The sequence below is a fragment of the Thermobia domestica genome, chromosome 12 (genome assembly GCF_964235325.1).
Source record: "Thermobia domestica chromosome 12, izTheDome1.hap1.1, whole genome shotgun sequence".
NCBI classification, from domain to species: Eukaryota; Metazoa; Arthropoda; class Insecta; order Zygentoma; family Lepismatidae; genus Thermobia; species Thermobia domestica.
The window spans coordinates 168,966,765-169,038,853 of NC_137465.1; positions in this window are offsets into that span (position 1 = coordinate 168,966,765).

A 72,089-nucleotide genomic window follows, 5' to 3' on the forward strand; every position below is an offset into this window, starting at 1 on the left:
CTCTGTTATTTGAGGTGCACAAAACTCGGGAGATGGTGCACAAAATGCAGAAAATAAATGCTAACGATTGATGTAACTTTTGCCGGAATCGGTGTTATCGGAACTCCATACCTTGCATACGCACTATTTTTAAGAAGCTATATCTTAGTTATGTGAGGTGCACAAAACTCGGGAAGTGGTATATAAAATTTTACAAAATAAGTGCTAACGATTGATGTAACTTTTGCCGGAATCGTTGTTAGACGAACTCCATACCTGGCATACGCACTATTTTTAAGGAGCTATATCTCCTTAATGTGAGGTGCATAAAACTCGGGAAGTGGTGCACAAAATTGCACAAAATAAGTGCTAACGATTCATTTAACTTTTGCCGGAATCGGTGTTAGACGAACTCCACACCTGGCATACGCACTGTTTTTAAGAGGCTATATCTCGGTTATGTGAGGTGCACAAAACTCGGGTAGTGGTGCACAAAATTGCACAAAATAAATGCTAACGATTGATATAACTTTTGCCGGAATCGGTGTTAGACAAGCTCAAGGCCTGGCATACGCACTATTTTTAAGGAGCTATATCTCTGTTATTTGAGGTGCACAAAACTCGGGAGATGGTGCACAAAATTGCACAAAATAAATGCTAACGATTGATGTAACTTTTGCCGAAGTCGGTGTTAGGCGAACTCCAGTTCCTGGCATACTCAATATTTTCAAGGGGCTATATCTTTGTCATTTGAGGTGCACAAAACTCAGGAAGTGGTGCACAAAACTGCACTAAACTCGGTCTATTAATATATATATGTTTTTCTGATTTTCCGGTTGGACGAACTCAGGCCTGGCATACCGTTGAAAAATTTAAATATGAAAAATTTTAGATTTCTTAAGGTGCACAAAACTCGAGACGTGGTGCACAAAACTGCACAAAATGTGCACAAAATTTTGGTATAAGTTTTGTTTGAATCGGTTTCTGACGAACTCCAAGTTAACGGACCTGAAACAATCCAACATAAAGAGGGCGGGTAAAAAGTTCACTGATGAAGTCATACCTGCTCTATTGAATTTTGCATGTTTCATAATCCTACCGTGCACGCGCAAGGGATTCCGCAAAGGAACGTAGAGAGTCCCGGATAATCTGCCAAATGAAACATGGTCTAAATGGATATGAATTGATAGGCTTTCTATCAGGTAACAATAATTCTTTGTATTAAGTCTATATCTGGAACAAATACAAAATGGTGGACACCTTCATGCCCGTTGTGTGTGGTTGCATAATCGCCAGGTACAGGTGCTAGCCAACAGTGAAAAGAATGAAATGAAATTTTTGGGTTTTACGTCCCACGGTTATGCCGGTAGGCTAAAGGAGACGGTGATGATGAGATATGAATGAAATGGTGGAATGAAGAAAGTGGGAGGAAACGGGAGAGACCCGAGAAAACCCACGCACACGGTGTTTGTCCACCACAATGTTCACTTGGCGGAAGCAGGGTTTGAACCCGAGACCCCTAGCACCAGAGGTGAACGCTCTACCACTGAGCCACCGCGCCCCAGGCCAACAGTGACGTTCTGAGTATTAAGTGTAGCGAATTTGTGCTCAAATGCTCTAGAAAGACATCTGGAGTGTCGGTAGAGCATAACAGATGAAGCAGGGTGATTCACATGAGTGGAAACATTTAGCAAAAAATGCCCAGAAATGCACTCATACTCAGTAAACGTGAGTTCAAATCGTCGGAAATATAAGGATTAGCGTGAAGAACATGAAAGCCATTGCCAAGTCACCAATAATATTCCCTCAAACCGATACAATGTGATGTGCACGGTTGCATACCAATAAGGATGTAACAACTGAGGCGAAGTTAAAATTGTGCAATTGGACTCACTAAGAAACTGGGTAAACTAAATGAATGTCACTAGTGGGATCGCATGATCGATATTGAAATGTGGCCAATGTGTGTATTGATATCAACATGTAGCTAATGGAGAAATGTCAACATGTCCCACTACTGCTGGGACACCGTTCCACTTGCAAAAAATAGGAAAATAACTACTTGGGTCTTGAATCTGGGCTGCCAGTAGTATTGAAAACTGCCACCACGAGAGCAAAAGCGAGCGCTCTAGCCCTGAGGTTCGAAGGAGCCTCACTTTCTCTGTATTCATTTCTTTGAGAAGTACCCAATTTGTTTGGCAAGCGCTCTTGTACAGGCTCCCGACATGCTTGTGTGTTTCATTATGTTACTCCTACTGCATAGTTGTAAACAATCAGAGCTTTAAGATGTTTCTTTCTATTTCTCATGTCGTTTTATTTTCCATATATATGCTGTTCCAGCTGTAGTGTTAAATGTGCCAAATCGGTTCATTTTCGTCTTTGTCTTGGCATGTGCACGTGTGTAAGATACAAATTTCAGGAAGTATTTTCCTTTATTTCGAGTACGTCATATGTCCCAGAAGACGTAGGACATGATACAAGTTTGTTATTTTCACGCTCTATCAGAATTTGGACAATGCATTAAGAGATTTCTTTTCATATGTCTCGACTGTGGGACAATGTCCCAAACAAAGAGGTACATTGATACAATCGTGTTCTAGTTACATTCTACCAAAAGTTGCACCAGATGTAATAGCAGAATGTACAATGTTATTTTCCTAGTTTTCGCACGTGAGACGGTGTCCCAGCAGTAGTGCGACAGGTTGACAATTGTCCATTAGCTACATGTTGATATCAACACACACATTGGCCACACTTCAATATCGATTATGCGATCCCACTAGTGACATTCATTTAGTTTACTCAATTTCTTAGTGAGTCCAATTGTACAATTTTAACTTCGCCTCAGTTCTTGCATCCTTATTGGTATGCAACCGTGCACATCAAATTGTATCGGTTTGAGGGAATATTATTGGTGACTTGGCAATGGCTTTCATGTTCTTGACGCTAATCCTCACATTTCCGACGATTTGAACTCACGTTTACTGAGTATGAGTGCATTTCTGGGCATTTTTCGCCAAGTGTTTCCACACATGTGAATCACCCTGCTTCATCTGTTATGCTCTACCGACACTCCAGATGTCTTTCTAGAGCATTTGAGCACAAATTCGCTACACTTAATACTCAGAACGTCACTGTTGGCCGGCATCCGTACCTGGCGATTATGCAACCACACACAACGGGCAAGAAGGTATCCGCCATTTTGTATTTGTTCCAGATATAGACTTAATACAAACGAATTATTGTTACCTGGTAGAAAGCCTATCAATTCATATCCATTTAGAGCAAGTTTCATTTGGCAGATTATCCGGGACTCTCTACGTTCCTTTGGGGAATTCCTTGCGCGTGCACGGTAGGATTATGAAAGATGCAAAATTCAGTAGAGCAGGTATGACTTCATCAGTGAACTTTTTACCCGCCCTCTTTATGTTGGATAGTTTCCGAACTATTGGCGTCCGAAAGTCATTTCCCACGCTTCCCGAAACTATATTAGATAGCCGAAAATTCAAGAGAACTTTTTTTCTTGTCTCAGTGGCAGGAGTCACCTCCCAAAAGTTGTAACACTTATTTTGCAATACCCGATATATATATATGTGTGTGTGTGGGTGTGTGTGTGTGTGTGTGTGTGTGTGTGTGTGTGTGTGTGTGTGTGTGTGTGTAAGGACGAAGGATCAACAGCGCCACCACCACACTGGAGCATCTATATAGACTACCGAGGAGGATCTCACCGACAATCATCAATCTTCGGCTGGTCACCTCCACTCTCTCAGCTTGCCTGGAGCTTTAAGGGAAACCTAACCCAAAGTCTCTATGTTGCTCTTAGCGCTGGGCCTCCTTTCATACCCACTTAGCTTTCTTGGAGCTTTGTTGGGACTCGTAAGTTCAGTCACCTAGCTTGCGTGGAGTTTTATGAACTTTTAATCCCCTCTGCTTGCGTGGAGCGTTGAGGATCCTAAATCCACTTCACATAGGTTGCTTGGAGCTTTGCAGGCTGCTTGGACCTTGATATGCCCTATTTTACCCAAGTATTAAAAAATCGTACAACATAGTAACTTACAATTTATAGAAAAGAGGATTTTGTAATAAAACTCGGTTGTGAGAAAAAACGATTCCAACTATAATTTTCCTCTATCTATACTCTACCTATACCTGCATAAGGAAGTAATTTATCATCCAAGGAATAGATTTCATCTTAGCTTTAATGTTCTGCTGAAACCAGAATACTAGAACTTTCGGTTTCAAAATGAATTTCTATGTAGTAATAATTTCAATGTTAAGAGGCAGCAAGGAACTGTTTTTGATATGGATTCAGGATCAGACTAACAGGTTCCATTTCTTACATGATTCCTCTATTGTAGCTGGAAGTTATAGACCTGTTTCAATATTCGCTTCGCACAGTTTGGAAAGCTACTATAGTTACGAAATCGTTTGCTATAACTTACTTTATAAATATACCACATTGACTTGATCCCTAGTCTTCCGTTGCAAGCGCTGCTATCGGCTGAAGGAATTCCACTCGCTTTCTCTCGCTTAGCAACAGCTGAACCCTTATTGGCTCAACGCGTGGGTGTGTGAGGTTGTGAGCTTTAGTTCCATTTTTGCCACGGCTCAAGACATTTTGGCAGCGCAATAGTTATATGCGTTTTCTAAAAGGGGTTCTAAATATACATTTCAGAAATATATATTTCAGAAGCCACTAAAATAGACAGATCAATATCGGTGCCATATATGAAAAAGTTAACACGAGTACCAGCGCTTTTGGAAGCTTCGATTTTAAGGAGGGCAAGGTACTCAATTTCTACTACATTTTAATTTTTCATTTTCTATTCATAAAATAGGCAAAGTGAGAAAATGGTTAAACCGTTTAAAATGTATTTGTGACTTGAGTCAACCTGGGTTTTTATCATTTCACTTTAATACATAGCCGTGTACTAAGTGGGGAAAAGATGTTCAAATGTTTTCTTCAAATATTCTACATAAATCTAATCTTCCCGGGGATTTCAGCTAGTATATTGCAAAAATGAATGGTATGAAAAAAATTTTGAACATTCTCCTAGACTTATTTTTCCTTTCTTTAGTAAGACGCGTATACTAAAGGGGCAAAAAGACTCCAAACTTATGCCAGAAACAGCGTGTCTCAGAGCCCCTCAAATTAGGAACATGAAACTTGATACAAATATTTCACATTAAAAATAGATGGGCATACATCCAGCATTTTCCAAAATTCCGCTTTTAAGGAGGGGGATTTCTACAATTGTTTTATTTACGTTCAAATTAGCATTATCTTTCTCATCATGGTAAACTTTGTGTACCGTTTGAAATTAATTTTGTTAACATTATTACCATTGTCCTCAAGCCATAGCTTTACCATGTGGCTTTCGTTAAAATGGATAGGCCTATAATGAAGAATTCATGAGACCTTTAAGTTAGGGACATAAAATTTTGTGTATAGATTCTAATTTTTAAAAAGTAGACATACTTTTAACGACGGGATGAGGCAATTTCTACAATAATTTTCTTCACATTCGAACCTAATACCATTCCATCATTATGCAAATAAATAAATAAATAAATAAAATAAAATAAAATAAAATAAAATCTGAACCGTTCGAAATGATTTCTAGAACATAGCACTTGGCTCGAAAAACGGACTTTAATTATTTTAGTTTCATTATATTGTGTATAGAAGTGGGGATGGTGGAATCAAAACTTATGCCAACTAAATAAATATCTCACAAGCGCGTAATGTTAGGACGATAAAACTTAGTATGTCAACTCGAGCTTAAAAATAGGTGGACACGTACTACAACGTTTCGAAAATTCCAGCTTTAAATGAGAAAGGGGTTGATTTCTATATTTTTTCTGAATATACAAAACGGACATCGACGTTGCCTTCTGAACGGATAAATCATTTGAAATGACTTTTCAACATAGTACTTGTCAAGCTAGTTTTCATTAGTTCACTTTGATTTAAATACATATCCTAAGGGGAGGAAGGAGTTTCAAATAAACCATCCAAATATTAAAAAAAAAACTCTTTCCGCTCGAAGAACGGATGTTTTTGTTATTAAATAAATAAGTAAATGTAGACACTTTGTGTATTTCCCTCAAGGAGTCAGATACAGATTAAAATACAAATATAAAGTGTTTCCTTGATATGTAGACTACGCTATTCATTGTAGTTGTATTTATTTTTAAAATCTTAAATCATGTATATTGCATCCCATGTTGTTGCTACTAACAAGTTAGTAAATGTAAAAGTTGCTTTATTACTCTATTGAGAAGACTACAGTAGGCCTACTCAGCAAGCTGCAGAACACATACGCTTGGCATACAACCTGGACGTGGCCAGAGGGTGTCACATAGATAACTCATTAATGGCGAAACGGCTTGCCGTACTAGTAGTGTTAGACGGAGAATTACTACAAATAATAAGAAAGAGGGTCGAGTCTTTGAATCAGCCAGAGAAACACCACATTCAACTTCAACAACGTAAATATGCATAATAGCACATGATCGTATATAGTACGGCCGCAACAACTTGACGACTGAGTCGATGAAATCATTGAAAATTACTGAAATGAAAAATGGAATGAAATTATTTTAATTTATCGTTCCACAGTTATGCTCATCGGGAATCGAACCCGGAAACACATACACCAAAGGCACACACACTAGACACTAGAACAACGGGAAAGACTTGAAAAGTAAATAGTTTCTCTGCTGATACAGTATATTTACACTTATTTACAAGAGAAATTGCCTCACTTACTTTTAGGGAAAAAAATGCCACAAAGGACGGGAGACTTGAAAAGTAAATAGTTTCTCTACTGAGACAGTATGTTTATACTTATTTACAAGAGAAATTGCCTCACTTACTTTTAGGAAAAAACTACCACAAAGGATTAAGAGAGATTCTTAAAAGCTGTGCAACAGTGAACCACAAATCACTTACAGTAAAAGACCAATTATATCTTGTTTTATCACATTAAATATTATGTTTAGCAAGATGTAGTAAAGTTATGTAACTGCGATAAAGTACGGTTAAAACAATTTTCATATATTCCTTATTTGGACTGTAATCTGCTGGAAACTTATTTTAACATAAAAACGAAAAATGTAAATTACAAAAAACTTTAGCTCGCTGGGAAATATCTAATGACGGATTTGAATTCGCCTATAAAAAAATGTGTCAGTGCGTCTGTCACAAAACACTCAAATGTTATCGAATTATTGAAATACTTAATAATAATAATTATTATTATTATTATTATTGTTATTATTATTATTATTATTATTATTCAGATAACAGCCTTCAGGGGCGGATCCAGGAGGGACGATCCCCCCAGAAGAGGAAACTTTCTTATTTTATGTATATAAATAAAACCCATCCCAAAGTTTGGAGCCCTTAAAAGTAGCAGTATGACAACCCTTCCCCAGAAGTCGGTCCTGGATGCGCCCCTGACAGCCTTGTTTGAGAATAGCTTACTACATTGATGAAAACCGCAATAAAATATCACGAGCTCAAAAATCTAGAGCGCATTTACGCATGAGAAGGCGTTAGTGTTCCAAATCTCAAGGTATATCCAGTGGCAGCGAGTTCGGCTTAACATCATTTAACAGCTGATAGTTGAGGCTAAAAGATGTACAAAATGTTGTAATTCTTATAATCAGAGTTAAGGTATTGCACTCCAAAGATAAGTGAATTTTCCGCAAAACTGCGATACATTTTACAGTTTTACGAGATTTCGGTATAAATGCAAATTATTTAAACAGTCATCGTCAACACCTGTGTGAAGTTGGCCCGCAAAATCGACATAAAATTTAAAACTCAATATAGAACGATTGCCCATCGTTTGCCCATGTTTGCCCATCCAAAATTTTTGTTTGCTCACAAACAGAACCTAATTTATACGTAAAAAACAATTTTAGGGCCAACTTCACACTGGCACAACAAAGTGTGAAAATAAAATATTGCAACATGCAAATCGATTGCCCATCGTTTGCCCATATTTGCCCAACAAAAATTTTTGTTTGCCCACAAATAGAACGTAAGTTATAGGTAAAAAACAATTTTAGGGCCAACTTCACAATAGCACAACAAAGTGTGAAAATAAAATATTGCAACATGCAAATCGATTGCCCATCATTTGCCCAACAAAAAATTTTGTTTGCTCACAAAAAAACAAACAGTTATAAACAAAAACATTTTTACGCCTAATAAACTTTAAAAGCAAAATAAAAGATTTGTAAATATTTATATTCTTTCTACATTTGGGTACTTTACAACATTAATTGCTCATATTTCTCTATCAAAACCAACCATTTTGCGCTACATAAACGGAAAGACTATGCATTCAATAGTAACAATGGCACAATCATATTATTGCATTTGTAGTATGCAAATTGTAATATTGCGTAATCTAACTTTTTCTATATGTGTAAATACAAGAGCTATCATTAAACGAACAAAAACATTTGCTGGGTAAACAAAATGATTTGCTGGACAAACTAAGGCAATCGTTGAGCAAGTCAAACAAGAGCAAATATAGGGCAATCAATATTTGTGATTAGAAACATAGTCCGCTTGAATTATCACATGTAGTCTGAAAAACGTACGAAATTAGGTTTCAGCTTCTTTTCTATCGTTGGGCAAACAAAAACTAATGCTGGGCAAACGAAATCAAGTGCTGGGCAAACAAGGGCAATCGATATTTGTGATTAGAAACATAGCCCGCTTAAGTCTCAAAAACGTAGTCTCGAAAACGTACGATTTAGAGCTTTTCTATCGCTGGGCAAACAAAAACTAATGTTGGGCAAACGAAATCAAGTGCTGGGCAAACAAGGGCAAATATAGGGCTATCAATATTTGTGATTAGAAACATAGCCCGCTTAAGTCTGAGAAACGTACGAAATTAGGCTCCAGCTTCTTTTCTATCGTTGGGCAAACAAAAACTAATGCTGGGCAAACGAAATCAAGTGCTCGGCAAACAAGGGCAAACATAGGGCTATCAATATTTGTGATTAGAAACACAGCCCGCTTAAGTCTCAAAAACGTACAAAATTAGGTTCCAGCTTCTTTTCTATCGTTGGGCAAACATAAACTAATGCTGGGCAAACGAAATCAAGTGCTCGGCAAACAAGGGCAAACATAGAGCAATCAATATTTGTGATTAGAAACATAGCCCGCTTAAGTCTCAGAAAGGTACGAAATTAGGTTCCAGCTTCTTTTCTATCGTTGGGCAAACAAAAACTAATGCTGGGCAAACAAGGGGAAACATAGGGCAATCAATATTTGTGATTAGAAACATAGCCCGCTTAAATCTTCACATGTAGTCTAGTCTCGAAAATGTACGATTTAAGGCTTTTCTATCGCTGGGCAAACAGAAACAAATGCTGGGCAAACGAAATCAAGTGCTGGGCAAACAAGGGCAAACATAGGGCTATCAATATTTGTGATTAGAAACACAGCCCGCTAAAGTCTCAAAAACGTACGAAATTAAGTTCGAACTTCTTTTCTATCGTTGGGCAAACAAAAACTAATGCAGGTAAACAAATACTTGATTTCGTTTGCCTAGCATTAGTTTTTGTTTGCCCAACGAAAGAAAAGTCCTAAATCGTACGTTTTCGAGACTACGTTCTTGAGACTTAAGCGGGCTATATTTCTAATCACAAATATTGATTGCTCTATGTTTGCTCTTGTTTGCCCAGCACTTGATTTCGTTTGCCCAGCATTAGTTTTTGTTTGCCCAACGATAGAAAAGAACCTGGAACCTAATTTCGTACGTTTTTGAGACTTAAGCGGGCTATGTTTCTAATCACAAATATCGATTGCCCTTGTTTGCCCAGCACTTGATTTCGTTTGCCCAACATTAGTTTTTGTTTGCCCAGCGATAGAAAAGCTCTAAATCGTACGTTTTCGAGACTACGTTTTTGAGACTTAAGCGGGCTATGTTTCTAATCACAAATATCGATTGCCCTTGTTTGCCCAGCACTTGATTTCGTTTGCCCAGCATTAGTTTTTGTTTGCCCAACGATAGAAAAGAAGCTGAAACCTAATTTCGTACGTTTTTCAGACTACATGTGATAATTCAAGCGGACTATGTTTCTAATCACAAATATTGATTGCCCTATATTTGCTCTTGTTTGACTTGCTCAACGATTGCCTTAGTTTGTCCAGCAAATCATTTTGTTTACCCAGCAAATGTTTTTGTTTGTTTAATGATAGCTCTTGTATTTACACATATAGAAAAAGTTAGATTACGCAATATTACAATTTGCATACTACAAATGCAATAATATGATTGTGCCATTGATACTATTGAATGCATAGTCTTTCCGTTTATGTAGCGCAAAATGGTTGGTTTTGATAGAGAAATATGAGCAATTAATATTGTAAAGTACCCAAATGTAGAAAGAATATAAATATTTACAAATCTTTTATTTTGCTTTTAAAGTTTATTAGGCGTAAAAATGTTTTTGTTTATAACTGTTTGTTTTTTTTGTGAGCAAACAAAATTTTTTGTTGGGCAAACATGGGCAAATGATGGGCAATCGATTTGCATGTTGCAATATTTTATTTTCACACTTTCTTGTGCCAGTGTGAAGTTGGCCCTAAGATTGTATTTTACGTATAACTTAGGTTCTGTTTGTGGGCAAACAAAAATTTTGGATGGGCAAACATGGGCAAACGATAGGCAATCGATTTGCATGTCGCAGTATTTTATTTTCACACTTTGTTGTGCCAGTGTGAAGTTGGATCTAAAATTGTTTTTTATGTATAACTTAGGTTCTGTTTGTGAGCAAACAAAAATTTTGGATGGGCAAACATGGGCAAACGATGGGCAATCAATTTGCATGTTGCAATATTTTATTTTCACACTTTGTTGTGCCAGTGTGAAGTTGGCCCTAAAATTGTTTTTGACGTATAACTTAGGTTCTGTTTGTGGGCAAACAAAAATTTTGGATGGGCAAACATGGGCAAACGATGGGCAATCGATTTGCATGTCGCAATATTTTATTTTCACACTTTGTTGTGCCAGTGTGAAGTTGGATTTAAAATTGTTTTTTATGTATAACTTAGGTTCTGTTTGTGGGCAAACAAAAATTTTGGATGGGCAAACATGGGCAAACGATGGGCAATCGATTTGCATGTCGCAATATTTTATTTTCACACTTTGTTGTGCCAGTGTGATGTTGGATCTAAAATTGTTTTTTTATGTATAACTTAGGTTCTGTTTGTGGGCAAACAAAAATTTTGGATGGGCAAACATGGGCAAACGATGGGCAATCGTTCTATATAGAGTTTTAAATTTTATCGCGATTTTGCGGGCCAACTTCCAACACCTATCGTCAACTCATTGTTGCTGTGACGTAATATACTCCTTCTATTCAGAGATGAATTCACGTGGACTCACTTTCATACAAACTACTGAAAGCAATTAGTCCTTTAATAATTAATTCAATTTTTTTTCTCAATAATTACATGCAAGTGTTCATAAAGACTTGAGTACTCTCTATGTTTGTTATGTCTATTTTGGCTATTTTATATGTCAATTTTTTGTTTGTTTCCTGTTTGAAGTGCCTAAATACCTGAAGCCTGCTAACAGCAAACGTATAGGGAGTCACGATTGCCTATTGATAGAACGCTTACATCTGTGACCAAGAATCGGAGATTCGATCCCAGGCCGTGTGAGTTTGTGACGGACGGCATTGAGAAAGAGGAAGAGAGAGACGGGTACGGAGAAATAGACAGATACGTTCACGGGTACGGAGAAATAGACAGATACGTTCACATATGAGAATTGGAGAAACAGTTTATCGGACAATATCCATATTCTGTGATTTTGTGAAGCATAAAAGTGAAGCTTTCTAAGTCGAACATATAGTAGAACTTCGAAAAACGAAAGCTTTTAGTTTTACGTCTCACGATTATTTCTTATATGCTAAAGGAAACGGTTTAATAAAAGTGAATGATCTTGAAATGAAAATGTTGTACTCTCTCTCACCAGGATCGAACCCGGGACCACATGCACCAAAGACACACACGCTAGCCACTACTTTTATTTTTTTTAAAGTTTATCCCAACCGGGACACTGGCCTCCATGGTTATCATTAGTAAATTCTATGTGAGCCAAACATGACAGGGACATGAACACAGTGTGTGAAGCCGAGTGCCCTCTGCTTCATCTGCATATCAAAATGCAGATGAGTGCACATTTCGCTATCAATATGGTAATATTGTGAATAAATTAATTGCTTTTTAGTAAGCTTGATTTACATATTGTTTAATAATTATGATAATTATTGGGTAAACACAGAGGGAAATACGGTAGTATTAGTATTCTTGTGATATTTATTTTTATTTCATGTATGTACATTTTTCGTAGGTTTATTAATGTCATTATATATTCGCATGCATCTCATTAACGGGAAGTAGTATGTAAATAACTACATGTATCTTCGTATTTAAATATTCTGCATATAAGAATATAAGAAGAGTGGAAGAAATTGTATTATATTAGTTACTTCGTATGGTGAAGGCTTGGATTTCATGGTGCCGAGAGAGCAAGAACAGAGATTTTTTTTTCTGGCGACAGCTTTCTGCGCTGAAAGTCTGTTGACAATTGTTTGCTACTGTGAGGGAGAAGAAATGCCTAGGGTAAACATGGATATGAAAGGAATAATGGTATAGGAAGTATGCAGGAAACTTCCGCTGTAAAGAATCCCTAGCTGGAAACATTGAGCGAGCAACGCACTCTACCTTTTGTGTAAAATATCATAAAATGTTTAGCATCGATATGATGGTTTTTCGATTTCTATACGTGTGCTTTTCACACCTTTTAAAAGAATGTCTTACCTCTCGAGCTGGTTGCGTCTCTAGCTTGTGACGGTTGGCCGTCAGCTAGCGAAGCTTTTTCTCCTTTTCTCGAGATGCATTGCTTGTTTGAAATTTTGTATTTTGTTTTGACTATTTTCATGTATAATTTACTAATACTATCGTATTACGCTTACAAGTTCTTGGAAAGTCCGCTAAAATTCATAATTTGACTTTTAATCGTGTTTCCCTTCGTCCAAGACATTTAGATCTTTGGTTTATTGTCAAAATTGGTTAGCATAAACAGATTTTCCTTCTCTCTCTTTCTTGGGAAGATGGCAGCCGAAACTAGCAGAAGAGTTTGGGTGTGCCATGGGAAAATGATTCCCTACTCTACAATTATTTAGTGTCAACTGTATATCCATGTATAATTATGTTCTGTGTATCTTTTCATATCTTTATGTATGTCTAATCAGGTTTTTCTATGTTGTAAATAGTTATTATTAACTAAATATGTGTTTGTTTACATGGTTGCTGCTCTGGACAACTGTTTGTCCAGAAACTTTCGAAGCTGCCGCTTGGTGCAGTGGGGGCAGCACCTGTCACGTGTGTGTGGTGAAGTGCTGTGCAGTTTTGCCATTCCTGGTCTTTGTGGCTGCACAGACCACCCAAGTTTTAGCCTCCGGCTACAAACATTTCCTGCAACATTTCTAAGGAGAGCGAGTCTCTTGTTTTCCAGGAAGAAACCGAACTGTGCAGGGAAAAAGTGACAAACCAAGAGTTAGTTGTGTTTAAGAACCCGGGGGGGTTAGCTCGTCGGCTACCAGGATCTCCCGTGATTAATGTATATATTAGAATATATACCGTGTTTCGGTGTGAGTAAAGAGATACATTCTTCATGTAGTGTTGGGCTACACTAGATCATCATGTGTGATATATCTAGAAGTTAAAAACTGTACTACAAACTTCACCTGTGCTCACACACCATTTATTTTGAAGTTATATTCTCAGAATTGTTTGTTTTACTTTAAAGCTGTTGGGCTATAATGGCCACGTATCAGCTTGAACTAAAAGTGCAACGCATTTAAAGTAACCTTCAGATAGTGCATCATACCTACCGTTTGATCTTGATTTGTAAAGATCTAAATTCGTAAGAACATGTCTCACCAGAGCCATTAGCCTGTCTGAGTCAATGGACAGGGCTCTCCTGAACTTTAAAACAGAGATGAAGTGAGATAATTATTTATTTGTTCTGTTGAGCACTCCTGTGTCTTGTTGACCGCTATGACGTCAAACCATTGACTTCTACTGCTACCACCAGAATCGGTTCCAATTACCAGGAACAAGACGTCGTTATGAACTATTAAGATCCAGTGACTGTGGTTTTCATCTTCATAGAAACGATTCAACGTCCCTTCGAGTCCAAAGACTCTCGACAGAAGTGGACACTTATTCTTCGCTTCACTAATGGAACTGTGCAACGAAATCTGATTTGTTTTTATATATATATATATATATATATATATATATATATATATATATATATATATATATATATATATATATATTATTTCCTCTGTTCCTCATATAACATAGACGGAAAGAGACTATAAACTCTTAAAAAATGAGGAGAAATATTCTTTTTGTTGTATTTTGCTATTAATCGTTGAGATCATTGAAGTTTCTCAGTTAATTATCGCTTTATATATAATTTATGGAATATCTGTGTTATTTATTCTAAGTGAAATATCCTTCTTACAAAGTGTGAAATATGAAAGTTGTTTCAGTGTCTTCAGTGGTGCACCATTAACGTAATTACCATTCAAATATTTCTTAAGAAATTGTGGTGTTGTGAAAGAGCATTCAGTGAGTGTTACTATGAAAATAATCTCCAACATTATTTTGGATAACAAATTGTACCACCTACCATTAGCGAGAGGGTTTCCTTTTTCCTGCTTGGTGAGTACCCGAATTGCTAATTTCAAATGTTTTCTTTACAGGGTGGAGAGTTAAGGAAAGATTCAATCCCTTGACTCTAGTATTCTGACCACCTTCCTGGTTGGAGCTCAGGAAGGCATCGCCCCATGGAACCAAACTACCTCAGTTATGAGTGTAAAGGGTAAACAAATAGGCTGCTACCTGTTCGTCTGAATTTATTTATCTTTTTTTTTAAACTTGTTGAATTTAAGTACTCTTTACAAGTAACTTCAGAGACCATAACTGAAGGCAACATAAAACCCTGAGATATATCAAATTTAAAACACTGAGATATTATTTTTTTATTTTGTGTTTTCTCATGCTCATTCAGGTAATAAGTGTGGTAGTGGCGGCTCCAGAAGGAGGTCTCCTTTGACTCCAAATAGGGATTTGCATATGATAAAAGAGCATTAATTTGTTATCTTCATATAATATTTTAATTGGTATTAAATTCCCTCGTCACTCCACCACCTTGTCAGTGGAAGTACACGTTGCACTACCTCCACAATAAAGCTGTGTCCTACCTTACAAGGGCACTCCACAAAAGTTGTGGCCCCCAGCGTGGAGGGGCATTTTCAGTATTGCCCTAGCCACAAATAGATGTGGCGCCGCAGCGTGAAGGGGCAGTTTTAGTATTGCTCCTAGCCACAAAAGTTTATCCCAACCGGGACACTCGCCTCCATGGTTATCATTAGTAAATTCTATGTGAGCCAAACACGACAGGGACATGAACACAGAAGTAACGAAGACAGTTAAAACTCCCGACCATGCTCTTCAGAGGGACTCGAAACCCCAGTGGAAAATAAGTAAGTGCGCCTCATGATCCGAATCAAAACGCCCGAGACCACTCGGCTGTCACCACTGACTGCTAGACCAACAAGGAGGGTTTATAGAAAATAGAAAGTAACCTGCAAATAAGATTTTTCAATGTTAGCTTTAGATTGTTCTAACCCCTATACCCTTTTCTTTTATCAGATTTCGTATTTTTACTAATCTAGGTTAATAATTTACGAATATATACATGCCAAGTCTAGATTCTCAGTCGTTGGATTCGAACGTTTACGTGTGAGACCTTGAAGTACTTCAGACGCTGAACTTTCAAGCCTTCCATGCACATTAAGCATTGTTTTCTTGACACATTGCAACGCCTATTTCTGTATTTATAATAAATAACCATTCATAATAGAAATAAGAGAATATTTCCAATTTTCGTACTTCGAAAGTGTTGGCATTCTTGAGATATGCGAGAACATGTTCGTCAAGTATCATTGCTGACAATTTAACGTCATTGTTTCATAAGCAGCAGGTTCCTGATTCAAAGCCTGTCTACGAAAGATGATTTTTTTTTAATTCCTCACTCTCCAAATGTTAAGGTCATTCTCTACCTGTTCAATCAGCTAATGCTTAAAAAAAATTTCTCTACTTTAATTCGTCAGTTGGGTGTGTTACATTCGCAGGTTCAACTGTGAAATTTTGATGTTTACGCTTAAAAAAATCGCAAAATACCTAGGAATGTAGATGCTGTCCGAATTTTTTGTTTCTCTAATTCGAACCTTGCATATATATATATATACCCTTGAATGTACAGATGGTGATCAGAAAAATGGAAACACCTGTAGTTGGCAACACGTCAGATGTATGGGTTGGCAGTGGCGTCGTGGCGCCCGCAGCGCCGTACCGCTGGTGGTGGTGTGTTAGGTCGGTCTCTATACTACGTCAGGCGCAGTGGAACAGCAGTGTCCAGTGGCTGCAGCAGACGGAGGTAGTGTAAAATGGGAGACCTCTCAGATTTTCAAAGAGGCCAAATTGTTGGAGCACGGCTATGTGGAGTGAGTGTGACGGCAGTGGCTACTGTGTTAGGTGTGTCACATGGGACAGTGTCGAAGGTGATGACGGCCTACACAACACACGGGAAAACCACATCGGGGAAGCGGAATCGTGGGCAGAAGAAAATCATGAGTGACAGGTCACGCCGGGTATTAAAGCGCATTGTCACGCAGAACCTTCGTGCCACTGCGGAGCAAGTGACGGGGGAACTCAATCAGCACCTCCCCCACCCTGTTTCGACAATCACAGTCCGCCGCGAATTACATGACATGAACTTACGGGGTCGTGTTGCACGGACCAAACCGCTGATCAGGGACCCATAACGCTTTCGCACGCCGCAAACGGTGCCGCGACCATGCAACATGGACCGTTGAGGACTGGAAACGTGTGATATGGTCGGATGAGTCATCCTTCACCCTATTCCCAATCACGGGCCGTGTTTATGTGTGGAGAACGCCCAAAGAAGCTTATGATCTGCAGTGTCTCCGCCCAACTGTGAAACATGGCGACGGCTCAGTGATGCTGTGGGCCGCCATATCATGGTTTTCACTGGGTCCTGTGGTCACACTTAGCGGACGAATCACTGCCAACGATTATGTCGCAATTTTAGGAGACCACTTGCATCCTATGGTCCGGATGTTGTTCCCGGACAATGACGCAATCTTCCAGGATGACAATGCACCCCTTCACACAGCTGGCGTTGTTGCAGCGTGGTTTGAGGAACATCGGGGTGAAGTTCAACACCTCCCCTGGCCCTCCCAATCCCCAGATCTCAACATAATTGAACATCTGTGGTCCGTCTTGGAAACACGACTCCGGCGACGATTTCCACCTCCATCCTCTCTCACAGAACTGGCCGATGCCCTGCACGAGGAATGGTGTAAAATTCCACTTGCTACCATTCACGACCTCTATGCCTCCATCCCACGTCGCATCAAGGCTGTTCTGAAGGCGAAAGGTGGCCCGACACCATATTAATCTGGTAAGTTGCAATTTCTTCAGGTGTTTCCATTGTTCTTATCACCATCTGTATATCTCTTATCTCCATATTTCAATCTCTCTCCCTCCTCCTCCTCTTCTCCCTCACCGATGCCGTTCATCAGGAAATTGCATGGCCTAGGATCAAAGTTCGACTCCTGAAACCAGATGTAAGCCTCTACCAACGGCCATCGTAAGTTCCTATAGGTTGGTTTTTAGTAGACTGTGGATACAGAAAATGTAGATACAAAAGTAAGCAGAACAGTAGCTTTCGTACTTGGAATTTCAATCTCCAAGATGCTTCTCGCAGTTTGTATCCTAATAACAACTGAATATCCGAATAACCAATCACAGATAAAAGTTCATGATATTCTGGCAAAAGTTTAGCAAATCCAACATATAAATATTCATGGCATCGTAAATGGCTAAAACATGCATTATTCGTATTAAATAATTCGGAGAAAGCTGGCTGAAAAGGCCTAGTATCTCCTCGTTGTATGCAACCTGTTTTACTTTGTAGAATTTCTGGTTGCCGTATATTTTTGGATACTTTTTTCCCCTCAGCCTTCAGGAATCCAACACGAATCAAAAGTTCTGAAATAGGGTTTAACCCCTTACCGCATTCCGTGCCATATATGGCACATTCCCTTTTTTCACTGTAGCTTGTGTGATTTAACAAAGACGCCACGTGACTGTTTTGTCTGCTGTGTGAGATAGTGACGTATATGAATTAGAGATTTTGGTGTCATCTGGCGTGTTCTTTGTGAGTTGTATTAGGCGGTTAAACGTTGACATGTGGTTTTTGTGAATCAGTGAATTTTTGTAATTGAAAATAATTTTTTGGTGAAACATTATGCGCACTTTTCCTAAAGAACTGAGAGTACAGTATAGATATAGTAGCCCTATAGTTTAGTATAGATATTACTGCATGAAGTAATATATATGACAAGATCCATTCACTGCACGCTTCTAGGAAAGTTTACGTTATTGCATAGTGTGCCATATATGACACGTGCTTATTTCTGGTCGGAATTTAGTGAAAAATCTAAAATTCAAGTTTCAATTCATTTTTCAAGTTCCCATATGAGAATTTTCAATACTGATTTTTTTTTTCGCTAAAAGAAAAAAACATGCAGAAAGGGGTTAATTGAATATGGTACGTCCATACACCCACAAATATCTGTTTTCAAGATTGTGCACAATGAAACGCTGCAAAAGAATTTGTGTAGGATTTTTTTAGTGTATAAGGTACATTATGAATGTGTGTACAGCTACACCTTGTACAGCGGTGGACACTTCTAAATGGTACAGCCATATGGAAATTTACGGCTAAGGTGTACCATTTAGAAGTGTCCACCGCTGTACAACACCTGTACTCAGTTATGTAAATCCATGTGGGAAATTAACCATTTTAAAATTACACGTAAGTTGTTGAAAAAGCAGACTTAATGTAGTGTATCAATCGTGTTTAAATTATGGTTATTTAAGTTTTTGAGTGCGTATTTAGTATGATTTTTCTCATGAATGACTTGGCGGTATTCATTAAGTTGGGTGCGGATATAGAACCTGGTTCGAAATTTACTTTAATTACTTCCTTTTCCTTTTTCAGCAAGGAACGCTCTTAGTATCTAAGATCGTGTTTAATATGCGATGTTGTATTCCTCAATACAAATTTCTATAAGCGTTATAACTTAAAAAGTCGCTTTTATGCGAAAATACGCACGAACCTGAGTAAAGTTCCGTAGCTGGTTCCGGCGGATTACTTTCCATGATGAAATAGTGGTTGCGATTATTTATCATAATAGAACCTAAACTAATTCAACGTATTACTACTTCTACTATAGAACTACTTATTATTACTATAGTATCACTGGAATAAATAATAATAGACCCTACTTATATACAAATACATAATAATATAATAATAATACATACTAATCATACTAATAGTAAGTCACTATACTAACCATAGAACAGAAGTTGTTAAATACTAAGCACAGTATGTTAATTACTAATCATTAAATTATTTGTATAACACCATTGACTGTAAGTACCATTTTTGCATATGCGGAGATGGTGTGCGAATTGAATATTTTTCGCAGGGGGGTATGAGTTTCACCCATATACGCACCCAACCATCACACGTAAACTATATAGAGAGAATTTGGAAAGTTACCCCTGCCAAGGATAAACATTACCTTCTCCAGAGGGAGGATGAAGTTTTGCCACAGGAGGGACTTCCTGGCATATCGCCGTCGATTCGCAAAGTGCGTAGTAAATTCTATTCTATATTGTATTAGGTTCTATATAGTACAGCAGGAACATACACAGGAGGTGGGCCCTACAGGTAGTGTTATATGCCGAAATATTCTAGACAGATAATTTACGTACTTTGACCTTTTGAATAGGCAAAAAACACATTATTTTAATTTAATGAAGATCGTTTGATCGGTTTCCAAGTTAAAATTATAGTACCTCCATAAAAAGGTTCTAAAAATGCCGCCGAGTTAATTTTTCGAAAGTTTGGAATAAGCTAAATCTATTTTTTGTACTCGAAGAGGTTTTACAAAATTTCATAATGATCGTAAGAGCTATCTTGAAATTTTGTCGGCTACAAATAATGCTGCTGGACTAACTTGAGGTACTTGAGTTTTAGCTAAATCGCTTTCCTGTACGCGAAAACGCATGTGCCCAAAATATTGTGAAGATAGTTTGTTCATTTTGAAATATAATTGAAGCGCCAGAAAACTCTGCTAAAGTGATTTGTGGTAGTTGAGCCATAACGAAATCGCTTTCTTGTACGCTGCAACGCATTTGTACAAAATTCTTGAAGATCCTTTGATGTTTTTGAAATATAAGTGAGGCGCCATCGAGATAAAACGCCGCTAAGCAAGTTTTGTCGAATGTTGACACTAAGCTAAATCTGTTTAATGTACTCGAACAAAACAGTTTTACAAAATTTCATGATGATCGTAAAAACTCTTTTAAGTTCAATTCTTTCGGCCCCCGAAATGAAGTTCCGAAAACACCACTGGATTAATTTGAGGAACTTGAAACTTAGCTAAATGCTTTCTTGTACGGAAAATACATTTGCACACAATTTTGTGAACATTCTTTGTTGCTTTTGTAATACAAGTGAGACGCCCCCAAACTGATGCGCCCAAAAATGCCACTGAACATGCTTTACAAAAATTGAGACCAAGTTAGATCGATTTCTCGTATCAAGAAACGTTTCACCACCAAATTTCGTCTAATTTGTTAGAAATTGTTTTCAATATAATGGGCTTTCAATCTTTCCTCCTATGTAACACGAAAGCCCTACCGATGATGACATCACATTTTTGTCCACTGGCCTCTATATCGGTGGCTATGACTTGAATAAAAGTTCCAGCAATGGACGCTTTATTTTACCACTGGGTGTTTTCTCTTTGCTCATGCTCGAACTCGCTCAAAATAAGCAATTTTGAAGAAAGTCTGTTTCTCAAAGACAAAAATTCCGTATACTGCTACTTTTATGCGTTTTTTTTTTTTTTTTTTTTTTTTTTAGCGAATGTTTTCACTTTAAACTTAAGGTGCCACTATTACACGAGTAAACACGGTATTCACTAAGAAACTTCGATGATTTTTAAAACTAGGCGGATTATATTCATAGTCTTGTATATATCCATAGTCCCGTATATTTTAATGTAACGTTGCCATGGAAACAGGAGTGTGAACTCCTGATTTGCTGAAAGATACAATAACGTCTAAGATTGAGACTAACTAGCTGATGGTGGTGATTTTAAATAGAAGTTGCTCATATGTAATTTCAGTTCTTGTAGATATTTTACAATTTTACTGATTTCAGCAGAAGTAAGGCGCGTTACACACCTGAAGTATTATTAGTAAAGACCAAAAAAAAAAAAAAAAAAAAAGCATTTCGCTGAAATTGTGGAAGAAAATCTACTAAATAAAATAATTGGAAAGTAAGCAGATAGGCTATTATTTCATCAGAAACTTATTTATTTCAATTTCAATTTCTTGCTGATCAGTTAATCTTGAGTGGTACCGTGAGCTGAAACATTGTCTTGGTTTGAAAGATTCTTCAAAATTAAGATAAAACTAAATGTAACGTTTTGGAGTTTTAATATTGCAGTTCAAATTATTTTTTACTAGGCAGAATGAAAGTCTCAGTGAATAAAAAAGTAATTTTAAAATTCGTCGAGCCAGTTTTGTTCCGTGAAAATAATCCTTATTATTGCACATGTATTCATAGTGGATAAATGTAAGTGGAACAAATACAAAAATGAAAATGAAATGAAATCTTTAAGTTTTACGTCCACGCATATGCCAGCTAGGCTAAAAAAAAGACGGTGATGATGAGAAATGAATGAAATGGTGCAATGAAGAAAGTGAGAGGAAACGGGCGAACCGCGGGAAAACCCAAGTACACAATGTTTGTCTATAACAAATACAGTTTAATGAATAATTTGATTGTATTTAGGATTGTTCTTTGCTGCTGTTTGAAAAACTAATTCCCTCAAATATTTAGATTTGATTACCTCCCTATTTTGGCACAAATGCATACTTATTAGCCCAGAAAAGATGTTAGATTGGAATAATTGCTATAAGTATAATATGACCATTATAAATAATACGACTATTATTACTGTAAATAGTGAAATGTGAATTATAGAATATGAACAGTACAGAATAGGATTTTTATTTATGTATGGGCCAACATTAGAGTAAAATATTGATGTATGCTATAACCTGTTTAGAAAGCAAAATGTTTAAAAAGACAACTTAATTTAGCTGTCTGTTGTAACCTATTCCTACTTTTTATGAAGAGAAATATTTTGAAAGGTATTTATACTGTAAAATTCTGTCACTTGGCAAAAAAAAAAAAAGAAAACTACAGAATGTAGAATCACACCGAAAAGTATATTTTTCCTTTTTCTGTTGTCTTATCTGATCAATGAAAACTAAAACGCAAGGCGCGACGAAGAATTGAACATCGGTTGTGTGGTAGAGAGTCCTGTACGGACCCTTTAAGCCACGGAACAAGATGTAACAGAGCTCGTGTATGTAGCTGATAGCCGTAAGTCTGAAGTTGTGAAGGAGCATCTTCTTGGTCTTATGTAGTTTCGTGATATTTTTATAATGTCTTCTGTGAATTGCAAAAGAGAAATAGAAAATATAATGCATTTATCCGTTTTGTTAGGAATTGGACCTTTAAAACATTCAATTAAATCGCGAGATGGTAGAAAGATACATGTTTTCATAGAAAGATACTAATTTCGTTTTAATAGAAAGGGATAAAAGATACTATCCGGCGAAAAGTATGCATTTTTTTTTTTTTTTATTGTGACAGATAATGCATTTCTTAAAACCCGTGACTCCAACTTCACATACACTAATAAGACCCATGTTTGGGTCGATAAGGTAGCACAATGTACTTATAATAATATGTATGTATGTATTATGCTGAATTTTTACTGTTTTCATATACTGCAACAAATATTTTGGGTTGTATTTAGTATGTAGAAGCCCGGCCTTTATGAAAAAGTCACGGGCCCCCTTAGAAAAAAAAATCTTGGCTATACAGCAGTGGGATTAGCTTTCATTTGTGTGGGTATGTATGTGTTCGATTACAGCATTTTGTACTCCAAACATGGTGTGTTACATAAAATACAAATATAAATCAAAACTCTCGTTTATATAATGGGCCTCGATTTTGAATTCAAATGTTAAAACGTTTTGTTTCCTTCTTGCCTTGAAATAGAATCTTACGTTCTAGATGGGCAATTTATTTAAGTACTTCTTTGCCTTAATGGGGCTGTTAAAGCAAGGTGTTTGTCTTAAATTGAAGACATCCTCTTACCAATACATATATTTCTTACATGCGATTCATACAAGAAATTTATTTCTTTCATTAGATATTTTTATTATTCAAAAACATTCGCGAGTGTCACATAGATCTTCAAAAAGTAATATGAATTTCAGAGTAATTTTCCAGGAGAAAAATGTTTTGATTCAGCACATTTTTTTCTCAAACCAAGGCTTTGTGCTAAAACCAATCATTTGTCTGTGACATGTGATACTACAAAAAACCTCTCAACCGGCCTCTTTCTTTTCCTCTTTGTATATATGTTCTTGATCTATGTATGTGTGTGAGAAACACTTTGTGCACTTGACGATGTGTTAGTGTGTTTGTTTGTGCGCCAGTATACGTCTCCAGCAAGCAACGAATTAGGCGTCGGAGGCGAATCAGTCATTTGTCAAAGGTAGAGTAGGGTTGGACATTGTTGGTTTTGGTGGTTTCGTTGTAGCGAGCTAAGAGAGAAAATTTCCCATTTTTTGAATCAATCAAAGCGAAAACGGGAATATTTTTCTGCAAAAATGTTCATAAAAATAGTATTAATTTTTTATCGCATACAATAAATATATATTCGTCTTTTGTCGTTTAGTTGTTATACGAAAAAGTTACATGTATCATTTTCTTCAATTTTAAAGGCGAAAATAAATTGTTTCGCAAGAATTTCAGCGTCCTGTTCATCACGGAAGCTAAATAAGGCATAGACTTACGGCTTAATGTGGTATCTGAACTACAGGAGCTCCCACCAGGAATCGAACCCAGGTATCTTGCGCCAAAGGCATGTACGCTAACGATGTAGTCATGACAGAATTCCCGAAGGTAAATTGTTCTGTTGTTGAAGTATAAGATGTATTTTTTAATTAGCCTTGTATTGTGTATTCTCCTTTCACTTGTGGCTATATTATTGATTAAATAACTGTTTACTATCTTGTAAAACTTTTAAACATATAACTTCAAATATAAAATTTTTAAACATATATATCTTTCGGGTGGTCGTAGTAGACCATTTACAGGATATTTTTTCGATAACCATATTATTTCAATAATATTATAATCCCCGCGCTTACCTGATTTGTCACACGGATCTCTTTCCTATTAGTTGAGGGCACCGTGGCTCAGTGGTAAAGCATTGACCTCTGTGCGTGGAGTCTCTGGTTCGATCTAATTTTGAGGTGCACAACATCGTGTCCGTGGGTTTTCTCGGGGAACTCTCGTTTCCTCCCACATTTTATTCCACCAATTAATTCTCTTACCATCATTTATTTACCTAGATCATCTTTTTCCTTAGCCTACAGGGCATCATCGAGGGACTTTAAACTGAAAGAATTTTTGTTTCCTATCAGGGTACCTTTAAGTAAAGGTCTATACCAGAGCTTTCCAATATGCCTGCCGTGGCAACTTAAGATGTCGCATGGTAAATCACGGGTAATGGTAACTTATTTTATTATAAATTAAGAATATAAAAAATATATAAAATACTCGTAAAAAATAATACAAAATTTCCTTCTTATCGTTCAGCGTATCAACTGTGTGAACGAAAATATTTATTTTGATAATTTTGTGCGAATAACATTAAATTAAGACACTAGATGTCTCTAGGGTGCTTGTAGTGCTATATATTGGCGCTATCTACCGATTTATGTCTTAACTCCCGGAATCTTGTGAGCGCAGCAAACTGCGAGAGAACATGATTGGCAGGTTGTTTTTCTTGAGTTTATTTCATTGTTCCTTGGGATGCGTAATTAATTCACTACTCCGTTAGAAATTGACAAATTGGTTGTTAGAGACTTGTAGCAATTTATGGAACATAAGATGAAGAGTATCAAGCAAGTGGTGTGTTTGAAACTTGAAGATAAACTGAACAACCATCAAATAATGTGTTCTATTGAACTGACGTACGAAGATTTAACTCCTAAATACACTAAACTTTCGCTATTCCGGCCTTTAGTAGTCCGCTCTCTCAGCAATTCAGCGCCACAATGGGGCTTTGTTGCATGACGTCGCCTCTGTCAACGATTGTATTTGTTTATACTGTAACTGTGGAAAAGAACATAGAGTATTATTGTAGCTGTTGGCGCTATGTGTAACAAATATCTGCACATGCAGTGTTAAGTACAGATTACCTAGTAGTTAGTCTGTGGCACTTAGAATAATAAGATGTTGATGATATAAACAAGTTAGTAAGTAACATATGTCGTTTCCCTTGATAATGAAGATATAGATTGTTTCAAACAGGATCATAATGAACATGTCAGATTATGAAGTTAAATTAAAGATTCGATGTTAGTCAATCAGTCTGTGGCATAAGACTGAATAAATGATTTCTGATTATAGTACTTGTGCAGATAGAGAATAAACGGATCTAAGTACGAAATTGGAATATTATTTTGAATATGTTACTGAACAAAGCAAGTAAGAGTAGTATAATAATTCTGGGTGTCTATATTTTACGATTGTAACAGTGGCTTCCGTATATTATTGCTTGTAAAGCAGTTACCTGATAAATCATTCTGCTGTCGAGCATCTTCACTGTGACAATTGAAAATTCTGTTTCATAGTAAGCCATCCTCTTCGTACAAACGCAAGGACTAAGTTTTTGTATTTTTTAATGATAATGTATCTAACTTTAGATTTAATAAAGTATACTATTTTATGTGTTAAACTAAATTTTAGACACTATCAATAATCCGGCACTTTTAACTAATCCGGCACCTCTCCTTGCAAGGTATGGCCAGATTAGAGAGTCTCGTGTAATATTCAAAATATGAAACACTTGAAGTCTTGTACTTGCAAAAGAGTTTCTTCATGTATAAATCCCTTCAAGAAAATAAATGTTCTTTAAAACATAGTGTTACAATTGAATCAGTATATTATAATAGAGCGACTCGGGTAAACGTAATGGTGTGCACTTTTTCTAATTTTCGAATAAATTGGTAAAATAGATTGACCATTCTCATGCATTTCAATGTAATGACATATCGGCTACTAACCAAACTTTCCCTGCCTTCTACAGGTACACTTTCCAAGTAAAAACTACCTACATACTCATCTGTCGTTCAATCATAACTCATACAACTTAATAACTAAATTTCACTAGAAATGGCGCTTATCATTATGTTTTCCAGAGCCGTGTAATTAATATCAGTGATTGGTTGAAGTGTAAAATTGTTTGTACTAATAGCATGTCGTCATAAGGGAACACTGAGAAAAATCCATCATACGGACAGCGGTACATAGTACAAATATACGGAATCTAAAAGTTTACTACGGACATCTGTACGGAGCATACGTTATCCATATGATATACACGTACTGCCTTTTTCCGCTTAGATGTTATATTCTGCTACTTTAGGATGTCTGACATCTAGCAATCTTCCGTCTATTACATACGTATACATATGTTACCTACGTCAGCTATATGTTACATACGTCCATCTGTATATGAGATCCCGACCGCCTATAGACAGTTCTTTCATTGGTAAATTGCCTTTATTGGGAACACTTATGTGGAAAGTATGTGTAACTGCAGGATTTACACATGTAATTTACGTTTTTTACCTATGCCACATATATTTTCTTCTCAGTGTAGTGTGTCGCCATAAGGGAAGGTCCTCTATACAAATAATCCACATATGCTGAAAGATCTAAGGAGAGGATATTATAACGAAAGTTGAGAACATTAATGAACAAATGTTCCACAAAGTAGTCTCTCAAACATGGTTTAAAAACACATACCCATTACTGAATAGGCCAGCCATCTCAAATATTATGTTGTAAAAACGTATCTTGATTTTGCCTTTATATCATGCAAATTGTTAAACCTAGCGCTTCTTAAAGCTGCAAAATTTACTTGCTTGCATTGATGAGTGCGACGTTTCGTGTATAATGTAAAAAAAAAAAAAAAAAAAACATACGTATTATACATTATTTCATATTAAAGGAATTAACTTTAGTAACAAGAGATGTCTGTCCTTATGCACGGACTTATTCCAACTAATTGAATAGATCTTAATGCCCATGTTGGTTAAAGCAATCTGAATTATTTTGTACTTTGAATCACTGATTCTTAATATTGATACCATGTTCTTCTGCTGAGTTTATGTAAATAAAAAGATGTATATTAAACAACAGAAAATCCTTGGAAGTCACTCTACTAAATAGTAGAAATATGAATGATAATATTAATAAGTTGCAGAAAAATATATTAAAACATTTTCTTCTTTAAATAGTCGAGACGGGAACAGCGACGCAAATCTGTCTTGAACATTGAGGGGACAAGTAAGACCGTTTCCATTTTTTTTAAGCGATGATCAAAATATTTATGAAGTTGAAAAACAATGCTGTGAAGGATTAGGAAGCAGAGTTGTCTTCAACATTGGGAGGCGGGCAGATTTGGGGCTTATTCTGGGGGGCACATCAATTTCATCTCACTTTCCTTTGTTGCAATCGGACACAAATCATTACAGTCTTTCACAAAACACATTTCAAATCGGATTATTCGGGGAGGGAGAGTCCCCCAGATCCAATATTGGAGGGAACATGTCCCCCTCATCTCCCCGGATTTGTGCCAGTGGACGGGAAGTACCTTTCTAAAATTGAGAAGAGACAAGAAACATTGCAATTTTCGTCTCGTTTTCAAGATAAGACTAGAAATTTCACAAGTTTCTTGGGTAACAATGGTTCCCCCAAGTATTATAACTCGAACTCTGTTTTAGAGTTACGTGATCCACAATACAAAAACTATAACCTATGCAAAAACTATAAGTGATTGTACGAACAAAATGAAGGCCACTTATCAACGTTTAAAGATACGTTAGTCAGTATACAATATACTTTATGGTTTAAATGTTATTATCACACGTTTCGTAGACCTCTCGTGATGCGGAAATATTGTGATAGCTTCTGTAGATGACATTTTTTTTTAAAGTATAAGATGAGAAATAAGACTTTTTCGTCTTGTGGTCAATACTAAACCTATACAGAAAAAAAAATTGTGGGTGGCGTACTTAAAAAGATAGGTTACATGCGTAATTCCTGTAGTTTTTGGACTTAACGTACAGCAGACGTATAACTGAAAACGCATGTTTTATAATACTTTCCGTATAAGTGTTCCATCTATACGTACTTTCCATATGAAACAATATAGGCGGTCAGGATCTCACATACAAATGGACGTATATAACATATAGCTGAAGAATGTAACATAAGTATATGCATGTGATATACGGAAAACTGTTAGATGTCAGACATCCTGCAACGGCATGATGTAACATCTAAGGGCAGTGCGTATGTAACATGTTTATAACGTATGATCCATACTGATTTATGTAGGAAGCAAGAGGATTCCGTATATTTGTACAATATACCGCTGTCTGGAGAACGGGTTTTGCTCAGTGTACTTTACAAGATAGACGTAAAACTTACAAGGAAAGTTCGGGAGAAAGCACTCGCCTGCAGAGGAACTAAGCATGCAATTTGAAGAACCAATCCATTGATTACAAGAAGCTAATAAAATTCCTGTACGCTTGAGAACTTTTCGAGAGATTCAACTTGGAAGTTTATATTAAAAAAATGAGTATATACGCATTTAAATGCAACATTATTAGCAACGAATATTGACATACGGATTAAAATCTAACGGAGGTAACAGGAAAAAAAATTGTTTTCAAGTACAAGTTAACTGGTAATCATTCATTAGCAAATAAGAACTCCTGAGATGTCATTAAAATTGTTCAAAGCAAGAATGCTTCAACACATTCATTTACTATAATGGCAGCGATTTTACAAAAGAAAGTGCTTGTAACTTTCAAAGATAAGCAAAATAAGTTTGGCAAACAAGTGTGGCAGTCTATGATAAAAGTCTTCTGCCTGCGTCATTTCTTCATAGAACAGAACAACAACAGTGATCAATTTTCATCTCTAATCTATCATTATTGTGAACAATATAATGATTAATTCTAACTAACAAACCCGATAGTTATTGCAAAACAGTTTCTTTCTGTTGCCGCCGATAGATTTCAATTCGTATGTCAATATTCGTTGCTAATAATGTTTTACTTAACGCGTTTAAATGTGCATATATTCATTTTTTCATAAAAAACTTTCAAGTATCTCGAAAAGTTCTCAACCGTACAGGAATTTTATTAGCTTGTTGTAATCAGCATGAATTGGTTCTTCAAGTTGCAAGCGTAGTTTCTCTGCACGCGGGTGTTTTCTCCCAAACTTCTCTTGCTAGTAAATATTAACAATATTTTAAAAGAAGTTTAACAGCTATTAACCATAGCGTATACTGTTATCTTGGTTGTCATAATGAAATAATTTATATCCGATATCCCGATTTTTCTGTAACTTTAATATACAAATTATCTCAAATATCAACGGCCAATTTGTTTTAGAGAATTTTCTTATGTATCATAAGAAAGTATCTGGGTATAAGCCGCAAAACCGCAAGTCATCAAATCTTCTTGAAAAAAAGAATTCTTAAATATTTTCATAATTGGCTTGCATTGCAAGTTTATTTGATTACTAAATAATAATTTGAAGTTCATCAGGTAAAGTTTTCTATATACGATTATCATACGCCAATGTGACATTTTTTCTGCTGAAATACGTATTGCCATTTTATATCCGTGACCACACCATTTACAGAGACATTTTTATTTCCTGTGTCCATTCTTTTCCTGTCATTTTGAAAGCTGCATGGAAAAGAAAAGACAAATCCGTAGTCAATGCCTCTTAACTACTGATTACTTGACTGTGATATCAAATTGTTAACGCACAGGTCTTTGATGTAAGTAATACTAGAATTGATTTCCAGTTAATGTACCATCTTAGATTTTAAAAAATGATATGAAATGTTTAATTTAACGCCCCATTGTTATCCCAATTTAGACTAGACGGCACAATAAAGGTGGATGATTATAAAAATGGTGAAATGAGAATGTGAAAGGAAACGACAGAACCTTGGGAAAAATCAATTGAAATAATGTCCACTACATATTTGGCCTAGAATCGAACCATGGTTCACCAGTACCAAAAGTGAGTGCTGTACAACTGAATCGATGTGCCCTCACTGAATACACAGAGAAAAATCCGTTCTCCGGACAGCGGTATATTGTACAAATATAAGGTATCCTCTTGCTTACTATAGAAATCAGTACGGAGCATACGTTATCCGCATGCTACATAGGCACTGCCCTTAAATGTTACATCATGCCGTTGCAGGATGTCTGACATCTAACAGTTTTCTGTATATCACATACATATACTTATGTTACATTCTTCAGCTATATGTTATATACGCCCATTTGTATGTGAGATCCTGACCGCCTACATTGTTTCATACAGAAAGTACGTATAGATGGAACACTTATACAGAATGTATTATAAAACATGCGTTTTCAGTTATACGTCTGCTGTACGTTAAGTCCAAAAACTACAGGAATTACGCATGTAACCTATCTTTTTAAGTATGCCACCTACAATTTTTTTTCTCAGTGTAGTGTGGCTGAAAGTTCTGTATTTTACATTCTACTTTCCTGTCTTGTATGTAGGTTGTATAGGACACACATTTGCCCTGCATTTGCTTACTAGTACCGACACTTCAAATTTTAGTCAGACCGAAGAGGATGTTCTTATTATGAGGCTTCATGGAAGAACTATAATATTACACTCTCTGATTGTGATATATCGCAAGCGAACAAGCCGGATCTTCTGAAGTGGCTGTTGTGGATGAGCGAGTGAGCCGTGAATAATGCCTCACAATCAGGGCCGCCCACAGGGGGGATATATGGCGCAAGCTGCGCCATTGAGAAAAATTTTGGGGGGGATTTTACTCTACTTTCGAACTAGCAATTTTACTGTCGGAATAGCATTAAAACACGATTTTGAGAAGCTAATTTTCAAAAATTTTCCGGGGTGAACCCCCGTACCCCCTGCTTCGATACTCGATGAATGAAGTACCGCGCAAGTAGCCGTATGAAAGGAAAGGTTGGTTCGTTTTAAGAGAGAAGGGCCGCCCACAGGTTTGTTGGATATGTCTGGTTTTCCATACCTAACAATATTATACCAGATACTTCTGTCATTACCAGCAACGAGTTGCTCAGCAGAGAGGATTATGAGTAAAGTAAAGATTGTGAAAAATAGACTAAGAAGCAGCATGGGAGATAACAAATAAAACACAGTTCTGACCAGAGCAGAATGAAATATATTAAAAACTAAAAACTATACTTACACTGTGTTTTATTTGTTACTCTACTTATCCAGAGCCATGGAGTTTGTTCAGCATGGGAGATGTATGGCTCTCCGACATGCTTGTCCTTTCTTCCGAAAAAGACATTTTAGAATGCATTCCCAACAGCGATAGTATAGACAAATTTGCTTTGTCGAGTGAGCAAAGAAAAAAAATATTACTCTATAAAGGACATCAAGGGTAGGTTAATGTCACCACCACGACCAGTAATAATTTAATCCAACAAAATCATTCCTGTAAAAAAAAAAAAAAAAAAAAAAAAAAAAAAAAAAAAAAAAGTATGAGCGGCTTAAAAAGAACTGAAATCACAAAAATGAGCGCCAAGTTCTGGTGAACAACAGTTACAAACACTCAAGGAATCACTTTCAAATTTAGATTTGAAACTTGCCTATGTTGTCTGTTGAAAATTATAAAGTAGTTTGCCATAATTGTGAGCTAGTGGTAAGCATACAGACAACAGCCAAGTTTCAAATCTAAATTTGAAGTGAGCCAGTGAGTGTTTGTAACTGTTGTCCACCAGAACTTGGCGCCTATTTTTGTGATTTCATTTCTTTTTAAGGCCACTCGTACTTGGCTCTTTTACAGGAATGTTTTTTGTTGGATATCACTTCTTTTTGTAGGCTAATTTCGAGGATAACATTTTCTTTTGGTATCAAACTCAATAACTTGTAACTTGCGTCTTACTTTTCATGTACAAGGGAATTATATCAATTATTGAAATCCTGGGGGGGGGATGAGGGGGAATTCCCCCTCACTTACTGTTTCTTGAAAAATAATCCCCCTCACTGCAGAGTTACTGGGGGGGAAGAGAATATGCAGATATTTGTCAGAAGTCATACATATTTCTTGAAAATGTAACGTTAGTTTCCCTACGAAATACTTTCAAAGGCATGTTTCCCATTAATACATGTTCAATACACTTATCAATATATTTGGAAATATTTCAGGAGGAAAAGTATAATGAAAATCATGGAAATGCAGTTAGCGTTAAGCAAAAATAAAAATGCAGTGAATAATTAAACTGTGCTTTGATCTGGCAACTCTGAAAGCAAAATAGAAATGGGATCTGAAGTAATTACTCTTTTTTTGTCCTTCTACTACTAAGATGATCATACTTGAGTGCGGTGTTATTGACTTCTTGAATGTAACAAAAATGAAACGTAGGAAGAGTGCTACGAATAACGTAATTACAAAGTACTTTAACGTTAATTCTGAGTCAGACAATAAAGTTCGCAAACTAAATAGTGACAATTCGCATGTTACTAATAATGGGTCGCTATTCACGAACAAAAGCAGTGACGAATGCAGTAGTGGTGAAACGGGTGAAGCTGAAAAGAAAATTTTAGAACAAATGTGATGAAAACTTCTAAAATACATTTATGAGAGAGTTTGTGTGATGGAGGTGATAAAACAATGTCAAGTAAAATGAACCAAAATGTAACATTGTTAGAAGAAAGTCAACCGCCCATGGAATGGAAAAGATTTCAGAATTCGTGGAACCAAGATAGATCATGGCTTGTTTTCGAAATGAAGGCAGGATAGGAGGTGATGATGTGTATTGTTTGTAAACTGCATGCTTCTTTCATGTGTAAAAACAATAACATTAAAACTACCAATAATGACTTGCCGTGGTCATCGAAAGGTGTTTCTCGGAAAAATGAAAATTTGGATGCCGTATACAGACATGAACTAAGTTCAGTTCATCGGTTGTGCTTAGATGCAGAAGTTACTTGTCAGAATAAGGCACTGGAAAAAACGCAGAAACAGCAAGGAAAACGTGTCTGAGAAAGCAAGAATAGCAATTGAATGTAACGGTATAAAAGTATTTCGTACTGTGTGTACTAGTGCAAAGCGAGGTTGGAGTTTCAGGAATCACCCAGAACTGATTAAATTACAACGTGCAAATGGTTTAGATATGGGGACTCATCTCCATACAGACAAAAGTGCTGCTTTGATAACACGTTTCATTGCAGACCAGCTACACAAGAAATTGGTAACATTTTTTGAAGTTTACTGATTGCTTCTCTATATCTGTTGATGAGTTTACAGATCAATTTTCTGAAAAGCATTTGATTTTGTATATTGCGTAGGCTACGTGGATGAGAGGAATATTGCTCGAAGCTGTTTTTATACCTAGGTAAACTAGTACGCATTGAAAAAGCAGATGCAGAAGGAATAGAAATGAAGATCATTGAAGCTTTCGCAAATTAGGGCATTGATTCAGATATTATTAAAGAGAAGCTTGTGGGTCTTGAATCAGATGGCGCATCGGTTCTCGTAGCTAAGCACGATGGAGTTGCTGCTTGCATTAGAAGAAATTTTGCTCTCCACTTAGTCAGTATTCATTGCATGGCTCATAGGCTTGATTTAGTAACAGAAAATGTTTTTGGAGTCGTGAACATAGTACACCACTTCGAAAATCTGATTAACGAACTTTATAAAGTCTTCAGAAAGCCTTCTGCATTTGCTCGCCTCGAAAACATTGCCAAAGTCATTGGCAAAGAAGGTATTTTGAAAGTAAAGAAACTGTTTCGAATCCGTCGGATTTCCAGTGAAAAAGATGTGCTCTTAGACGTATATAGAGACTATCATCCATAATTGATTGTTTGTCTTCTGCCGAAGTGAGAAAAGAGTGGAGTGAACAAACGGTGTTAAACTTTGAACGTTTGTATCGTAAGCCAACTTCAAGACAAACCATACTTATGTTAGGGTTGCTTTTAGACATTGCACATGTATTAACTACGGTCAGTACAACAATGCAAGAAAAATCTGTATTATATCGAGAAATAAAAACTAGCTACGTACTGCGGGCACAACTCTTACTGAAATGAAAGAAAATGATGACGTTTATCTCACGAATTGCAAAGAGAAGTAAGTATCTGTGTTAGTGTGTTGACAGTAACTCGACATCATTTCAATTCGAGCGAGTAAAATGTCAAATCTTACAAGGGATTTAGATTAACTACGAAGACGATTTCCAGCAGATGAACTGATTTCCTGTTTTAAAGTATTTGATGAAACTTTAAATTCAAGAAACTTAACTCATTGTACGGCAATTCTAATGTCTATAACGCTGCTGAATTATTGGGTATAGATCCGTCTATAGCTGTAATAGAATGGAGACATTTGAAATCTGGTCTCAAATCTATTGATGATCTACCCGTATTTAAACTGCTGTTGCGGAAAATAAAATCAGTTACACTGTCGACTGCAGAATGTGAGCCTCGTTTCAGTGTTGCACATGACTTGAAAAGCTATTAAAGAAATCGATTAACAATAGATACATTACAAGCCTTAATGACAGTTAAATTGTGTGGACCACCCTTGAATTTGTGGAATGCATTAAGTGTTTCTTGGGTTAAGGAGGGGCACCATATGGCAGACAATAAATATAGCACTATACAGAAGAATGAAGATGAGTATGAACATAATTTATTTCTATAAAGAGTACTACAGGTTACCGATAGTCTCGTGTTTGTCAGATTTAACGGATGGCTGTAATTCTTATTTTTTATATACAGTATCTCATTTCGGTATTGTTCTAACTTGAAAAATGAAATGAAATCTTTGAGTTTTACGTCCCACGATTATGCCGGTTAGGCTAAAGGAGACGGGGTATTGTTCTAACTTGTAACCTACCGAGCTCTAACCTAAACAGTATTCTTTTAAATTGTGGTTATATTAATAAAAGGACATGAGCCAATAGACTCGGATTTATATCTCAACAAATATAAAATTAAATACTTAAATGGCCAATCATTTTTAGATGTAACACTAGATAATAATATAGCCTGGTAGGCCACCAGTTAGAACAATAGCCTTATTTCTATTTTTGATGGTTTATTAATGCACGCTTGTAGAACATATTGAAGGTCAATAAAATAAAGCACAACGTTTTAGTTCAGAGTACACTTTTCTTGTATTGTTTAAGTTTTATTCAATACGGAATAGCATAATTGGAAATGAGTGTGTTTTGCGACAAGCTGGTAAGCTTAGGTTAGCTTCTTTTCTTTTCTTTCTGATAGGTTACGATTTTGTGTACAGGTATTATGTTTAAAAGAACTTCCCCCTCACTTTGAATGAGATGATTTCGCACCCTGTATCAATATTTTGTAAAAAAAGAATACCTGTGCCATACACAGTGTGTAGAAGTTTTTATACTATTCAATATCCTTATAGAACATATTTAGTATTATACACTGCAAAGACTACTAATAAGTCATGCCATTTTTATAACTACTACTGCCCCTACTACTACTACAAGCATTCTATAGTACTACTACAGGAAATAAAAACCACAACAAAAATAACAATTACTAGTACTATAAAAACTACTGCTACACTGGGCAATTGTTTTTAGAGGACTTGAGTTTTGAGGAGGGAAGAGATTATTAGTTTTGGGGGGGAGTGCGCCATCAGCTTTGGGGGGGGATGGGCACCCCTGCTCACAATAGCAGATGCAGCTGCCAAGATATGATTCTAATGTAGAACGTAGATATATTTCATTAATGAGTGTGAAATGGAGTAAGCAGAGAAATAGACTCGACCTGACAAGTGGAAACCTTTTTTGAAATGTTTAGTAATTGAACATGACTTGCAATGAATTCCATAACTACGAATATGGGTTGCAAGACAAACAGAGAGAAATGCCAAATCAGCATATAAATACACTACTGAATACCGTTGGTAAACATCAACAGAGCCTTATGAAGTTCATGAATACCTGTTAATCAAAATGATCAAGTAATTAGACTAATTGCACTGTTAAAAAAAGTTAATATACGAGTGATATTAAGCGCAAAGTAATCTCTATATATTGCACGTATGTTCACAAATCTACTTTCAGTTTATAATAATAATAATAATAATAATAATAATAATAATAATAATAATAATAATAATAATAATAATAATAATAATAATAATAATAATAATAATAATAATAATTATTATTATTATTATTATTATTATTATTATTATTATTATTATTATTATTATTATTATTATTATTATTATTATTATTATTATTATTATTATTATAGATGGGATCATATCCATCTACATGGAACATGTACATGTGGAACTAGTTTATAAAAGTAACGACAAATCGTATCCAAAGAATTGTACGCTAATAACCTTATTGAATGTGCTCTACAAAAGTTTTGAAATTATTACTTCAACCATTTATTTTTGAATGTAAAAAGTGCTTCAAATGAATCACAACATGGTTTTCGTAAAGATAAATCCATTGTAAGGAACCTTTATGAAATAACAGATTACATCTACTACGTACACTGAGAAAAAATTATGTGGTGGACGTAAAATCGTATGTTACATTTCTAAATCCTGTAGTTTTTGGACTTAATGTACAGCAAACGTATAACAGAAAATGCATATTTTATAATATTTTCTGTAAAAGTGTTTCATCTGTACGTACTTTCCGTATGAAACAATATAGGCGGTCAGGATCTCAAATACAAATGGAGCGTATAGCTGACGAAGGTAACATACATATACGTATGTAATATAAGGAAGACTGTTAGATATCAGACATCCTGCAACGGTAACATATAAGAGCAGTGCCTATGTAGCATACCGATAACGTATGCTCCGTACCGATTTCTGTAGTAAGCAAGAGGATTCCGTATATTTGTAAAACATACCGCTGTGCGGAGAACGGTTTTTCTCAGTGTATTGAAATAAATGTCACAGAGAGATTATATACATTGACATGAGTAAAGTCTATGACTCAGTACATCATAGACTACTTTTAAAGAAACTATGAAATATGGGAGTATCTTCTTTGTACCTATCTTTTTTTAAAAAAGTTATTTGCCATATAGGACGTATCAAATTAAAATTTAAACCTACTTATGAGACTAATCCACTATTAGCAACTGCATTCCTCAAGGTTCTCCACTGGGACCATTACGTTTTCTAATTTTTATTAATGATTTACCAACAGTTTTACACCATTGTAATATTTTACTCTACGCTGACCACAGCAAACTGTTTAGAATAGTAAATAGTATTCAGGATAGTAATAAGTTACAAAAAGACAGACTTATTGTATTGTGTAAACATAAAGGAATAAATATAAATTGTTTAAAAAGTAAGTATGTGACACATAGCAATAAATTTCAATACTATGTTAGTCAATATGAGATTAAATGTAAAATTTTGCAAAACGTTGGTACTATAAGAGGCCTAGGAGTAATATTTGACAGTTTCTTACGTTTTAATGCGCGCACACACAGAATATATGTAATGAAGCGAAGAAAATGATTGGTTATCTTTTCTCTCAATGGCCTGCTTTTCCTCAACCAGATGCACATATACTTTTATACAAACTGTTGATTAGATCTAAATTAGAGCACGAGTCAATTATTTCAAATACAGACACATAAATACATTTGAAATGGTACAAAGATGTTTTATAAGAATGTGTTTTGTTTTAAGTTAGGTTTAGATTACTATTGTACCTAGGTAAGACATCAGACCACTGGATAATACATTCTAAACTTGAATCATTTGAAGACAAAAATTTTTTTTTAATCTTGATACGAAGTTTACTTGACAATAATTGTTATTCAAGCTATATTTTTGTTTTAAAAAAAACTTTAGTTAAATGTTCCAATATATAGTACAAGGTGTAAAATAGTATTTCAACCAAACAATTGAAAACATGTTTTAATCTCAAGACTTGTAAAAAAAAAAAAAAAAGTGTAATATATTTTAAAACTATAATTTATTTGTCTTGACTTATCGATGACTAGACGTTGACTTTATTGTTTAAGTATTTTTAATCCACTCATTTCATATTTAATCGGCATGATATTTCCTACTGTTTTCTAATTTTATTCTATTGTATACTTTTATATCAGTGTCACTGAAATATACGAACAAGTGCTGAATGTTTGCTTTTAGCTGTTCTCAGCACGTTAATAAAGTTTGTTATTAAAGTTTGTTATTAAAGTTTGTTATTAAAGTTTGTTATTTGTTTGAGTTGAGTTGGATTGAGTTTGAGTTTAACACCCCTTTCAGCAGCGAGGCCATATGAGACGGAATCTACTGATTAACGGGGAATCGAACCTTAGTCTCCCACGCCAAAAGGGCTTATGCTTACCACGTATCCTCGAAGGAGCTCTATTATTTGTTTGACAATGCGCATAGCGGAGAAATATTAATCCAACCTTATGAAGTCAAACAATTTATTTCAATAAAAGATATAACTCTTGAAAGTTAGTTAAAATGGCGATGGGAACCACTACGCTGGATAGTCATCCCACAATTAGCACACGCCATCTGATCGACCATAACCTTTTATGTTAAGCAAAACAACACGTTAATAAATTTTACAGTAAGCGTATTGTTTTGCTCAGCAAGTAGGTTAAATCATATATAAACCCTTTATGCGCTGTAGTACCAGTGATTTGAATTCTGGCTTTTTTAAAAATGTTCTAATATTTTATAATCTTCAAATTGCTTATAGGGACATTTTTTAACTATCAAAGGGAATTTCTAAGTGAAGAGGGAAATTTTATGGATAGGAGTCCTAACCACTACAACTTGAAGGGAAACAGAGCAATCGAGGACGAAAGAAAAGCGAAGTTGGAGGAGAGATTTCAACGGTGGTATCTTTCTCGGTTGCTTTGACAAATAAAAAATGAACGTAATTCGTCTCTTTAATGGGAAAAAAGAATTTAAAAGAACCAAAAAAAGCGTTGACAGTGTTATCAACAATACAACAACAGAGAGTCGAATGATTGTTCTTTCCTTGAAGCATTTCAAGAAAAAAATATTTTTAAAAAAGAGCAAAGAATGATAAAAACATCACACACTAACATTTGTATTGTTCGGTTTTGTCTGCAAGAAACGAAAGAAGAAAACTTTTGTTCTTATTCTGAAACTCTTAATGGGTTGGACTTTTCAACGATCTTAGATTGTTTTAGCTGACAGTTAAACAACAGAAAAATGGTTAAATAGCGTTTAATTTGAGTTATATTGCTTGATATAGCAGAAACAATGTGACACATGAAGTGGACAAATTTTGGTTCTTATGGTCATTAAGACTGTTATTTTGAATTAGTGAAAACATTCTTCAGAGTAATCCAAAGACATTTTTATTAAATGGGCATGTCCACGGAAACAGGGACAAAAATTCATGAAAGGAATATAGTTATAATTTTTAGTCAAGTTCTTCTTTTGATTAAAATATAGTTGTATTTAGCTGGCATCATTAATTGTTTTTCAGAGAATAACTATTTTCTTATTTTTTCCGTAGGTTACCTTTAATCTACTAAGTTTTAATGTTGATTATGCTATACAAGCTTTATTTATTATTACATAGGTCTTATTTTTTTCTGTCGGTATCCCAAGTAAAATTTCATATAATTGATGAAACCTTTTCTTAAAGTAAAGTTCAATGTTCAACTTAATTAAACTATGCTTATTTCAAGTTATTATAAATTTATGTTGCTTATACTTAATAATAAACGATCGTTGACAAATGTAACGTGAGTTGCCCGACTCTGTGCATATTCCACTAAAATAAATAGTCATAAAATGTAAATAAAAATTTCATATTTTTGCCATAATTAAATTATGTCTGTCCCTATCTTAAATAGTAATTTCATACACATAGCTATGCCAGCACAAAAGAAAATGTACTGAAAAATCTCAGTTTCTGAATGTAGGTGAAAAAAATGTAACGTGAGTTACTACAGTATTTTTTCTCCTAGGTTTGCTATATCATATAAAATGACGATATTTGGTAATTATTTGTATAAACATGACAGCTTTCCTTTTTTTTTTTAAAAAAAAGCGGAGCTTTTAAGTTTAATTGTGGTTAGTATTCTTCAAAATATACGTCACTAGCAGCGTTCACCCCGCTTCGCTGCGGTCACCCCGGAACGCAATAAACTTTGTTACTTAGATAATTTTTACTTTTTCGCTTTCAAGTGATATGATAAAAACCATAGAAGATTGCAGTAAATGTTAACATTATATCGCCTGTCATTTATGTTAACCCGCCCCGCTTCGCTGCGGTCACCCCGGAACGCAATAAACTTTGTTACTTAGATAATTTTTACTTTTTCGCTTTCAAGTGATATGATAAAAACCATAGAAGATTGCAGTAAATGTTAACATTATATCGCCTGTCATTTATGTTAACCCGCCCCGCTTCGCTGCGGTCACCCCGGAAGTTTTCGCTTTCAAGTGATATGATAAAAACCATAGTATATTGCAGTAAATGTTAACATTATATCGCCTGTCATTTATGTTAACCCGCCGAGTTACACGGTCATGCGGGTTGCATATAAATACGTTTATTTTTACCTATGATGAACTAACAAAGGATTTGTACGTTATGGACACTTGAATGGTCAATTATCTCAAGACACTGGTAATTAAAAATTAAAGTGATATGATAAAAACCATCTAGGGTCCAAATCCTAATAACCCCCCAAAAATAAAAGAAATTGGTTCAGCCGTATTACCGTGATGAGGTAACAAAGGATTTGTGCGTTCTCTTTTATATATATAGATTACGTAACGTGAGTTACCATGGACATACCCAAATGTGTTCATTTATTACAGAGAAATAAATCATTTTTAAATTAACATAGCCTATATATTTTAAGCTCTTCAGAGCAAGTTCGTGTACTAATCTATATATACTATCTCTCTCTCTCTCTCTCTCTCTATATATATATATATATATATATATATATATATATATATATATATATATATACAGGGACGGATTTAGGAGGTGCACCGGAGCGCGTGTACCCCCCCCCCAACCCAACCGTTTAGATATACACTATCTACAGTGAGAAAGTGGCAGCGAAAATAGCAATACTTTCCTAAAATTTCATGTCATGTTTCCGTTTCGGGCCTAAAAGAAAGCGGAGTTTTGCTAAACGCAATAGTTTAAGTCAATTCCTCATACACATCACAGATGCCTAAAGGCATTTAAAAAATTTAAATTTGATTCAAATGTACTGATAGTCATTGGTGCACCCCCTCAGAAAATTCTTGATCCAGCCCTGTATATATATATATACAGTAGAACAACTCTCGTCCGCTCTCGGCTGGTCCGAAACTCTGGTTGACCCAACTGTGCTCAAGCCCAACTCATCGGTGACTCACGAGGCCCATTGTCGTTTACTGCCGTCGCGGCATTTTTGTTTATTTACTGTAACCGCATATCCGCTTTAGTTCTCTGTCATATCTTGTATCTTTTATTTCGTTGTGCGTGTTTTCTGCACTGTACTGTGCAGTTTTTAGTGCTCACTGTTCGTTTTTTTTTTACTGTAGATAACAATATAGCAATTTTTGAGTTCAGTGATAGTTTATTTTTCTGTAAATCAGCTTTTTCTTCTGTATTTTCTGATAATCCGGCCTTTTTCCATTCCGACCATGTCCCCAGTCCCAAAGATGACGGATTAGAGGGATTCTACTATATATATATATATATATATATATATATATATATATATATATATATATGTGTGTGTGTGTGTGTGTGTGTGTGTGTGTGTGTGTAAATTTTACATCGTATATTGATTACATATCATCATGTATACGAAGTTATATGTATTTATCCTTATTATAAAGGGTGAACTTCTCAGTTTATGGGAAATACATAAGTAAGACTTATTTCTAATAGTTAATAGCCGCCGCTCAGCTACGCGAACTGTTTACCTGTATGACGTCAACAAATCTTGTTAGCGTGCAGGCAATATGCTGCACATTTAAAACTATTCTGACAATTTAGTCGCCGCTCAGTTACGGGAGCTGCTTGCTTACCTGACGTCATCAAATATTTGCGTCTAGCCAATGTGTACATTGAAACTATTGGACAATAGGACTCGTTTTTTCAAATGTATCGTCGGCATGAAATTTCACAAACCAGCGGCGTATACTGCGTTCATTCACTTCTTGATCAAATTATCTTTGATGTTTTTGTAGTTAGAGGCGCAGAATGTCTCAACTAGACTCGGAAGATCACTCGCAACTTCGTATTCTTCATGCTCCATTCCGACATATTTAACAACACAGCATACTGCTTTTCGACATAACACAACATCACGTTCTCTTAACACAGTGTTGCCAACGAAATTTTTATTTTCTAACCAGATTCTGCAAAAGAAGTATCAGATTTTACCTTATCATTTTGCACCGTAGGTAATAATAATAATAATAATAATAATAATAATAATAATAATAATAATAATAATAATAATAATAATAATAATAATAATAATAATAGTGCTGATTTACAATAGGTTGTCAAATTAAAAATATATTCTACTTCACGTTTATGGATTTTAATGATTATCTAACACATTCTGCACTGTTATTTTTCTGGTGCATGCTCAAATAAACGCGTACAAATTGCTAACCGCGTGCAGAATGATTTGCTATGAAAACGATTAATCATGCAAAAAAAAAAACACTAACGAATGTTAGGATATAGTAGAGTAGATTAGTTTTGTAAAAAATATTAGGTTATTTTAGAATAAGTTTGGTTAGGTTAGTACAAAACTTTGAGAGTACTACTTATTTATTCAATACAAGAAATGCCCGAGATAACTATTTGAATAAAAGATAAAATTTATTTTTAAATGTAAAACATATACTAAAAAGTACGTAACTTGATATATATTTAAAGAAAAACTATATTTCAACTAGATAATAGGGGGCGTGGTGGCTCAGTGGTAGAGCGTTCACCTCCGGTGCTTGAAATCCCTGGTTCGATCCCAGCTCGCGCCGTGTGGACTTTGTGGTGGACAAACACCGTTCTAGTGGGTTTTCTCGAGGTTCTCCCGTTTCCTCCCACTTTCTTCATTTTACTCATTTCTCATTATTACCGTCTCCTTTAGCCTAACTGGCATAACCGTGGGACGTTCAACTTAAGATTTCAATTCATTTTTTCAACTAGATAATATTTTAAAATGACTAGATTTCCCACTAGCAACTAAAACATTAAATTACCAACTAGACAACCTTGCAAAAAGACTAAATTTAGTTAGAAAAGAACCAAATTGACAATACAGTGTGAACATGTAAGGAGTTCATGACGTCGTACACGTACTCTATTCATTGTTTGTATTGCAGAGAGTGCTTTCCACCAGTGAAAATGAATATTTTAATTGCATCCACCGAATAAAGTATACAAAATATATATTTAAATATTATTCAGATTTCGGAACCATTTTCAGAGAAGAGAAAACACGTGAAGCTAAACAAACACATGTATAAATTATTCCATACTTGTTTCATACGAAAGTTTCAATGTACTTATTGAATTATTTTTAAAAAATCACATTTTTTTAAAAATTTATATTCAAAACTTTATAGTAACTGACAATCAAATATTTTTTCTTTCTTTATAATTTTAGGAATACATTTCTTCCATCAAAAAATTACTCAAGTACAAATTAAAATGACATATTGTGAAATTTACATTCAAATTTCATAATGAGTGAGAAACATTTTTTCTTTTTTTTCTTTTTTTCTTTTTTTTTCTTTTTTTCTTTTTGAAAAGTAACGATTTGAGTTCGAGAACTGACAAATTCTGCTTTGTTCTTTTCATTACACAACGAACTGTAAACAAAGAAACAGTAATACATAAAGGAAATTAATGCTGGTGGTAGCAATGAATAATAATGAGCTAAGTTCTCGCAGAGAATCTTGATTGGCTGACAAATTGCGATTCAAAAAAAAAAAAAAATATTCCCCTACAAACTAACACTTAGCTTTTGTTTGTATGGACTTGTTTTCTTTTCTTTTTTTATTTTATTTCTACCCCTCCCACCACATTGCCAGTCCCGCCGATGTGTTATTTTTCTGCTTTCGTATCACGCAAATGTCATTTGTTTTCGATTACTAACGCCAGAGCACAGCACTGAGGAAACGTGAGTTTGGCCAAGCGCAAAGCCAAAGCCTGGCAGCTTGTAAATAAATCAGCAGCATATCGCATCGGGAGCTGCTTCGAATGTCTTTCACAGATTTTTCTTTTCAATTCTAACATAAATTTACACGTTTGTTGTTAACGCTTAGTTTATTTTTTTTAAAATAATCAAATGAATAATAATAGTAATTATTGATTTTATAATATTGTTAGCGTGTAACGGGAATAAATGTCTAAGGACAAGATCATATTCCAGTGGCATACGCAGAAGTTCATCAAAGGGGAGGTTTAATTTCCCAAGTTCATATAATTTCAAATGTTTCTATACAAATATCTTAATACAGTAAATGCTTATACTTACGCCTAATACAGGGTGGTTAAAACTTCGAAACTCCCTTAACGTACACCACTGTATAAACTGATATATCTCATTGAGCTGAACAAAATTATGTAGGTAAAGGTAAATACTCATGCGTAGTTTTCGAGAAAAACAATTAGGATAAATCAGCAGTGGCCGTCACTGCATCAGTGCCCGTGGTTTACGTACTAAAATCCTTAAAATAAGAAACTACTACTAGCTGAACCTGCGCTGTCTACATAGTGCATCATTCAAATATGGGTATGAATCTTCTTCCTAATTCTTCACTATATCTGTGCGTGACCTTTACAGACACAACTGAAGGACGGAAGGACCTCACAAAGGGAGTGAATTGCTATAAACAAACTTATGAACATAGCATTTTAATATATAGAGGTTGGGGTGAGTTTGCGGCATACTTATAGAAGTGCTAGATGATATAAAATGGAAACATGCAATGGCTTCTACCATCCAGATAAAAGCAAAGTGCCTGCAACGTCCGTCCACCCGCTATACGTAGATGCTGTACTGGTTGCCTAACATAAGGCTACTAGAAACGCCCTAGTGACAATGTGCCTTATGCAGAGTCGTTTTGAAGCATGATTAGTGCCATACTAAAGAGTTCGACTAACACATGTTTCCTGCAGTAGTCCGGCCTTTAGTATGACGCTTATCATGCGTCAAAACGACTCTGCATAAGGGTTATGTGTCTTATCTTCAAAGAACAAAGGCCACACTAGGTGTAAGCAAGCGGGTTATGTACTGCGAGCGCATGGTTTAAGGGACACCTAAACGTACGAGTAGCATTACAATAAGTGTATAAATGGATTGTTGTCTTATTTTTTTTTTTATTGCAAGTGCACTTATAGAGAGCTATAGTGCGTCTGTTTTTACTTCCGTACACGAAATGGAACATACGCAAGTATTAAAATATAATTTATAACTTCGATTATCCGACCTTCAGTTATCCGGAACACTAAATATCCGGATTGATATCAGTAAAATAAAATAGTAATCGAGATAGTAAAACTTGGTAAGATACAATTTGTGTATCCTCGTTCGTACAGGTGTAATTTGAAATTTCTATAAATAGGCTATGTATCAAATGATTAAAACCTCTAAATGTATCACTATGTTTTTTTTTTATTGTTATACCTAAGTAGTAAAACTCACTTTATTCGCAACAAATATTAAGCTTCCTTGGTTTTTACTAAACAAAAGCTATTAAAGAGAATTTTTTATATCACAATATAACTTTCCCTTTTTGGATCAAAAGATCCAATATATTTCAGGCAAAAAAAAAATCTTGTAGGCATTATATCTGGAGAACTACGTATCATGTAATCAAACCCAAACTATGACTTAACTCAATATTATGTGCTTATTCCGTAGAAAATTTGAAAACTCGATTTGGGTGTGGTTTAAAACTTTCGTGGCCCCTGATCCAAAAACTAATTATTGGCTAAGATCGCAATCTTTTGATTCATTTTTTTTTTTTTTTTTTTGAAAATTCTTAAAATTCTTGTTGATGATATCCTCAATTATTCGAGTTTCCATACATTCGGATTTCACCCAGGATTCATTAGTTCGAATAATTGAAGTATCGCTGTTCTTCATGAATCTTAGTATGCTATCATATATGAAAATAAATATGCTATATTTCATTTAACTAGTACTGAATAAGACCGATGTCTTGTTTAGAAATATCTTTTAAATTTATATTCAACAGTAATTGATATATTATACTTGAAAGTGATCGCGACAAGGTAAAAGAGTCTTTTTGTGAGAAATAGAAATAAAAACTCATGATTTCACAGAATTTCAGATGTTAAATGCAAACGTACTACGCAACTTCCAAACAGTTGGTTGGTCATGCTGGTAGAGATCATAGTGAACGTTAGCGTTGACTTCTACATTCCTCAGACTTTACATCCTGTTACATTTTTCTATGAAGTGTTTGTTAAACAACGCATATATCTATTACCTATACCAATTACGAGCCAGAAACTTCGTGTTCGCATCACAGAAGCCATTGCAATAGTGGATCATCTAATGTTACAACTTTTATGATACTAAACAGATTACAGGTTAAATGTGTGTCGCGTGACAAAGGGAGCACGTGTAAGTACGTGTGATGTGATGTGAACAAAATGTACTACGAAATGTTTTGAGTTTTAGTTTCTATCAATCAGTGGTTTGATTGGGCCGTAACCCAGTGGAATGTCGTACCCGAAAATATTTGTCAGACAATGATGAAACCCAGTATGAGTCCATAAAGTGAGTTCCGGAAATATATTTTTTTTCAGCTAGCTAAATCACTGGTTTCTATTGATACCATTTTCACGTGTCTGAGAGTTGTTAAGCCAGATTGGTTCAGATTTGTAATCGGGAAAATAATTTGTAATAACACTGAATATTCTGATAATTTTAAAAAATTGTAAAGTGCTAAACCAGAGGCCTGTATAAGTATTCTTCAACTTTCAACAAGGCAAGACGAAGTTAGCACTTTCGTACATTCATATGCGGAGTGAAGGTCAGTAGACGTTCTTTGAGAGACCATAGAAATGCAACAAAGAAGACATTGAACTGATATTTAGCCCATAACTACCAAGTTCTTACAGAACCTTCCTACTAAATTTGATTAGATTTGGAGTTGGTTGAGCTGGAACCATCTCTAGAACCATCCCCTTTGACGTGTAATTAGGTAATTCTGAGACTTAGTGACTTTTCATAGTCGCCCTTTCTCCGTCAATCAAAAAGCATCGATGACAGGTTCATATCAATTAATTTCGACTATGATCAGAATACAGCAAATTAATGACTGAGGCATATATAAACAAGTAGCTTTTACCAGAATGATGGCAAAACCACGTGAGTGTAGTGTGTAATATGACTAGAACAAGATGATGACGCTGTTTCCACAATCGTAAGTTAAAAATGTTTTCAAACCATGATCTATTACACTTACAATAACAATTGTCATTATCGGGTATAACAGTCCGTAATATTCACTAATGAACACAAGATATTAACACCATATAACCTAAAGTAGCGTCTTTTATCGATAGGCCATAGATGGCCATATCAGCGGATGAAGGTAAATCTCCACACTTTTGCGACTGTAATATTTAGAATGGTAATATTACTAACACTACATGACAACACAAAAAAGCTTTGCACTATTGACTAAATAATTGTGTGCATAATGATGTAATATTGATGAGTAGAACATTCAGAAGAACATAGCCTGTAAATTATTATAAATTTATATTACTACATCAGAGAGTAATAATAACCCAATAATACCGATCCGCATTCTTTATTCAAACGTCCGTTCATTATCTATGAACCGAACACTTTTGGAAGCTACAGCTACAGCGTATCACGTTTACAACGAGATACTCTGTATCGTTTAATAATTACCTGTACCTTGGGCAGAAAGTGCTCATATTCAAGTACTATACTTGATATAATGTTAATTTAAAATAACAAAAGAAGAATGTTTTTAATATATGTAAGAAATACACATTATTGTATAATTCGTTGCTATGTAGTTGTTTATAGTTACCTAATCAACATGTATGTTTGCAAGACAGTTTGAGTGAAAATACGCTAAAAGAGTATCAACTAATAAACCATTTAATACCGATCATCGACTTGTAATTTCGATAGAAAAGGTGAGAATAATAGTGTATATAATTATTGAAGATATTTTTATGTGTAAACAATTATTACCACTCAAGATTTATTTATATCATTAGCCGAACCAGGTTGACGACTACCTTTGGTGAGTTGTTGTAAAATTTTTGGTTTACCTCACCCGGGAACTTTGTAAATTCATATCCTGAAGTATAAAGTAAGGATGAATTTACTTCTGTAATAAGGTTCATGACTACGAACTTTACTATACTTAGAAGTGGTAGAATAATCACAAGAAAAATGATGATCAGTGAGACAATGGAGAAAGTAACTGGTGACAGTGGTAACGAAGAACAAAATATAGCTCCTGTTGTACCTGAAGTTTTGACATTTGAAGACAAAATCTTAATGGCTTTACAGCGACAAGAACAAAATTTGGCTCAGATGTCCAATGAATTAAAGCAGAATTCCAGCAAACAGTATGAGGAATTAAAACAGACGGTGGAGCGGAAATCCGAGGAATCCAGCAAACAGTATCAGGAATTAAGTCAACGATTGGAGCAGACATCTGAAGAGACGAAACAATCTATTATCCAGGCGGTGAGTGACATCACATCACAGTTCGATGAAAAGCTTAGAAGGGTATCTGAAGATTGCCAGGATAATTACAACCATGTTATCCAAGAAGTCAATTGTGTAAAAAAGGATTTGGAAGTAATAGAATCTTCTGTACGGCAACAAAAGATTCAGGTCTAGGATAATTCTACCAAAATACGTGCGAATACTCAGTTGATATCTGCATTACAAGAGGAAATCAGGATGCTACAGATTAAGGACAACGCATACCACAACAACATGGTTAATGATCATTTGGAGTTCCCTTGTTCACAGGAGATGACCTCGCATTCACCCGTAGCAGATCAATGTGGACCTCAAATTATCTCATCTTCTAGTAATCCATCCGATGAGGACATTATTTTGGAAGGAATTCATCCAAGGAATACAGATGGGCGGAAAAGAGACGGTGGAACTACACATCACGCTGTAGGTAGGAATTGTCACTCAACACGAACACGGAATGGTGAAAGAAAGGTAAAGTTAAGTGTAAAGATGAGTGAAATACGTGCTATGAGTAAGTTCAGTGGTAAATGTAACGAAAATGCTACCTCTTTCCTAGAAAAATTTCAGGACGAGTGCAATATAATGTGTATAGATAAATCGCAATATATGAAACTAATCCCTCATTTATTACTCCCACCATGTTCTTTATGGTTTAAAGCAGTACGAGAGCACGTCAATACATATGATGAATTTAAAGCTGCGCTGATTGCAAATTACGAAAATGACTTTTTGCTTGCAAACAGAGATGCCACGATTAGAAATCAACCTTTCAATCCTCGTTTGCACAAATCTGTTGTTGATTTTGTTGTAAATACCAGTAGCGGCTCGTAGTCTGTACAAGCACCGGTTGCAATGTTGCAATATAAAGGTATGTAGGTACGCGCAAGTGTTCCCCTCCCCCAGCATTCTTGAGTCTTATCCAAAAATATTCAGGAAATATGAAGAGGAAAGTCTTTTAAGCTCTATTTGTATGTTATTGATTAAATTATTTCTCTAATATTGATTTAATGTACTATCAATGTACGTTTATTCACTATTTATATACAAAACCTCTACACTCATGTTATTGAACACGAGATAAATCGAATATATAGTATGTGCTGTAAACCATGGATGATGGCGTTAATCCGAAAAGAAGAAAAAAAGCAAGAAAATTGCATGCACGCAGTTAAACAAAAGTATTTAATTATATAAACTATGCATTATTTTAGAATGGAAGGTCCATCTTCTCTTCCATCTTTTGGGCTTCACATTTTTCTATGACTTTATTGAAATCTGAAATGCTGCTCGCCAAGTTTCTCTGAATAGAAAGCATCGCTACCGCAAATATTTTTCGCTTTATTTTCTTTAGGGTCCAGAAACACCTCTCTCCTCCGACAATATGCATTTTGTTAGCATTTCTTTGTATAAATATACGGTACAAAAAGTCCATTTTCAGAAACCACGTATTTTTGTCTGTAAAGAAGCATGAAATCTAAGATGTTTTCCTTCGAAAATGGAAAAAAAAAAATAATAATAAAGTAGTTTAACATTCCAGCAAATTAGGCTAAAGAAGACAGATGAGTATTGGAAGTGAATGATTTGATATTAATTTATGCTCTCCGCCGGAAATCGAACACAGAATCATGTGCACGAAAGACACACAGCTAGGAATTAGACCAGTAGTAAGACATTTTCTTCTTCGAGACTCGATCGACCCCCCAGAATAGGATTTTTTTTTTTTAAATAAATCGTATCCCAAGAATTTTCACCTTTGTATTATAAATGTTAAATAAAATCTATTGACTTCGAACGACCGCCCCCCAAACTTTCAGCCTGGATCCGTCCCTGCTACCACCAGACTTATATTTGTTCTTTGCGAGTTTGTTTTGTGAATAACTTCTTTCTTCCAAGCGTCTGTATCTCGCTCACCCTATCAATTGAGTCAAGCGCTGCTAAGCGGAGGAATTCGTAACTATTACAGAAGCTGACCAGTTGCGGTAAGAAAGGCAACCGCATGAGACCAATAGGGGAAGATAGGAGCGATGCAAGAATAAATCCACTTCCCCATGTTAAGAGATAGGAGCTCGCTGCCATATGCTCAATGTTACTGCTTCCAGTGGCAACGTTCGCTGCCACCGGAAATATAAATCTCTCTCTCTCTTTCCGTTTTTTAATTGACTTTTTTTCAGAAATGCATCAATACTGTTTTGCGCTCAAGAGCAGAGGTTTATTTTTTACTAATACACTACTTTAATACTTAAAAATAGTTTTAGTATTAAAAAATATCCGGTTGCACAACCATGCAACATATAGTACCAGCCGCCGCTGGTAAATACATATAACGAATTAAAAGTCGTAAATCCGTTGCAATCGGAATCTAGAGTAATTGCATCAATTCGAAATTTGCTACCGTTTAAACTACAACAGATTCTGTTTTCTACCCAGTGTATGAGTTTTAACCACCTTTTAATGCTTGTACAATGTTATGAAACTCAATACCACGCCCAGAATCATCAAGCAGGAGTAGGTAAAATTAAAAACAATTCAGATCACTTTGTACCTGTTCGTAATCTAAATATCCGTAATGCGAACGATACGGAACACAACCTAAATCGAGTGAATTTAAGCAATCCGAACGAGCAAAATAGGCAAAGATATGTTGGGAATCCACCTAACCTAATCAACCGTGGCAATCCTTATGTTAGACCATATAACCAAAATAGATTCAAAAATAGACGAAATACATGGCGAAATTCAAGGAATACAGTAAACTACATGGATAGACGTAGTCGTAATTCAAGAGATGGCACTTCGCATCAAAATCAAGAGAATGACACAATTCTTGTACAGAATAACAATACGGGACATAATCACGATTGTGCAGTACAATGTACTTTATTGGAACCATACACGAGTATGAATTTAAACTAACTGCAGCTGATGTGGTAGGGGTTAAACCCATATCAGCTATAGATTCTCATGAACATTTATTTTCAAGTTTATGTGATAATGTCAAACCCATATCAGATATCGATTCTTATGAACATTTATCTTCAAATTTATGTGTTCATGTTAATGATGAAAACGACCTTTTACATGACGTATCTGTAAATAATTATTCGGAAATAGCAATCAATAGATGTCAGTATCAATTTATGCCTGTAGTAAATCGTTGTTGGTCCGAAGATGATAATGTCAATGATGGTTTTGATGTTGAAGAAAATTTTGTATTTTTAAAATCATACAGTACAGCTAAAATACCTGTCAAAATCAATGGGTTAAGCACCGAAGCTCTACTTGACACAGGCGCAAACGCCTCTCTATTATCATATCCGTCATGGAAAGCAATTACTAGTAATTACTCGAATTCTAAATTACAAAAGGCTGAGAATCTTATTGTAGTCGATTTTACTGGCAAACATAAAAAGAGAGTAGCTGGAATTACTCGTGTGACAATATCTATTCAAGATTTTGAAATATCAATCCCTATTCTAGTGATAAAGGAACTGAATGAAAAACTAATTATTGGTTTAGATTTATTATCTCAATTGCGTGTCATGCTTGATTTTAGAAATCAAACGTTAACTATACCCGGCATACCTCAGGAAATCGTTCAGAAACTGATCCCAAAATCAGATGATATTGCTTGTCAGTATAATAATGTTCCTAATGTATTGAATAATGTGTCTGTAAGTTCAGAAAGCGATAAATTAAATAATCAACTAACGAAAGTCACACAAAATTTGATGGATTCTAAGGATGATGTATTGTTTTCTGAGTGTGTTAAGTCACTTGAAAGTAGTCTTGATCTTATTGATAATACAGTAAAAACCCACTTTAAAGATATTCTATATAAACATAAAAATGTTTTCTCAGAACGTCCTGGGTGTTGTAAGGATTTTGTTTATTCTTTTAAGGTTAAGACAGATAAACCCTAAAGTTTTTGAATTGTTGAACGCTAAAACGGGTACGTCAATTGGGCTTCGTAATATAGACGAGTTGAAGGTTTGGAGGCCTACCCAGTATACAAGAGAAAAATGGATGCGTTTAGTGAAGAGACTAGTTGCACCTGACATTCTTGCTCAAATTAATAAGAATGAAGGAGACTAAGAGAGAAAAATAAAAGGGTGTTTTCTGTTTGTGTAAAAATAGATTTATTTTCTTCCTTTTTGTTCGTCCGAACATAGGTTACGTTTAATTTTTGATTTTTACTTAATTTAATTTTCTTTAATTCTCATTAACCAATTATAATTTTCAAATAATTTTAATTCTGTCTTGTTAATGTGAAGAATTATAATTTGATTCATAATTGATTAAACAAAAAAGGTTATTTACATTATATTGATCTGTGTTGAAACTTTGTTGTCAAAGATGAATATTAATGGAATGAAACATTTACTATAAATGTATCTATATATATGAAATTTAATGAAGATACATACGAGGGGCGATCAAAATGTAAAGGACATAAGTAATGTAATACCATTATTGTAAACGGACCAGTGGTTCTTAAATAAAAAAGCCCAGCTCGCTTGTAACTTTTATATTCAGTCCCATCGTCGGGCGACATTTTTATACAACGAGATACTCTGTATCGTTTAATAATTACCTGTACCTTGGGCAGAAAGTGCTCATATTCAAGTACTATACTTGATATAATGTTAATTTAAAATAACAAAAGAAGAATGTTTTTAATATATGTAAGAAATACACATTATTGTATAATTCGTTGCTATGTAGTTGTTTATAGTTACCTAATCAACATGTATGTTTGCAAGACAGTTTGAGTGAAAATACGCTAAAAGAGTATCAACTAATAAACCATTTAATACCGATCATCGACTTGTAATTTCGATAGAAAAGGTGAGAATAATAGTGTATATAATTATTGAAGATATTTTTATGTGTAAACAATTATTACCACTCAAGATTTATTTATATCATTAGCCGAACTAGGTTGACGACTACCTTTGGTGAGTTGTTGTACGTTGACTCCATATTACTGAATGAAACTTTCTTAAAATCTTCAGAACCTTATTATTTCCCACATTTTCATCTACTACGCTCTGATCTACCTCAAAACGTCGCACGGGGTGGCGTCGCTGTAGCTGTGCGATCTTCATTACCTTTTCGACATATTATACCAACACCCGCTGATGCATACCCGGAGACGTCATCACCACCTTATATTTTCCTGCTAAAATCATCACGGCCGCCACTATATATGTGCGCTCCACCCAGCCGCTCCCATATCGTTTTATTACGTATCTTGACATGCATTTTAAGAGCTATGTACTCCTGGCAGATCTGAACTACGCTTCACGTACCGTAGAACAAAAACAACGCTTTCAGGACTTTTTACTCACCACCAAAGCCTCTTTTCTGCCGCTCCCACAGCCTACCCGTCCAGTTAGTGGTACCACGCCTGACGTTGTCCTCATATCTCATAACTTAGTCTCGCATATATCTATTACCTATACCAATTACGAGCCAGAAACTTCGTGTTCGCATCACAGAAGCCATTGCAATAGTGGATCATCTAATGTTACAACTTTTATGATACTAAACAGATTACAGGTTAAATGTGTGTCGCGTGACAAAGGGAGCACGTGTAAGTACGTGTGATGTGATGTGAACAAAATGTACTACGAAATGTTTTGAGTTTTAGTTTCTATCAATCAGTGGTTTGATTGGGCCGTAACCCAGTGGAATGTCGTACCCGAAAATATTTGTCAGACAATGATGAAACCCAGTATGAGTCCAAAAAGTGAGTTCCGGAAATATATTTTTTTTCAGCTAGCTAAATCACTGGTTTCTATTGATACCATTTTCACGTGTCTGAGAGTTGTTAAGCCAGATTGGTTCAGATTTGTAATCGGGAAAATAATTTGTAATAACACTGAATATTCTGATAATTTTAAAAAATTGTAAAGTGCTAAACCAGAGGCCTGTATAAGTATTCTTCAACTTTCAACAAGGCAAGACGAAGTTAGCACTTTCGTACACTCATATGCGGAGTGAAGGTCAGTAGACGTTCTTTGAGAGACCATAGAAATGCAACAAAGAAGACATTGAACTGATATTTAGCACATAACTACCAAGTTCTTACAGAACCTTCCTACTAAATTTGATTAGATTTGGAGTTGGTTGAGCTGGAACCATCTCTAGAACCATCCCCTTTGACGTGTAATTAGGTAATTCTGAGACTTAGTGACTTTTCATAGTCGCCCTTTCTCCGTCAATCAAAAAGCATCGATGACAGGTTCATATCAATTAATTTCGACTATGATCAGAATACAGCAAATTAATGACTGAGGCATATATAAACAAGTAGCTTTTACCAGAATGATGGCAAAACCACGTGAGTGTAGTGTGTAATATGACTAGAACAAGATGATGACGCTGTTTCCACAATCGTAAGTTAAAAATGTTTTCAAACCATGATCTATTACACTTACAATAACAATTGTCATTATCGGGTATAACAGTCCGTAATATTCACTAATGAACACAAGATATTAACACCATATAACCTAAAGTAGCGTCTTTTATCGATAGGCCATAGATGGCCATATCAGCGGATGAAGGTAAATCTCCACACTTTTGCGACTGTAATATTTAGAATGGTAATATTACTAACACTACATGACAACACAAAAAAGCTTTGCACTATTGACTAAATAATTGTGTGCATAATGATGTAATATTGATGAGTAGAACATTCAGAAGAACATAGCCTGTAAATTATTATAAATTTATATTACTACATCAGAGAGTAATAATAACCCAATAATACCGATCCGCATTCTTTATTCAAACGTCCGTTCATTATCTATGAACCGAACACTTTTGGAAGCTACAGCTACAGCGTATCACGTTTACAACGAGATACTCTGTATCGTTTAATAATTACCTGTACCTTGGGCAGAAAGTGCTCATATTCAAGTACTATACTTGATATAATGTTAATTTAAAATAACAAAAGAAGAATGTTTTTAATATATGTAAGAAATACACATTATTGTATAATTCGTTGCTATGTAGTTGTTTATAGTTACCTAATCAACATGTATGTTTGCAAGACAGTTTGAGTGAAAATACGCTAAAAGAGTATCAACTAATAAACCATTTAATACCGATCATCGACTTGTAATTTCGATAGAAAAGGTGAGAATAATAGTGTATATAATTATTGAAGATATTTTTATGTGTAAACAATTATTACCACTCAAGATTTATTTATATCATTAGCCGAACTAGGTTGACGACTACCTTTGGTGAGTTGTTGTACGTTGACTCCATATTACTGAATGAAACTTTCTTAAAATCTTCAGAACCTTATTATTTCCCACATTTTCATCTACTACGCTCTGATCTACCTCAAAACGTCGCACGGGGTGGCGTCGCTGTAGCTGTGCGATCTTCATTACCTTTTCGACATATTATACCAACACCCGCTGATGCATACCCGGAGACGTCATCACCACCTTATATTTTCCTGCTAAAATCATCACGGCCGCCACTATATATGTGCGCTCCACCCAGCCGCTCCCATATCGTTTTATTACGTATCTTGACATGCATTTTAAGAGCTATGTACTCCTGGCAGATCTGAACTACGCTTCACGTACCGTAGAACAAAAACAACGCTTTCAGGACTTTTTACTCACCACCAAAGCCTCTTTTCTGCCGCTCCCACAGCCTACCCGTCCAGTTAGTGGTACCACGCCTGACGTTGTCCTCATATCTCATAACTTAGTCTCATCTTCTACTCTTGAAGTCTTAGGGACCATAGGCAGTGACCATCTCCCAGTCCTACTTACGATCACCCACCCTGGGCGAGACACCGCACCCGTACCTTCACGTCTTACCTACAATTTCCATCGGGCAGACTGGCAGAAATATAAAACCTCCATCACTAATACTCTAGAAGGCACCCCTACCGACATCAACAATGCGGATTCTATAACCTTGCTCTCAGACACACTGACCAATGCTATACAGTGCGCTACTGACCATGCGGTCCCAAAACAACCGGCTCATCCATCACGGCCTCCTCTTCCACCCAGAGCGCTAACTCTTCTGGCACGCTCCCGTCAATATCTAGTGGAATACCATAGAACCAACGACCCACATTTTCTCCAGTTACATCTGCAATTCCAACGAATGGTCAAATCCTACATAACAGCTAAGAAACGACTAATGTGGCGTAATTCTTGTAACGAGCTGCGAAATGAACATAACCCAGCCAGATTTTGGACCCAGTTCAAACGACTCACTTTCCAAAATAATAGCACTCAATACCCTATCCTCGTACACGATGCAGCTCCACCATCTGACGAAGACAAAGCCCAGGCTTTCGCTGATTACTTCAAGACCGTTTTTACACCTCATACTGACCCTCTCTTCAGCCATCCTACTCATCAGCATATAGCCGAAGCAGGTTCTCCAAACCACCCGCTTTTCCATCCGATCTTTACACCACAGCCAATAGTCCACACAGGTCTTCTCGCACCTATCACAACCGATGATATCCACTCTGCACTTTCCAATAGACGTCACACCTCCCCGGGTGTTGACAAAATTAGTTATCGACAGCTATCGCAGGCACCACTGCTCTTCCATACCTTGCTCGCCCTGCTCTATACAGCAATCCTAACCACTGGCTTTTTTCCCTCTACGTGGAAACTGGCCAACATCATAGTATTTCTGAAACCGGGGAAAGATTCCACACAAATCACATCATACCGACCCATCAGCTTAACCTCCGCTTTCAGTAAAACATTTGAACGAATACTCGTTAAACGGCTGCATATCTATTTACAACAACGTAATGTTTTACCACACACTCAAGCCGGCTTCCGTCCCTTTTACGCCACATCCGACCAACTTCTTAAACTATCATCACTTCTAGTTAACCACTTTAACAAAAGCCTCCCGTCGGTCTTAATCTCTTTTGACATAGAGCGTGCCTTCGACACAGTCTGGCATGAAGGATTACTCTATAAATTAAAACAAATCCTGCCTATTGCTTGCGTCCGCCTCATAGCCAACTTTCTGTCTAACCTGCGTGCCTTCATATCTATCAATGGCGCACGATCTGCAGACTTTACATTACAGGCAGGGGTACCCCAAGGGTCAGTGCTATCCCCTCTTTTATATATTCTTTATGTTGCAGACATGCCCATACCAGCACCACCTGTTCACACCTTCCAATACGCGGACGATACAGCCTACCTCGCTCTGGGATCATCTGTCGACCGCATCTCTATTCAGCTCCAATCCGCAGTTGATACCTTACTTGCATGGTGCCTCCGTTGGAAACTAAAAATCAATCCACTAAAAACACAAATGACGCTCTTCGGGCCTAACAAAAACAAGTTCTGTCCAACACGAAATCCCGATCGCTTACATATTAATGTCATGGGCGCACCCATACCTTTAAGTCATAGCATTAAATATCTCGGCGTTCAATTCGACAGTCACCTTACTTGGAGACCACATTTACAACATCTGGAGAAAAACATACGCCGGCGCCTTTATTTGCTCAGTCGTCTCAAAGGGACAACATGGGGCCTAAATTCCGCACTTTTGTTACATACTTATAAGGTCTTCGTCCGTCCCGCTCTTACCTACGGACACCTTGCGTGGCTCTCCGCAAATAAACACTTTTATGACCGCCTCCAAGTTCTTGAACGCCGCGCTATTCGCATAGCGTATGCCATACCAGTCAGAACACCTACAGCCGTTGTCTATAGCCATACTTCTATGATTCTCCTCTTAGCGCACATCTACCACCTTCGCACTCGATATATTCTGAATCACATAGCAGCCAATCATCCAATCATAGCTGAATTACTGGACCAAACTCCCACACGACCACGCAGAGCTTACCCACCGGTGGACCATCTCATAGCAATCTACGAACGAGAAACTGATAGTGCCGATTACAATCCTGCTCGACTTATATATCAGCGCCACCCATACATCTATCCGACTTAGGTTTCTCGCATCTATACACCGCTGACACCATTCTCCAATGCTCACATAGGCTACATTTTCTTCCTCATCTGACGTAGAAGCACATAATAACTCACTCCTGTTAAAGTACATCCTGTTTTGAACTAACTTTAATTTTATCTCCATTCTTGCAACCCTCCGGCCAAGAGAAGGCATAACCTTCTACGGCCCGCCCATCTCTGGATGGGAATGAAAGACTGTGAAAAAAAAAAACAATAATAAGTCCAGAAACGATGAGTCTATGTCGTTCATTCAAAGAACTATTGCTTAAATCTCTTGTTTACTTAAGGTGTTTGATTAGGAATGTTAATCATACAATAATTTATTGCGGTATACTGCAATTTGGGCCCTAACCTCTGCACTACCTAGGTATTTTTTTTAAATGCGACTATTAAGGAGACGGGAGTCATTTTGTGTCCACCTGTTAACATTAAATATATCCCGTGAAAGAAACAAAAGAGAAACGCTCACAAAAATCTACAGTGACTGGAGTGAGCTGTACTTAAAATAGCAAATGTATGAGGCTAACGTGAAACTGGAAATGAAGAGTATACGGAGTAAGACTAAATACCAAATTCAGAAAAGGCCGGATACAGCTATTTATTATATTGTCATCTAGGAGTGACCCACTTTAATGTTAGTCCCATCTCCTACCAACGGGGTCGTACTTTTAGCCCACCAACTTAAAATAGCAAATTTTATCAGAGACACACGTTCAATTTCAACCTCCGTAAGGTATACGCTTTAGCTAAGCATGTTGAGCAATAACATATTTTCTTATAATTTTAAAGAAACGATTAGAAGAGTGATTGAAGAGCTCAACTGCAAAAATGCCTAAGTCAAAAAGTAAGTTTTTTTTAGGAGACGATGTTTCCATCATTCTATTTCTATAAAAGTAATCTGCATAAAAGAAAATTGCAATTGTCTACTTTTCGTAAGATAACGATGAAATTATCATCTATAGCAAGAGTTTTATAAGTGTTTTTAAGCTTGAGTTAGAAAATAACTTCAGAGAATACTGTTGACTAAGGACATTTTGGAAAACAGCGCTGTTTTCTTTTACCTACAATTAATTTGATTTATGTAGTTTTCGCATGAAACCCAGTTCAGTATAAGGAGATACTAAAATGGAACTTAATATAACCAATATCCCAAAATTGACAAAAAATGACTTAGGCTCTTTCGGAATCCACCCCTTCAATTACAATATACTGTGGTGGGCACAAAGTACCCCCCCCATTGGTACCGTTGCATAATGAATGTACAACAATTTATTTGACGAAGATCGATAATTTTGTTCTCTGAGGTTGGCAGCTCTTGTTCTGATTCTCGTAAAGTATTCTCATCCTTTATTTTAGCGGAGAAAAAGAGAGTACTAGTGGTCCAATATTGCCGATCGTTCGTAAGTCCGATCGTTGCCGTTTAGGGTAACCAGTTTGAAAAAAAACGGGATATTCGGTAAACTGACATAATTTGACAATGCACCTAGGTATAGTGATAGCTTGTTCTGTCGTTACTCATGAAGGAGTTTTCAAAACAGCCAGATTTCTTATGTATTTAACCTTATTCCGATTTTTATTTCTACACTAGCTGAACCTGCGCTCTCTACACAGCACATCATTCACATAAGAGCATGAATCTCCTTGTAATTCCTCACATCTATACATGTCCTTTTACAGACACAAGGGAAAGACGTCTTGATAAAAGTCGCCAAAGGAGTACCAAAAAGTGGAGATTTTTCGATTATTTTTTCAGTATATCTCACCGTCTGCGAGATTTGTCAGTGATATATGGTGTTCATTGGGCAAAACACTCCAAACAATAAAGATTCATCTTAGCCTGGAGAAATGATTATAATTCGTTTTTCATTATCATTTGGCCATGAAACAAACGCCTGAGAGATATAAAACTCCTGTATAAAACTATGTTGTGTTGGATTGTATATCTCATTGGATATAGTGATTTACTTTTAAAATTTTAACACTTCCATTGTGCCCCTAAAAACTGTAATAAAGAAATAACTGCCACGTTTGTTTTTTTAATATTCACATAGAACTGGACAATGTGCACAACATTTGGAATCGACCAGCAAAAACGGCAGTTTCTAGCACTTGTGGATTTCGAAATCTCGTTGTCGAAAGGATTGAAGACAAACATATAAACTTTTCTTTGGAGACAAACATAATAAATCTGGCGTTTTAATATATAGATTACTTTTCAACATTTAACAGGAACCAGGTTAGTGGTATCGAACGTCTCTTGAATGTCTCGTTTTCATCTTTTCATTTTAATAACTGAATGTCTTCTAGAAGGATTAGTCTTTCCTTCAAACCATTGTAGAAGCCTATACAAGAAATTACTAGTAGGTCTATACTACGTAATTACTAGCCAAAAACAGACGCTACTTAAAAAAAGGATGATTTGCGTCCCATTTGCATTTTTCGGGACACCGAATGACTTTCTAATATAAAAAGACGAATTCGCTAAAAATGGGACGTTTGGTCAACCAACCGTAACTTCCGACAATAAGTCTACAGTAGGTAATGTCTACGATTTAGAGGTCTGCACGGGTTCGGGCCGAGCCCCCGGGCTTAGACCTGGCCCGGACCGCGGACCGGACTAGGGCCTACAAAGCATGGATCACTTCAGGATCGGGCCGGACTCGGGCCTTAAATTTTTAAATACACAACCATATATCTCGGGCCTTTTCGGGCCTAACTTTTTAAATATAATGTAAACGTTATTTATCGGACCGTTCTTTCTGGAGAACTTTTAAAGCACAACTGCAAAATTAAACCCCTAATTTCTGTAAATAAAAATACAATTTTGCGTTAGTTATTAAGCTTCTACAATTCGGGCTTATTTCGGGCTCATTTGATTGTCACACGGGCTCGGACCTAAGGCTAACACATATTTCGGATTTTGGTCGATTGGTCACATTATAAATTCACGGGCCGGGCCGGGCCTGGACTAAAAATTCCTGCCCGTGCAGACCTCTACTACAATTACATTACGAAAGAAAGAGGAACAATACAGTACTGTACTATTAATGAAACATGCTATCAATATACTGTACTATCCAATGTGACAGTGTAAAATACCTGGTACAATGTAAAAATATACATTATTTATATATTAAATTTAACGTTTCTTTTTAAAGTTTAAAATCAGAACTTATAAATTCAAAGGACTGCTACTCCGTTAAAATTAGGTCCGCAAAAGCGAGGGATAATTGGAGGATGGATTCCATTTCTCTAGGTTTCTAGAGAAAAGTACTCTCTTATCCGGACATGTCCTCTTTTTCGGGCCCTAAAACTTGCCTTTTTTTTCTTTCTTTAGAAAATAGGGAAATATCCTCTTTCGGGCGGGAGGGGGAGGTAAAAGACAACTGCTTCAATTTCAAGATTCATTATATATATCTTGAAACTTCGAACATTGATATGTCATCCAAGACGTACCTAGGAGATCAAAAATAGTCCGCATCAGCATTGACAACCTTCTACCACCGTTCTGGAAGGCCATGGATTCTATCACAATAGAACTTTGTGGGCCGTGAAGCGAAGAAGGTATCAAGTGTACTTTTCACGTCCACTAAAAATCAAAACTGGCGTCATCTAAGGTGATTGTCCAAGGAATGGAACAAGATAATCGGACGGTGCAATGTCCGGGGAGCATGACCGATGCAATAATGTTTCCCATCCAAGGCACAGAATAGGGCTTAGCGTTGTCCTGTAACAGAAGGACCCCTTTGCGATTTAGAAGTACTGGCTCCAGAGTTTTGAGTTTTTCTTGAACCTGGCTCAACTGGTGATAGCACATAGTTGCATTGATGCTCTGACCACCTGGTAGCAGTTTCCGATACACGATGCCGCGAACAGTCCACCAAACACACAGGAGGAACTTCTCCTGATGCAGTGCTGGTATCGGCTGTTTTAGAACCGTTTCGTAGGATGCTAACCAATGATGACGGCGCCGTGGAGCTTCGTACAGAACTCACTTCTCATCACATGACAACACCCTGTCCAGAAATATCTGCTTCCTCAGATGAGACAGCAAAGAAACGCATGTGTCTGCTCGCGTTGTCTTCTGGGCCGGAGTCAAATCATGTGGGGTCCATCGACCCAACTTATAGTGCTTCCGAAGTTGGTGGAGATGCTGCCGAATGGTTTCTCCACTCACACTGAATTGTACTCCTAGTTTCTCACATGTCTGGCCACTGCTCGTCTCAATTGTTGCCTGAAGATCTTCATTTTGTACTTGTGTTGGTCTTCCGGCAAGTGATGCGTCTTCGAGTGTTTCATCCTTAAACCTGTTAAACCACCGCTGCAGTGTCCGTGTTGTCATGACACCCTCACCAATAGCTTGGCATATTTTCCACCCCGTTGCAGCGGTTTTTGACCCCAGTTTGATCTCGTTCAGCATACACGCCCTTATGCTGCTCTGTGGAGGTCCCATGTTCACTCTGTCCTTACCCAAGTTCACGGTCTAACTGAACTGCCACAACCAGGTAGTATGTTGGATATACCCACACCAACAACTGACCTTCGCTTTACCTCCATTCGCATTCAACTCACGGTATGAAGTATATTTGAACACAAACCTCCACAAAAAGCGACCTCCGATATATATATGAGAGAGAGGGGAAAGAGATTTATATATATGTTTTCATTATTGAAATACCAAATGTTTCAAATGAAAAGTAGAGATATACTATATGTATAAAATCTAATTGAAAATTGTACAGTAGCTGAAACACCTCATTAATATTTCCGTAATTAATAGTGCAGAAGATTAGTTGTATAAATTATATCTTTTCGCTTACGCCATTAACGGTGTTGAGTTACTACACTAACTTTATTATGTATTTATCTCATTTATTCTTATAAGCTGTTATTTTTCACTCTGGCTCTGTGTACCTGTTCGAAATGAACTGAACTCAGTGGCAGATCCAGAAGGTAAAAACTGGGGGCAGGTGGAAAGCAGACTACAATGGATATATCATGAGTTCACTATAACTTTCAAAAATATATAAATAATAACTTCAGTTACTTTTGTCACTGAAAAACTGGGGGGTGCCAAAGCCCCCCTGCCCCGACCTTGATCCGCCACTGACTCAAGTGTTTTGGTTTTGTTGGTTTCTTCTTAATGCCTAGTTCAATTTCGTTTGCTTCTTCAAAATTTGTTTGCATTATATGCAAATTTAAAATTATTATTTAAATTAAATTTGATTATTGAAATATATATATATATATATATATATATATATATATATATATATATATATATATATATATATATATATATATATATATATATATATATATAACTATCACGAAGGTAAGGGATATTTAACTAAACTTGCAGAAGAAATCATTTGTCCAGGTGTTTGCGATACCAGCAAAAGTACTGGACCCAAACTAATAGTATTATAGTAGTCAGGAGGAGAGGTGCTTTTATTGTTGACTGTATAATCCGAAACAACATATTTCAAAAATTTTATGGTGAGGACTAACACTGGATGAGACCTGAGTCGGACAGGAAACGAATAAGGAAGCATTGGGAACTGTAGGGGAGAAAACAGTAATTTTAGTTGTAATTTATAAGACGAAAAAAACTGATTGGTTGAACGGAACGCCATGAGGAACGCATAAGAAGGTACGGAGGAAGGAATAAGAGAGAGGGGAAGGAGAGTGTGAAATTGATGGAATAGACGATATTAAAATAGAAAGTTGTTTCCTTAAGCTTACCTGAAAATGGCGGTGTATGGAAGCTTCTCAGTTCTGTGGGAAGTGACTTATCTGTAACGGCAGAATATATTACGATGACGATGATGAGAGTTAAAAATTCTGGATTTATCCTCGAATTTTATTGAGTAATTAGTCCATTCTCTCCTTATTGAGTACTGGAATAGATAGTTCTTGGTCAAACTTTAAGTTTGCACCGCTTACTATTTATACTGCTCTGATACATCCCTACTCTAGTTTACCCATACGTAAAAGTATGTGTAATTTTTCTAAAAAAAAGTCGCAGGGACCGCTTTTGCTCAGTGGTAGAGCTTTCACCTCTGATTCGTGGGTATCTTGATTTTATCCCTGCTCACGCCAAGTGAGCTTTGTGATGGATAAACACTGTGTGCGTGGGTTTTCTCCCGTCTCCTCCCACTTTCTTCATTCCACTACTTCATACATTTCTCATCTTCACCGTCTACTTTAGCCTAGCCCGCATAAGCGTGGGACGTAAAACTTAAAAGATTTTTACAAAAGAAGCACGATAGCTTGACGGTAGACTATTTTATTTATGCAGCGAAAGGTCTTGGTTCATTTCTTATTGGTGCTATTGGTGTTCATTCTACAATGTTTTTTCTTTCGTTTGCATATTTATTTATTTATTTATTTATTTATTTATTTATTTTTGCATTACGAGGATTAATCAAGAAAAGCTAACTATTTAATTTTTGTTCTCCGTACTATTAATGAAAATTACATCTTAGTTCGAACAGTGCGCATGCGAGGATTCATTTATTATTTCGAAATTATGTATTAAAATAATATAGAATTGTCTGTCCTACCTTTTTTGCCGATGGAGTGTGACCTGGTCCACCGCCTGACCTTTCTGCCCAGCTGAGCATTGATGCTGCTTAACATCCTGATCAGAAGACCCCGGCTTTCCTTTCGGGGTGGCCGACTACCACGTCTTCTGCGGCGACTGAATGCAAAAAGAGAGAGGAAAAAAAGATTTGTACAGATGAAAAAAGAGAGAAAAAGAAGTTACATATTATGACGGGATAAGTAGGAGAGTCTCAATCACTGAAGATGTATTTATAAACCATACATAAGAGGTTGGCTTATTTATAAATCACTTAAGTTCACACGTAACATATACACACAACACTTAGTTATAAAAGTAGATACACATGCACAGGATTCACATTTTAAAAACTGTAATTCTAGAGTTTCACGTAATTTCTCCTTTGTGTAATATATAATGCAGAATTTCTGAAATATGAAAATTATGTTTTAATTTTATATATTTTAAGACTAGCTCTGATATCAATTCATAAAATAGAATTCATACATTTTCTGCTTTATTTTGTACGTTCTACAGGGACGACAAATTTAAATATTACGTATTTACAATACCAAAATTACAGTTTATTTTAGATATCTCGTCTTCTGAAATCATGATTTAACTTCATTCTTCCCATAACAAAAATAGTTGTTAAAATATTCGCGGGAGTGTACAAGTGTCAGTTTTAGTACTGCTTTTATAAATGGGCACACTATCATGCACACAGAGAAAAATCCGTTGTCCGAACAGCGATATATTGTACAAATATATGGTATCCTCTTGCTTACTATAGAAATCAGTACGGAGCACACGTTATCCGTATGCTACATAGGCACTGCCCTTAAATGTTACATCATGCCGTTGCAGGATGTCTAACATCTAACAGTTTTCCGTATATCACATACATATACTTATGTTATATACGTCCATTTGTATGTGAGATCCTGACCGCCTACATTGTTTCATACAGAAAGTACGTATAGATGGAACACTTATACAGAAAGTATTATAAAACATACGTTTTCAGTTATACGTCTGCAGTACGTTAAGTCCAAAAACTTCAGGAATTACGCATGTAACCTATCTTTTTAAGTACGCCATTTACAATTTTTGCTCAGTGTAGGAGAATTCTTTTTAAATGAAATGTGTTTGCAAATAACATATAGTCTAAAATTTCTCAACTTAAATATACAAACAACTATCTGCTTCCAGGACTATGTTACGCCCTGGCCAAGTAATTCCAGGCTTTGCATTCCCTCTAATACCCCAAGAAAGTGAAGTGCTTTATTTTTGAGGCTTGGCCATAAAACCTTTTTATCTCAAAAACACTCTAAATCTTCTAATAAATTTTAACTTTATTACGTATTTACACACGAGATATGAGATATAGAATGTCACCGTAAAACACACCGTTACCAGTGAATACCTTAGCGGATTAACTCCACGAACAGATTTAAAAATTCGATCGAGATAATCCCTCGAAGCTGTCTATTGCAAAAAAAAAAAAAAAAAAAAAAAGAAAGAAAGAAAAAAAGAAAAAGAAAAAAGAAAGAAAAAAACAGAATTCAAAATTTCCATTTCGTTGAAATTATCGTGTGAGGTAAAGGACGGACGTACTAACATTAAAATCTTATAATACCCATTGGCGTGATTAATCACGGTTTTTATTTCGTAATTTTGTTCCTGCGTGTAGACTATAAAAAGGTTTTGTTACGTAAAATTTAACTTTAGCTACGGTCTATCTGTTAATGATAGAAATTGAAAACATCCAATAAAATAAAATAATAAACTTTTTTTCTGAAGTATTTTTTTAAAATACTGCATTGCGTGTTCTACCATTGATTGTACTTTTAAAGAAGAAAAATCAGGAATGGAATATTGAAAATTAATTTTGTTCAAAAGAAATCTTTCACGCACGTAATAATAAAGAAAAATGTTACAGGAAATTCGGTTAATAACCAGATAATTTTTCTTTTGTGGAATATTTAACCTTAATCTCTAAATTTACATTGGATAAAATAATCACATTTAGGGACTTCATCCTATTTCGCAAATGAGGAAATATGATTTGGATGTGTCTAGTCCCTCTTGACAAAATCTTGGATTGTCTATACAGGATGTTTGAAAACAACACCGACAACGTTTGGGAGGTGTTTCCTGACACCAAGATAAGACAAAAAGTATAGACCAACCTGGGTGCACAAATGCTTCCTTTCGGAGTTGTAGGCCACCGAAAACATGGAAAAATGAACTTTAAAGTTTTATAGTTCTAATCCTATGGAATCTATCGTAGTCGGGTCAAAACTTCACTTAGGAATTAGTATGTGCCCTATCCAAATATCCTTGTTTCAGAATCCTGTGGTATTTCCCACAACAATTTTTATAGAGGTAGTTAGTTGGTGAGTACTTCAAATTATATGCCCGTAACCAAACCGCCTGTACAAAAATTGTTACATGAGTACCTTAGGATTCTGAAACATGTATTTTTGGATAGAGCACACATTAGTTCCTAAGTGAAATCTTGACTCGACTACGGTACGCACCATAGTTTTGGAGCTATGGATCTTTAAAGTTCATTTTTTCATGTTTTCGGCAGCCTATAAGTCTGAAAGGAAGTATTTATGGACCCAGGTTGGTCTATAATTTTCGTCTTGTCTTGGTGTCAGGAATCACCTCCCAAACGTTTTCGGTGTTGTTTTGAAACACTCTGTATATCAGGCCCGTTATAATGCCTAGACTGAGTAGCCTCCATGGAGCCTACACGGAGAGAAAAATTTACTTTATTTATAAGCAAAATTCGTAGATTCTGGCTACAGGTGCTTTTCTTGACGCTGTTCCTGCTACAGCAGAAGTACCGCAAGTCTAGAAAATAGTGATATACCGGTAGTATAGATTTGGTGGTTCCAGAAGTATAGCCTAGAGTGCTAGAGTGAGTTTATATGAAACTGTTATATATAAACTCTATATACATCGTCAACACTTCTTTGAACTCTCTCCTTTGAGAATTAGTATTACCATTTCTACGTGTGCACAAAATAAGTCTTGTTATACAAAGAAAAATCGAGCGCATTTAAGTTAAAAGGAAAATCCGTAGACTCCGGCTACAGCCGGTGTCATATCATATTTTTACTCCTACATATTTTTACCAGGGGTCAGGAACTATTGGGATAGAAATATGAGAGGAGTATTTGAAAATATCTCTAACCCGCCATCTGTTCCCAAGAGACGACTGTTTTGCATAACAAGAAAATATTTTGTCATACACTAATATTTAGTGGATTTCAGTATCCATATAGCATATACGGTCATATTGGAGAAACGTGTGTGGAAACGAATATTATAGGAGTTTTTGAAATATCTTAAACCCTTTCTGGTTACCAGCACGAAATTTGGTCAGAGTGTTTAACGCGACATGTAAATGAGAAAAAAGCCGGGAGACAGCTTCTCAATATGTTTCGTGTGACTCTGGGCGCCATCTTGAAAAATGGCCTACTTTTCACAAGGTCCTCAATTTTTGTCCGATTTACACCGTCTTTGCGGTCAAATTCACAGGCAAAACGATTATAGAAGACTGTGAACTGCTAGACAATAACAGCAATAGCTTTAATTTCTTGAGGGGGGGGGGCTAGTGAAAGGGCACAGGTATTCTGGGGGGGCAGTTATTTTGTGTACACCAAAAATAAGACTATTGTGTTACTTGACCTATTATCAAGTCAACATCTCTGGGAAGGAAGCTCACGACAGGCCCGCATCCACGGGGGTCATGGGGGGCCACCCCCTAAATTTCTACTGCCTCCCTAAAGTTTTCATGGTAGGCTTGCAAAAGCAGATATTACAGTTAATATGGTTGGATTGGGCCCTCTAACTTCTACCGTCCCCCTACATTTTTGCGATGGCTACGAGCTTGGCTCACGATGCCACCAGAGGGCACTTGCCCCTTCTTCCCATCTGATGTCATCCTGGTGTATTTCAGGAATTCTCTAAGGGACATTTCACCAGTAGGAAATCTTACCGCCACTTTTCACGTATGTCAGACTACCAGCTTCACGAACAGAACAACAAACTGATAAAGTGGTTCTCTATAGGGAGCTTCCGATAACCCATTTATTCTTTTGAAGAAAATAGTCAGTTGTCCCGAAATCGCTTGTTTACTGGCTGAGTATGAACACAGCTACTCTGCTGAGTTGCACGTATCGAGATCACACCACGAGGAAACGGATGCATTCCAAACCAAGTACAGGACATATGTGAAGAACCTAATTGATGTACTTCGTGATACTGGTAATCCTTTTGAAGAAGAGCATCTCTCTACAGTTGGGTTCACTAGACGTATAGCGCCAGAAGATTCGTGCCAGTCTGTCCGTATCGCAGCTACCACATGAACCAAAATGTATGGGGACTTCGTTTATAACCGTCTAATGACATGCAAGCAGTCTGTACACAATGTTATAAAAAAAAGTTAATATGCAGCTTTTCAACTGTAGCTCGTTGAAAGTTCGTTGCAAAGATAAGATGAAACTTGCTAGTGCACACAAAGATTCTAACCTGCTATGCAAGATGTTCATAGCATGTCAGGAAAGGGAGGGCCATATCAGAGAATTCTTTTCTCATGAAAACACAACTTATCCTCCATCAATATCTGAATTTGGAGATCTCAGACTTCCTACCTCTAAATCAGATATTTTGAAATTTTTTGAAAAATTTGATGGGTGTACAAGTACTATCAGCCCCCATTCATCTTGTCTTGTCGTCGATGGAGCGATGCTGGTACACTAACTGCAACCAGGAGCAGCGAAAACATTTGCAGAATATGCCACAGTTGTGAATACCTGGGTTTCTTTCCCACTTCGATACACTAAACGCTTAGACGTGGTCTTTGACCGCTACATCGAAAAGAGCTTGAAAACACAGATGTGTCAGAAGCGTGGGCAGGGTGACTGCTTTGTTGTCAAGCCAACGGGACCGCTTCCAAAAAATTTCCAGAAGTTCCTTGCAAACGATGACAACAAGGAAAGGCTATTTCATTACCTCGCCTGTGCAGTTGATATTTCAGAAAGAGAAATATTCTGCACAAGAGGAAATCAAGTCTTATCCTCTTCCTCAGACTTAGATATTACTGGTATTTCTCCCTCATCCCACATAAAAGCTGACGGAAGAATACTTCTGCACGTCCGTCACGTCGCCGAGGAGTGACACAAAAATATTGCAGTTCGTACAGTTGACTCCGATGTTGTTGTTATCGCTCTCTTTGCGTTTCTGCATCTATCACCCACTCTGAAGAAACTATGGGTTGATTTTGGTTCTGCTAAAATGCGACGTTTCATTCCTATACACACCATGTGCACGAACTTACCTTCTGGAACGATAGATTTGCTGCCGTTTTTTCACAGTTTTACGGGCTGTGACATAGTGTCAGCCTTCCTTGGCGTTGCAAGACAAGTGCATGAAATACGTGGATGGCGTTTAGAGAAGTGGATACAGCTTTCCGGAAACTGTCAGTCGTTCATTCTCACGATGTTGTAAGCTACCAATCTCGCATGCTAATTTAGCGATTTGTGACGCTCATGTACGACAGATCAAGTACTTGCGAGGAAGTCAACGAAACCAGACGAATTCTATTCAGCAAGAAAAATCGCACAATAGACAGAATACCTCCAACCGAAGACGCATTGAATCTCCATACAAGAAGAGCAACTCTTCAGTGCAAGATCTGGCGACAGTGTCTCGAAAAGGATGTGCATGATGTTGAACCCCTGAACTGGGGTTGGAAGGAAACGGATGACGGACTCGGTTACCAACCTGTGTGGACTACGTTGAGGAGTATGTCTGATAACAGTCGACAACTAGTGACATGCCGTTGCAAACTGCGCTGTACAGGGAAATGTATTTGTATTAAGAATGGCCTCGTCTGTACGTTGCTTTGCGAATGTGAAGGACAATGCTCACAGTGATATCACTATGAACACAGCAGCTGAACTTTTTTTTATTATTATGAAAGTGTATATGGTTATGTAGATATGTAACATTGCAGCAAACGCATTAAAGTTGTAGAATGATAAACTGTATTAGTTTGTACTTGATATACAACACCTCTACAATAAAAACTCACAGTGAGGTCGGGTGACCGGGGAGGCCATTCATGCAGTTTACCCTTATGGGACCTTGCCTCTTTAGGTAAATTTTAGAGTTTCAGTCAAGCAGATATAGCAACGAGACTATTTATCGTAGGATCATGGTTCATGCCTCGTTTTTTTGTAATGAAGCTGCGTTTCCAACTGTACTAGTCAAATTTCC